This window comes from Perna viridis, chromosome 9 (assembly GCF_037379345.1).
Source record: "Perna viridis isolate PV_CMFRI_1.1 ecotype Kerala chromosome 9, ASM3737934v1, whole genome shotgun sequence".
Taxonomy (NCBI): Eukaryota; Metazoa; Mollusca; class Bivalvia; order Mytilida; family Mytilidae; genus Perna; species Perna viridis.
In genome coordinates this window covers 31,018,464-31,090,552 of record NC_142453.1, presented here as the reverse complement: position 1 = coordinate 31,090,552, position 72,089 = coordinate 31,018,464, and the positions used below count along the sequence as shown (strand labels likewise).

At 33.3% G+C, this 72,089-nt stretch overlaps 3 protein-coding genes and 2 long non-coding RNA genes across 7 annotated transcripts; 2 read left to right on the top strand and 3 right to left on the bottom strand.

Moving 5' to 3' along the window:
• The first annotated feature begins 1,472 nt into the window (after window positions 1-1,472).
• On the top strand, window positions 1,473-10,190 carry LOC148607789 (beta-1,3-galactosyltransferase 1-like). Its single transcript, XM_088543419.1, has 3 exons — window positions 1,473-1,487; window positions 3,107-3,205; window positions 5,970-10,190. The coding sequence occupies exons 2-3, from the start codon at window positions 3,129-3,131 to the stop codon at window positions 7,006-7,008; spliced, it is 1,116 nt and encodes a 371-aa protein (XP_088399545.1). The 5' UTR covers window positions 1,473-1,487; window positions 3,107-3,128; the 3' UTR covers window positions 7,009-10,190.
• A 25,891-nt stretch (window positions 10,191-36,081) lies between these two features.
• On the bottom strand, window positions 36,082-44,276 carry LOC148607788 (neural cell adhesion molecule 1-B-like). 3 transcript variants are annotated; one of them, XM_088546322.1, is made up of 6 exons: window positions 44,079-44,276; window positions 39,986-40,270; window positions 39,085-39,357; window positions 38,173-38,268; window positions 37,468-37,501; window positions 36,082-36,792 (listed from the first exon to the last, which is right to left on the bottom strand). In XM_088546322.1, the coding sequence occupies exons 1-6, from the start codon at window positions 44,128-44,130 to the stop codon at window positions 36,510-36,512; spliced, it is 1,023 nt and encodes a 340-aa protein (XP_088402448.1). In that variant the 5' UTR covers window positions 44,131-44,276; the 3' UTR covers window positions 36,082-36,509. The 3 variants fall into 3 exon arrangements, with proteins under 3 accessions (XP_088402448.1, XP_088402447.1, XP_088402449.1); XM_088546321.1 differs by lacking the exon at window positions 44,079-44,276 and adding an exon at window positions 41,580-41,800; XM_088546323.1 differs by lacking the exons at window positions 39,085-39,357; window positions 44,079-44,276 and adding an exon at window positions 41,580-41,800.
• LOC148607787 (uncharacterized) lies at window positions 39,704-55,345 on the top strand. The gene is made up of 3 exons (XR_015915387.1): window positions 39,704-39,950; window positions 54,515-54,665; window positions 54,844-55,345. It is a non-coding gene; the product is annotated as an uncharacterized LOC148607787 (long non-coding RNA).
• Window positions 55,346-58,367: 3,022 nt separating this feature from the next.
• LOC148607786 (uncharacterized) lies at window positions 58,368-60,688 on the bottom strand. Its single transcript, XM_088545423.1, has 2 exons — window positions 60,142-60,688; window positions 58,368-59,036 (listed from the first exon to the last, which is right to left on the bottom strand). The coding sequence occupies exons 1-2, from the start codon at window positions 60,572-60,574 to the stop codon at window positions 58,765-58,767; spliced, it is 705 nt and encodes a 234-aa protein (XP_088401549.1). The 5' UTR covers window positions 60,575-60,688; the 3' UTR covers window positions 58,368-58,764.
• A 7,470-nt stretch (window positions 60,689-68,158) lies between these two features.
• On the bottom strand, window positions 68,159-70,324 carry LOC148607785 (uncharacterized). The gene is made up of 3 exons (XR_015915224.1): window positions 70,166-70,324; window positions 69,420-69,608; window positions 68,159-68,410 (listed from the first exon to the last, which is right to left on the bottom strand). It is a non-coding gene; the product is annotated as an uncharacterized LOC148607785 (long non-coding RNA).
• Between the last annotated feature and the right edge of the window lie 1,765 nt (window positions 70,325-72,089).

Genomic DNA, 72,089 nt, shown 5'->3' with positions numbered 1-72,089 from the left:
TTAAATGCATGAAATAGGTGTCTATATATTCATTGTCTTGCAAGACAAAAAATCGACCTAGATAAATTCGTATGAATGTGACTTCTGGTGACCTTAATCCTCGCATGTGCTGTAAGGGTCGCTTTTTTAGTAACAAATCTGATTAAAAAGCGAATGTGGTTATTTAACGGCAAGGAAGACCGACGGACTCAAGCCGTAAAAGATAAAAGTTCGAATATAACGCAAGATTCCATTTGAAATTTACATATTGTGATATAATGTGGCTCAAATATGTCATTATTTATATGAAAACTAATCAAGAAATAGATGAAATGAAATGAAAACAAGACACGTTCCCACCGGTGTATCCGTTATAGTTATTTTTATTAAACCGAGGTTAAAGTATTTTTAACTACGGCGTATGTCCTGTCGCAATCTGTGGAAGTAATGGCGAAAAAGAATTAGACCAGACCTATTGATCTTCACTAATTAAAAAAACGTTGTACTCACAATATTCTGTAGGTATTATTGAAATTTAAAGCTTCAATTGCCTTTCTACAAACTTATTTCATTGAATCAGCAAAATTTATTAAAATCAAAACTGAACAAATTTGGCAGCTAATGTAGCTTTAAGTACAAGTTCTTTCCTTACAAAAGATAGGATTCTTTGCTACAATGGTATATTTTGGTAAGCTGTAACTACTCTAGCTGTTTCTAATCGCGCTTGTTCAGGACGCTTACCCTACCGGTGCACCTGGTCCATGCTCCTAGTTTTTAGTGGAGTCCGAGTTGCTCATTTACTTTTGTTGCTTGTATGTATGATTTTAGTTACTTTATGTTCTTTGTTGTGTATGTCTGTTTTCCATGTCTGGTCTTTGTCCCTGGATTGCATTCTTTTAATTACCGCTATGGCCTTGGTTCCCTTGATTACTCTTCCAATTGTTACATAACTATTGTGTAAATGTGTAATAATGCATTAGCTGATATGATAATTTTATTTTTCATAATACGTTTAATAATATCTTATTCTACATTGAGGTAACTATATTGTAAATAAAACATGTTCATTCCATATGGCGTCAAAAGTTTATGCCTATTGCCACTTTATCAAAAAGAAGATTTATATCTTGACTGAGTGAATGTTTTAGATTATAAGTGCGTTCGATTTCTTATGATTAAGATCGATAACCCACGGTTTGGCCCGTCGGTTTAATGTTTCTGAGTCTCTGTTTATTTTTATTTCTATAACATTACAATTATTCCAAGAGTGCGATATTGACGTCATCAGTGAACAAGAGCGCCTAACTCGACAGGTTATCCCCAATATCTTGATACATGTATAAAGGCTCTATCACAGTCTTGAAGTACATCAGCCTTTACCATACCTGGGGTTGACAACTCATTATTAATAAAAAAAAAACTGCGTAGGATATATTTTGTATATATATTTTAGTTATTAGTCCGTGGTACCATACCATATCAAATGCTTTTGAGATAGCGCAAAATATGTGAGTATTTAAGTACCGTTTATCCAAGTTTTGACACACAGTGGGATAGATTTCTATTAGTTGACAGATGTTTGTATAGAAGGCCGTTTGAAATTATTTAATTGTATATATACTGTGGGCCTATAATTTTCCGACTCGTTTTTATTCTTTTTTCTGTAGACTGTAATAATGCGTGTGCATTTCCATTTAGATGGGATTTTTTAGTTTCTTGATGGAAATCTAAAATGGTAGTTAGGGGGGTTACATATGGTATCTTATAATACATTTATGAATAAGGTTACTAATTAAGTTGTTTCCAGATGCTTTTCCAAGTTTCAAAACTTGTAAAATATCCTTAGCATCCTATTCTGTGACTGATGTATAATTGGTAGCAGTAGCTTCAGTTCTAGGCCGTGCATTTGGAGGTGTGGAATTCTCATCGATTATTGATGGAATTGAGCAGAAATAGTCCTTCAGTGGGTTTGCTTTTGATTAGTTCACTGGATGTAGTTATTGTAGTTTGTACCAGTTCCTTTCACCAGTTTTCGGGGTTTTTTTTGTCTTTTTTTTGGGGGGGAAAATGGCTAACATGATTTCGGGTCTACTTATGAGAAGGAATCTACTATTTCATTAGCCCTGATATCAAATTGTTCAGGAGCGTAATATTTCAAATCATTTACTTTATTTCTAAGAGACTTGTAACCGTTTTTTTTTTTGTTTTTTTGTAGGATATCTTTTTTTTATTTTATGTGGACGATCTCTTTTTCTTATTTCTTTTTCAATTCTGTATTGAATCATTGTTATTCTGTGATTTCTTTGTTTAGCATGTTATACATGTATAACCAAATTTGCTGAAGTATGGAGTATTTTGATATTAACAATTGTCGAGCCATGGCTCTTAAAAGCTCTGTCGACGTCAATCTTCATAACCTTGGCGTCTACAGGAATGTTTGGATTTGATATTTTGAGTGGGGGCCACCTTGTCCGTCCGTTACACTTTCAGTAACAGATTTCCCAGCTTCTATGGGAGAAAATACTTGGATATTTAGTATAATGCTTTTGCATGATAATCACCATATGAAGTTAATCATATTGTGTCGCTATTTTATTTCGACAAAATTTTAATTGCACACAATTTGCCACAGCGGAGGACATAATAAGGGTAAGCAAAGCAACCATGTTGTAAATTGGTGCGGGTACAGTGCATCAATGTAACTCGGAAATTTCTAGTCACTCTGTAAAAAGGGAGTCAACTTCATGGTTACCGAGATATAAGGTCTCATTATCGTATTAATTTTCCCATAGACTTCTATAGTGAAGTATTTTTAGGATTTTTAAGAAATATGTAAATTGATTCAATAAAACTTTCACTAATGTAGCATTTCTAAGGACATGTGAAAAAAATAATTTCCCGCAAAGTAAATAGGGTGAGTCCACAAAGTTCGGACATAAACGAAGTCTTGAACTATAAATAGCCATTTTCTCTACTTTCACTTTCGTTTTGCACTCACCAAACCAATCTTTTCAGTGGAACATTTTTGTGTTATTGTGTTAGATTTTCTTTTAAAAGTTTGTCATCTGATAGTGTGATGTTTGCTCTATTTTATAAGTCATTGTTCATATCTTTTGACAAACATTAGTTTGGAGAGAGGCAAAAAGAAAATGCACTATATACACCTGCTCAGGGATATGCAATGCGATACTGGTACCATAATCAGTAGAGTGAGGGGGTATGCAAGGTGGAGTATATTTATATAAGTTAATCTAAATAAAAAAAAGCATAAGGCAGAATACTTTTTTTTCAAATTCTTTTTCAAAATTGAAAATTGTATCGGTATTTTTAATTGAAAAATATTAAGCATTATACAATTGTAACATATACAATTCTCTTCATTTTGACAAGATTAAAGTAAATATATCTAATCGCATCTGCTACAAACAGTCGATCATGAAACGATTAATATTGATAAAAAAAAATACTGTAGCACACCACAGTGACACAATCTGTGACATGGACCTTAGTGTAATTAAATACAAGTAAATACAAGTCTTTGTTGTCTGTATCAAACATCAATAATAAAAAAAAACACAGCATGTCCGAGCCCATGAGATTACTGGGGGTCTTAAGTGGGTACACATACAGCATATCTGAGTCCGGGAGATAATTGGGATGGGGTGGGGTTAAAAGTGGATACACAAAAACTTATCAGGGCCCGCGAGATTAACTGGGGGTTTAACGTGTATAGTTACTGCCTGTTCGTGCCCATTAGATTACTGGGAGATAAGCCTGAGCCCGGAAGTAATTTTGGTGAGGGGCAATGTACCACTCAAAGTGGGTACTCAAAAGTATGTTATTGAAATGAACTGAAAAGGGTGTGCTCAAAGTGAACTATAAATTAGCAGCGTGATGGAATCTGTGGGAGTAAGGTTATATGAAGTATGAAGTATTTATACATTTTTCATTATTTTGAGAAGATTGTACATTTTGTAAGTGAAGTAAATATATCTAATTAAAAAGAAGTCACACCTGTTACATTCAGTCATTGACAATTATCAAGCAATTCATATTGGTAAAAAAAGTGCCGCCCACCAAATTGACATGATTTGTAACATAGATCTATAGCATTACCTACACATACAACATCTCCGAGCTCATGAGATAACTGTGGAATGGGGGGGGGGGGGTCCAAATTGGTTATATTCTGTATGTCCTTGAGATTACCGGGGGGTTCTTATTAGGTATATACGTACTTGTTCGAGTCGGTGATTTTACTTGAGGGTTCAAAATGGGCACAAACAGCATGTTAGAGCCCTTGAGATTACGGGTGGTTCATAGTGGGTACACATACAGCATGTCCAGGCCAGTGAGATAATTGGGGGGGGGGTGTCAAGGTCAAGGTTGTTATAAAGGTCAAGGGTCAAATGATAGCGAGTCTAACAAAAGTCTGATTGCAAGGATGTATCCGAGAAATATTGTTTCTCGCAACCACGTACAATGTGTATTGTCGTTTACATACTTAAATTGCTATATAATCAACCAAAATTTTCTAGTATAAATAGTGACACACATCCTCTGGATCCACCACCACGGCAGTATCCGGATAACTGCACAATCCTTTCTTATACAACAAACACATGGAAAATTACAACTCAAATCCCACCAGTGGCATTCAAATGACATTTTGTTACCAAAGGAAAAAAGGGGTGAGAAAAGGAACGGATCTTAGGTTCTTGGTTATTAAAAAAATTATAATTATATAATTGTAAATGTCGACCAACTCAGTACTTCGATTTATGCAGCCAAATCTATAACAAAAACAAAGATATACGGTTATTATACAGTATACATAGTGATAATGTGTTCGGAAATTCTGCAGTTCACCGTCAATCAATTAGCCTGTCTGTCCTATCTAATCTTGGTTGCTACCAAACTATAACTTGAAGACGATAGGAATCGATTTCCAGCAAATCCAATAAATAATTTTAGTGGTGCCATATGAACCGGTGAGCTATCAATGTCTCGTGTATAATAAAGCCAGGTAACTTCTGGATTTACAATGGGAAAGAAGATGGACATTGTCCTCAACTTTAAAGTGATATAAAACGTCAACATGTACTTTTCTACAAGACGGGTATTATTATATGTTAATAAATATGTAATTTCATATAGGCCCTGTTATAGGTTTTAGGTCTGTCATATTGGTTGAGGCGGTCGTATGTGTCCCGAGGCATCCCAGAGGACCAATACGGCTGTCGAGGCCAATATAATTGACCGAAACCTATAACAGGGCCAATATGAAATTACATATTTATTGACAGTTTTATTAACCAACTCAACTAAATGATTTGCAGAACAGTTGTTTTCGTGTTTTACCAACAACATGTGGGTATATTTGCATTATTCAGTCTTAAATATCCTTTTTGTATAAAGTGGAAGATTTTTTTGTGTTTCTGCAGCTTTTAGTACTGGTGATCAAAATTCATGAAATCTAATTCTAACTCAAAATGGCGGTGTCAAAAGACCGAAAGTTATGATGTCGTATTGGCCCTGGTTTGATCCATATTGGTCCACTTTTTCAATATTGGTCCCGTATAGATGCCCGGTTTGAATTCATATCAATTGGTCAGTTTTTGACATATTTTAACGTATTTTGGATATTTGGTTAATAATGCATTGTATAAATCATGTGTACAAGAAATAATGATGACTCGCTGTGTATTTTTCGAGAAAAATGCGATTAGTTGTTTGGAGGCGTAAATAGTAGATTGATGCTGACCAGTAAAGGTATATTTGCCACCGTCAAATCTGATTAACGGCGCTAAATCTTCAATACAATACGGTTGTCTCTATTCTACTGCAACTGGAATAAACGTCTGCGCATGCCTAAAAATGTTTCAAACGTTTTTCGACCTTACCTCTAAGACTTGTTGATTAGCTGTTTAGCAACAATAAGATGCATGGATTCTTATAACAGTCATATATGTATTTTTTTCTTTTTGCAGATGCAGGATTCTAATGGAAGAGACTATTTCACCGATTAAACAACGCAGGCATAGACAAGTTTTTATTCTACTCGTTGCTGTTTGTATTTTTGGTTTCTTTTCATGGAATGTTTATGGACCGACAAGATCGCGCATGCCTGTTGGAAATATTTTTATTAATAATGTATCTGGATTCATTTACATCAAAAATATCTACAACAATTTTGTTATGACTACAGAAAAACCTCATCTTAATCCTCATGATTTTAATTACATTTTATTAGAAAACAAAACTTGCCATACTTCAAATGGATCCGTGTATTTAGTTGTTGTCGTCAGCGTGGCATCAGGGAATTTTAAACAGCGGCAAACTGTTCGTGAAACATGGGGATCTATTGCAAAGACAAACAATGAAATCAAACTTGTGTTCATGTTAGGATCCGCAGCAAACGATGGCATTCAAGAGAAAATAAATAGCGAAAGCGATACGTATCACGACATTATTCAGGAAGACTTTGTTGATTCATATAGAAATCTATCGTTGAAATCCGTTGCATTGTTGAAATGGTCATTTACATATTGTTCGTCCGCTAAGTACGTATTGAAAGCAGACGATGATATGTTTGTAAACTTAAACTACCTAGTAAATGTACTTAAACACAGAAAACTTAATAATACTGTTATAGGTATGAAAATAACAGGTGCAAGACCAATACAAAATAAAAATTCCAAGTGGTATACACCTTCCGAAATGTTTAATGGGACTGTTTATCCTCCTTATTGTAGCGGTACATCTTACGTCATATCCGGTGAAAGTGTAAAGAAGTTATACATCGCTAGTTTAAATGTACCATATTTCTGGCTTGAGGATGTGTTTATTACTGGAATATGTCGAGTTAAAGCTAATATTGCCATTACAAATGACAATGGATTTACATATAATAAACCGAATCCTACAGGATGCGAGTTCCGAAAAAGAATTACAGGACATCGTTATAGTGATAAGGAAATCCGAAAAATATGGTCGGAGTTTACAGACAGGTCTCTTAAATGCAAATAGTAGTATAGAATTTAATCTTCAGTTAGATTGGGAGAGGCTGAAAGAATTGAAATTTAATGAATGTGCATGTATTTTGATTTTTTTTCTTTGAACTACAAAACATGTTGAAGCAGAAATACCTCAAATAGATCCAGTGTATTCTTAAATAAGAAACAACTTTTACGGTGACCAGGTGCTGACATTAGATATAAATATATTATGTTCGTTATTACTCTTTTTTTAAATGCACTGTACACCGAAGAACTTTGTACGATTTGTCGTTGAGTTGCCCATTCGTGATTGGATAAAACTGTTCGTCCAAACAACAGAAGCAGCAATATGCAAATTAAGAAAAATCCATCCTCCATTGATGAAAGAACTAGGCAAATTATCATATAAGGAAAATCCACTCACTAATGATAACAATAGTCAGAATAACGCTGACTAGAGACTGATATTAATAGCTCTATCAATGAAATGACGCACGTGTGAAAAAAAAAATAAACATGAATGGTTCAATCACGCCACCGCCCAGTGTGTACATTTGACCAGGACGCCAAGACAAAAATAGATTTTACGTGATAACCACTGAATGATTTTCAAAATAATTTCGACGAAATATGGTTCGATACAAAGATTAATTTATTTCCCCACAATGTAGATAAGCAAAATCTTACAAAAATGTGATAAACTCCGATAACCGTCTATGATGATTTAGACAGAAGTAGATTTATTGGATGGATTCGGCGAACGCCTCACCCTCAAACAAATCTTCTGGCTGTTTTAATAATCATAATCATAAATGAGAGCTTATAACTTTATTAATACCCGATCTATGATTTTTTTTCTGTTGTTTGTAGTTGTGAAACTCAAAACTCCTAGCGTCACGCTTAATTTAGGTAAGACCATAATGCAGTGTAATTCTTCGTTGATAAAGCATCCTATGCTGGGTTGTTCACGATTCTTATAAAAACAGACTGAGAAATTAAAACACAAAATATTACAAAACATAGCATTTGGACAAATTTAGCATTTACTTCCTTGTTGGAAAAGTTTATCATTTACATTTTGGTCAGCTGGCGTTAAATCGGAGATTTGTGATGGTAGCATATAATCTGTGCTTCCAAGGCAGACAAGGAAACATATTGGTGTAGTTTAATTGTGTCTGACGTTATTCTCTTTGACGCATGTTAATTTGTTTAAGGATATGCAGTTAATAATGAACAGTACGTCAAACGATATTATTTACATGTAGGTGTGATGTGTTTCTTGGTTTTGTAGAACGCTTAGTATTTTCCGCGTTGTTTATCTAATTTTTTACAAAATCACATTATTGCGGCATGGCTTTATTGGCGTTACAAAATAGTTGCATGTAATGTAATATCTAAAACCATTGGATTGATTTTGTGCTGATTTTGGACCAACCGTGATCATTGCGTCTTCTTCATAAAACAAAGTTGAAAATGTTGTAAACCTGTCACAACTGTTCTGGGATGGGGATTTTGTCGTATCAAGTTTTGTTTGATAGAGCATATCAGTTTATATATACTTTTACAATTAGTGGTCTTTCGTTTTAATGTACTACATCATTGTATTGACCCTAGAGAACAATACATATGGTCGATATGAACCTGCAATTGAGTGTCATTGACTTATAAATTCAATACCTCTGATAATTTAATACAACTCCAATTAATTTGCAATTTGTGAAACATGTTGATATTTGATATTCAAGAATTGGTGGTAAATTACTCAGGCAAATTTTATACAACACAAATAAATTTGCAATGTAATGAAAATATAGATTTTTGATATTCAAAAAGTGGTAATAAATCACTCATCATGGTCGGAGTTTACAGACAGGTCTCTTAAATGCAAATAGTAGTAAATGTTGCATTTTATAGCATTTAATCTTAAATTAGAATGGGAATTACCCAGTGGCATACCTGTATGAATTCTAACGTAAACACCATGGCTCGGATTAATAAAAAATTCTCCTCAAATACTTCTTTGACCCCACCAATGAGGTACTATAAAGGAATTTAGGGGTTTGAGGGAGTAGTTTTTGATGAAACCGATACCTGTACGTTATCTATGCATTACCTCTAACATCGAACTGAATGATATTAAAAGAAAACTTCATTTTTTTCCCAAGTTTTCATTAAGTTCGGGTTTTTGCTGTTGATTTTCTCTCGTTTGAAATTTACAATGTATTGAACATGTTTATATCAGTTTATATGTATTATTTTTTAATAGATAATTATACAGTTTTTAATTTGCACATGCTTTGTTAATTTACTCATTATTTGTGATGTACTGGTACACGATGTATACCATTTTGTCATATCATGCATTGTACTTGTATAGTGAAACCTCTCTTAAGGAGGTAGACCTAGTGTAAGGGTTGCAACTCTTACAAATCATTGGAACGTTTGTATTCATCATTTTACATCAATCTCATTTAAGAATCAAAGTAACTTGGACGGATTTCATTCTGTTTCAAAGCAAAGCTTGAAAGGCTTTGGTGAAATTGAATATGATAAAGGCACATTACAAATTTCGAGAGTTATGTCCCTTACCTTAGGTCTACCTCCTTAGACGAACCCCTTTTTATAACCCATCACACGAAATTGCGATGTATTGTGTAATAGCCTCCTATAATTTGTGTTTCCGTTCGTCAGCCTCTCCGCCCTTTTGCGGTTTCCAGATAATAAATTGAGAACAGATCAATGAATTTTATTTGGAAACTAACTTTGCATAGTTGTTTTGTACCATATAATACAGGACATGTTCAATTCAGTAAAATCCAAAATATAGTTTTCGAGTTAAGTCATTTTGAACATTGTGCCGTTCCCTTTTTATCACATGTATAATGTGGCGGGTTACATGTATCACTTAATGTTCCAGTATTGGGCTTTAAATAAAAATGGTTCGTCTTGTCGAGGTTTAAAATATATGTAAATGTATATAAAAAAAGGTTAGAAGTATCTGGTTAAGACAAGTTGTCGAATTATTCAGGGTTTGGTTAAGAGAGGATTCACTATATTAGATACTGTTAACACGTTTTATTTTTATTGTATCGTCACATACATGTTTCTTTAAAGATACCATTACTGGTTATAAATCGCGAGTATTTGCTGAGTTATATTGGGATAAATAAGCTTTTTAAAGTTTTAAACAGAAATAAAGATATATGATTTTTACCGTTTTATCACGCCTCTCGTATTTGAAACTACTAAAAAATATAGAAGCAGGATACATGTGTAAAATATCGCAAATAATACCTCACGTAAACTATGATGATGCACAAAAATCTGATATAAAGTTGATAATGCATAACAATGTGGTTTTATTGTCGATTATAAATCATCTAAATGTGTATGTTACATAAAATTATGGTACACTTAAATCTGATATAAATTGACTGATACATAACAAGATCACACCTGATTGATTAATTAATTGTTTGTTGGTGTTTAACGCCCGAACAGCAATATTTCAGCTATATCCAGGCGATGAACAAAACATGGATTATAAAATGAACATGAAATGATGATCAAATAAAAAATGGGATGGGACACAAGGGCACTGGAAATAGGGAGAGTTAGGTAGGATCAGGCAATTTAGCCTCCTGTGGCTGAGCGCAAAGATTTATACTCCGATATAATACCTTAGCAGGGTTCTTTAACGTGCGAAGAACGTGGCATCGTTCCCAACACTGTGTACCACTATGGTTTGCGGTCAGGTTTTCCGTATTTTGACCTAACGATTCCAGCATGTAGCATGCCAGGGATTCCACATTCAACTAAATGGGGCACACAATCCAGTTGCACTGTGGGCAGAGAGCCAGGGTTCTGAGCCTTATTTAATCGCGACAGGCTTAGCGCTGCTGTGGGCCTACTCATTTGACACCCGGACCGGCACGACGCCCAAAGAACGTGAGATAACGGATTATACTACAGACTCTGTGAAGTCAGCCTCGTAACTTTACCTTAACTTAAAGATCGATGGTAAAGGAAAGCTACTGACTAAACTTCGACAAACGCAATGACTTTTCATTCCGTATTGCCAACTTTCCTTTCGTTTGTGGCAACATCACTTCAGCACCTGCGTATGGAGTTTTTATATCCCAACTCATACGTTATACAAGAGCTTGCCGAAAATATGCAGACTTTATATTGTGCTAGACTTCTTACAATTACACTTTTGGAAAAGGGTTACGTTGCTACTAGATTGAAGTTGTCAGTACATAAGTTATATGATCGTTATCATGAACTCGTGTATCGTTACGGTGTATCTATCTGCACCATGAAAAAAAAACTGGTTTGTCCAAGGTGTCATGGTTTTCCTTTCATCTGCCCTGGACTTTGATTTTTATGAGCAATTTGGCGGGAGTTTCTAGAAAAGCAGAGGACGCTTACCCTACTGGTGCTCCTGCTCCATGCTCACAGTTTTCAGTGGAATCCTAGATGGTCATTTACTTTTGTTACTTTGTATGTACTATTTTGGTAATTTTGTGTTCTTTGTTGTGTCTGTCTGTTTTCCATGTCTGGCCTTATCCCGGATTACACTCTTTTGATGTCCGCTAAAATCTTGGTTCCCTTGATTATTCTCTCATGTACACAATCTGATATCAGACATTGATGACGCATACTTTTTTTACTATAAATTACAACAAAACAAAAGGTGTTGATAGATAGCTACTGATAAGAACATTGACTTGACTATCTGATGCAAAACTTGATGACAGATAACTAATTGATACAACATTTGGTGAAAACGGATATATATCTACCTGATACTAAAGCTGATAATGCAAACAGATAAAAAATAAAAATGAAAGATACAACAAATATTAAATAACTGATTAAGGAATTGATACTATCTGATTCAAACATTGATAATTATTTAACAGACAAATTTACACATGCTATGTGTACAAATAGTCATAGTTACAAACAAATGAATGGTAAGTCTTATAAAGTTTAACTACTCCACCATATTGACCCATTGAATTTTATTACTATTCCATTTATTAGGGGATGAAAGGTGGAAGCAGATCTTGATCTTTTTCTTCCGTTACCGTCGCTATAGAAACAAGTAAACAAAACATATTAAAGGTAATTTAATTATATTTCACCCACTTGTTTCTACTTAACCAACCCTCCACTTTACGATCGCTGCTCCTTCGTTTCTAGCCCAAATTTGTCCACCATTCCGTTTATACTACACACAGAGAGCACATACTTCATTAAGTGTCAATCTGACTTTACTTAGAATCAATTTTCAGTCCTTTTTCATATTCACGGAATGCAAGCCATACGCAAGTTTTTCAAAGGGACGTCACCCATCAACACACAATCTGGTTGACGATCTCATTGGGGATAGGAAGAACAGTAAACATTTTGCTTTGAAACTTAAGTATTTTCACTTCGAATTCGGTAAGAACTTAAATGGTTTGAAATAAATTATTTAGAAGTATCCAGTATTTACCGTTACTCTAATAAAGCATATATTTGATTTGGCAGGCCACTGCTGTCCATTGATACAATCGGACAGTAAACGAGTGTGTAGGTTTGGAGAATTACTTCCCTTTGCCTATTATTTAAAAAAAAGAAGTTAAAGTCGGGAATATGATAAGATTTATTGTCTTTTACAACACATCTGTAAACATACTGTAAATTGTTATTATAATTAAATTCTCAAAACATGAAGAAATCATCTTGGAAGCAAGCAATTTACAGTTACACTACTTTTGCCATTCTAGGCTATGTAGAGGAACTGGAGCTCCAAATGTCCCTCTTATAAGCTCGAATGCAGCACGGGAGCAATTCATCTAAAGATCATGGACAAACGTAAAATCTAATTTATGAAACAATAATAATAATAAGTGTATTCCAGATGTGAATCAAAATGTTGGGGAAATATGTGTTGCCTTAAATGCCAACAGACAGGGAAGAATTACAAAACAGCGCGCTAACTAGCATCAGCAAACTAAGTGATTTCCCTGTGGAAAAATAGACATGATCCATCAACAAAATGCAGAAATTGCAAAAGGAAAGCTTATATGTAAGTGGCTACTTGAAATAGGAGAATAGTGTGAATTGATGACCCACTTTTTCTTTATTTGGAGGTATAGTCCGCGCAAGGTTGTAATAAATAAGCGTAAATAAGAACACCCACCAAAACAAAAAAAAACAAAAAAAACAAACAAAAAAACCAAACAAACAAACAAAAAAAAAAACTCATATAAACAAATAAAACAAAAACAAAAACAATTTCATGTCATTTTTAATGTCTAGATCAACTGAAACAACGAAATACCATTATAACATTTCATGTAATATTGATTAATTGGATCACATGAGTTAATATCATTTATGCACTCTTCAAATGCAGTTAAGTATGAACAAGTGAAGTAGAAATCGATAAGCTTAACGTTTGATATATTACTCTGTATCAAAATATGCCTGCACTATATGCAGCAAGATGCATGATAATAAATGGTAAAAATGGTCACGGGGATCATCTGCATGTTACATGTCTTAATTTTGTTTTAGTTGTGTGTGTATTATGCTTTATCAGTGATGGAATTCAAAGGCCGATGAATGAAATTCTTGTTAATTGTTCTGCTTTCATTGAGCGCCTTTGATTGACATTAAAGTATTTTGTTTTGTTTATACAATAAATTGTAAAATAAGAATACATGTAGTAACATGTACTATCTATAGCCGACACATATTCTATATTTTTTAATACCAAATATGATTAGGATTTTATTTGGTGAACTGTGTGATCACTGTACTACATGTTTGTTTCGTGTTTAATTATTTTACTGTTTCAACAAGTGAACTATTTCCAATCATTCAATTTATAAATTAAAAATTATTCAATATATAATTTAAAAATTATTCAATATATAATTTAAAAATTATTCAATAAAAATTATTCAATATATAAATTAAAAATTATTCAAAATATAAAAGTGATCGAAAATATTCCAGACACCAATGCCCTAAATGGAGCCTTAAATTTCACGACTGTTACCACAGTTGTCCAATGAAATGCGAGGTTGTAAGCTACATCGGTTAGGTTGCCATGGTTGAACAAACATCACTGATGTCACGTGATGTCAAAGCGAAGTCAATACCGACTGCGTCGGAACAAGTTTCACCCACTCTCGCCTCGCGCCACTTCACATGTATTACGATACAAAATGTAATTTTGAATTCTGAATTTTCTCTGACCCTACAACCCTCTTCTTTTTACTTTAGATACTATAGCGCGGAGTACCGCCCTTCAACCGCTTCTTACAGCTTTCAAGTTGAAATCGTGCATGTCACATCTACCTTATACACAGACTAAAAACTAGCATGACCCAATAAAACCTCACACAAAAAATACTCCCACTTTTCAAAAAGTCCCATCAGCAAAAAAGGAAAAAAACAAAAACAAAAAACAGAAACAAAAACAAAACAAAACAAAAAACGTCACACTTTTTTAATCTATTTTTCCATTACACCCCTCATCGAAATTATAACTGACATTCTTTAGTCGTATCTACATTTTTTTTAAAAAAAAGTATTTTATTTGATGATTTTTTTACGAAACGTTTTATTAGGACCGACATACATTAATTATTATTTCATATATTAAGGTTTTCATTGCTTTTTATGGTGTAATATAAAAATCACTTTCTATTTACAAAATATGTACTGTGTAATCTTTGTATGCCATGTACATGACTTAAATTGCAGGGAAAATTCATTGTACCTTTTGAGATTCATTAGGACAATTATCAAATTGCTGTGTTCTTCACAGAATCTGCTTTTCTAACATAAGATGACAGATTTAGAAAACAAAACAAACCTTCAGGTAATAAATTCCCCAGAACTATAACGAAAGTGACAAAAGGCTATCCAAACACTGCAGGTATTGCGTTTCCGACGTAGGCGTCGGTGGTGTCCACTTTGAAGTTAAAATTAAGTCACTTTTACAAGAAGTACTTATCCCTACTCAATGATATTTGGTATGCACTTGCATTGACATCACTACATCACAATTCTTATCGATCATATTATATATATATATATATCCCACTGTCACGGTCCAGCGCTTATGACATTTGACATTTTATTTTAATATATATAACATGTTATTTGATTAAGTCACTTACAAAAGAACTACTTACGTGTTGTCAATGATGTTTGGTATGTAGTTGCGTTAGCTATACTACATCACGAATTCAAAATCATTTTACGCATATACCCCTACCCAGTCACGATTCAGCGATTTTGACATTTTAGTTGAATATATAGCACATGTTATGTTGCATTAGGATAAACATATTTCAGTTCTATGCCAGTTTATGCATATCACACATCCCTCAACAACAAGAAGAAAATAAATGGCCATTCAACATTACTACACACCTTGAGACGTTTAGTTTTCCCGCACGCACGAAACCCAAACGCACGCTAAACGCTCACCAAATGCACGATAAATGAACGCTTCTAGCGTAGCGTGCGTTAAAACGCGCGATAGACGAATGCTCATATTAAGCGTTTATATGCACGATAGACGAACGAAGAAAAGTAATTGACACATAATAAAGACGGAAAAAATAGAAAATAAAATTAATGAAATTATATAAATTAATAATGCAAAAAATATAAAAATAACAGTTATATAAAGAAAATAATCAAAGTATAAAAATAAACGAACGCTTCTATCGTGTGTGTACACGAATGCTCCCAGTGTGCGTTAAAATGAAGGCTTCTATCGTGAGTTTAAACGAACGGTCCTAGTGTGCGTTTTAACGTACGCTTCTACCGTGCGTTTAAACGAACGCAAAACGATGTGTAAACGCACGATAAACGATGCACGAACGCTAAAATGGGAAACGTGAACGTTTCAAGGAGTGTATGAAAAGAAATTATATTTAAACATTTTTTTATAATACCTAAGTACTCGTAAACAGCATTGATATTAAAGCAAAGATCGTTTGGTAGTGAAAGTCATGATGGTCAGCAGGATTAGATCCATGCAAATTTAGATGTTAATAGTGATCAGCTGATTTGGAGTTCCTAACTACAATAAAATAAGTCCTATATCCGAGGTACACGAATATCCTTACGCGGGTCCGGCTATAATAAATGTTTATATTTTCGATTGAACTCATTTGTTCCATAATTTGCCAACGTCATGCTATCTTGAAAGTACGTTCATCGAGTTATACATTTATTTCTTTCGAAATCTTCAAGTTAAATTTTAAACCCCTGTCGAGTGATTGCTTTGTATTATTAAGTTGAAGATCAAATTCTAAATAAATAATAAATGACACTTGCTTAATGGTGATTTTGCGTTGTCCTAATTCAATTTTGTAGATTTCGAATGTTTCTCCGCCATTTCTTAGTTGTCTGCTGAGTTAGCAGCATGACACATGGTTAGAAATGAATAATTTTGCCATAACGTCAATAGTGTTTCAATTGTTAGTCATTTATGTGTCTTCGTGTCGTTTTTTTTACTTTTTAGTTTAATTTGAATTAGTGTCATCTTTCTGTGACCATGCATTTTATTACTTTTGTTGTCGGGTCCTTGAAGATCTTTTGTTGATCACTGTATGCATTTACTATTTTCATAAAGGTCATACGATGGTGCATTTGTTGCGTTTCTGAATATTTGTGTCAAGAAAATTTAAAACAAACCCAATTTATTTGTAACAGACATTTTAATTCACAGAGATATTGCATCCATCAATGGGAAATGTTTATTTTTACATGTATACATGTCTTTGCAGTGTATATAAATGGGGCAAATTTGCAAATTTCACCTTAACATAACGTTTTATGACTCAAAGACATCTACTCTCTCTTTTTCTTTTTTTTCATTTTCGTGCACCAAAAACTTAAACTTAATCAGAAGAATAACAGTCGATTTATTTAATAGGACAATTTATTGCACATATGAATTTTCTTGGGACGCAATATTTACTGGCGTTTGTTCGCATATAATTATGGTACAGTAAAAGTAAAACATAAGTTTTGTAGATATATATACACACTGACCATAATGAACACATTCAGTTTATTTAGTTGTTTATTTGCCAACCAATTTGGCAATTAATGATATGCAAATTAGTGAATATGGCATCACTAATGAGATTGGCGAACTCTCCTATAACACGCATGTATAGTGAAAACAACGAGTAAAGAAACACACATATAAACACATGATATACACTGGAATATAGTCATTGATGAGTTTAACCATCAACAAATACATTCATTTATGTTAAAGTCTTACGTTAGTTGATTCAACCATCAAACATATAAAAACAAGAATGAAATCAATGACCACACCTTCTGGGTCAAAGTATCCAATCAGCTGAGCTGAAATAGAGTTCAAAATAACACTACAACTATTAAATTTATGGCTGTTGAATTATAGATATGAGCGAAACAAAACACAAAAAACATGGGTATCACGGTCTAAGATAACTGAACTATCAGAGTTATAAGAACAGGACAATTAAATGTATGTACCTCAACCACATCTGGTGTATCAAAGTACAAAATCACCTTTCTGAAGAAGATAAAAACCAACAACAACTATTAACATCAAGATTATAAATTCAGCTGAGACCACACCAATTTGCTGTTGATTTATTACCGATCATAGTGAAGTTATCTTATCTTACCTTATTAACAAATAACGTTACTAAAATAGTTTAATCATATAATGTAGGTCAAAGTGACTTAAAACTCATGTAATTGTGGATCAAATCTCAATATGCCTTAATTGTTGAAGTAAGATTATTTTAGCATAAGGACCTAAATTACAAGTTAGCATGATAAGAGTAATACTGCTTTTCAGTAAGTCAAGCATCAGATCAGTTGAACAAAATTAAAACAACAAAAACAAATATATAAAAAAATAAGGCAGCTGCAATATAGCAGAGTTATAACATATATACATCTCAAATTATGTACAATAACCACAAATTATGTGAATCATATCAGCTCAACTATATCTGAGTAAAAACAACAACCATCTAAACACCAGTATCAAATATGAAATCAGCTGAACTACCAAAAGTTAAAAACAATAAGCCAACATGTATATAAGAAGTTAAAGACAACACTTTTTGAATAAAAAAACCCAAATATCCCAAATTGTGCAAAGCAGCTCAGGTGAACGTCGAAGTCAAAAGATCATGTCAACTACCCAATCAAGACTTAGGTATTTGACCAGGCTTTTATGGAAAAGCCAGACATCGACGGTATCATTACACTTATCATCTCGGACTTGAATTTGTACTTGAACATATGTATCTGTACAATAAATTAATCCGTATTTGTACTTTTAATTTGTGTTAAATACATATATGCGCCCAAAATAGGGTGTGAAGTTACCTCATGGAAAGGGGTAAGAATCTCATCCAAAAAATTATCACCTGTAGCCTTTTTCTATAACATCGATCTCCATCATATCAACATGCCATTAATACTAACTGGTTATGGTTAAGGTATGGCTAAACAATTTTAACATCTTCAATTGATGGATGCAATATCTCTGTGAATTAAAATGTCTGTTACGAATACATTGGGTTTATTTCAAATTTTCTTAATACACATATATTGATAAATTATTGTCATCAACAACCCTTCTTTTGGTAAACGTCTACCGTCAATATATCGACCATATAGCTGGAGATAAAGGAAACTACAGAAATACCATGTCTTGCATCTTTTTGTTCTTACCTGCATGTCAAATGTGACAACAATGGTCATCTCAGCACTAAGATTTATGATAAAAGAGACAACTTTTATTCTAATAGAATAAATTTTCCTTACCTGTGCAGCAATATCGCTTCATCTCCTGCATATGGTGTTTTTATTTCACAATTAATTCGCTACGCTAACACAAGTACTAACTACTCTGATTTCTTTGAACGCCATAAATAACAGACTCCTGAATCAGAGGTATAAGGAAATGTGCTTAAAAGGTCTTTTACAATTTTGTTTTTGGATATCAGTCCTTAGTTGAAAAAAACTCAGTTTCTTCTGAAACAACAGGTAATGATTATTTATTGTAAATGTTCTTTGTGCTGATGTGACCGCTGATTTATCGATTATGATAATAGCAAGCAAATGCTTTTAATCACCACTGGTATAGTCACGCTGCAATAGAAGAGGAGGTTTAGCGCGCTGTAAAACCTAGATTTAACCCACCATTTGAAGTGCCTGTACCAAGTCAGGACCATTGCGATACCAGCTGCTCTGGTGGTGTAATATCTATTTTGCCAGGTTTATATTGACCTGACTTGATTATGAATCGGATTAGTGGTAATTTTGTTGTTACACACTTATTTAATAGAAGAATGACCATCGGTTGATAATTTCGACCTATCAAGTAGAATGTATACTTCACCGGCTGATTGTATGTGACATGATGAACATCTACGGACGACATAATCCATTATATTTTTAAATGCTTTGTGATTCGACCTTATTAGTCTGCTGTTTGTCGTAAACATGCGCTCTACGATAACAAGGTTAAATTTCAAGACTTCAGGTAATTTATCCACTTGACTTTATCGTATCCAATAAACAGTGTTCTGGTTGCATTAGACTTTGTCTTGATGATGCATTGAAATATCTGTCATGCAAAAAGCACGGAAGAGGGTGTCGGAAATGACTAAGGAGATTCACAGACTAACTGAAAAATGCCATTTCATTTTTTAAACACCTCTTCCTGTAGTAGGATGACATCTAACAGTTTGATGGAATGAAATTTGCATCAAGACACATGCCATTTCATTTTTTTCCTATTGATTCTTCATCTGAGACATTAGATGATGAAAATTCCAAACAAAAAGATTAATAGACGTGACTATTTGAATGAAGCTAGTTTACATAGGCCTTTGTTGTCGAAATCGCGTTTGCATATTAATGCTTCATATTGGTATTTACTTAAAAAATCTTGTAATTATTATTACTTATTATTTAGTAAAATTAGCATCCTCAGAGCAATCAGATGTTAGTGTTTTGAGAAATTCAGTCACTCGTTTTCGAAGTTGCAAGTTCTCAAGAAGCTTAGCATGCAGTATGGTGAGAAAAAATTAAAAGAGAGAATTTTATAGTTTTTCAAGCTATTAGGAAATAACCTCAATCTCGTGATGCACAATAAATAACTCACGAAGGTGTGCACCAGAGGCATTGAGGTTATTTCAAATAGACCTAAAAAAGTCATTTCTTATCATTTAATTTTAGTATCAAAATATAAGGGATAAAGCAGCAAAAAAGGTTGATGACGTCACTTTCACATTACAAAATTTTGTCTAAGAGGTGATGGGCAAAATTTCTAATGCAATCAGAAAGCGCGTCACATCTGAAATGAAATTATTTAAGAATTGGCAATAAAAAAAATTGTCTATTGAAAAATAACAAATTTTCCATGCGCATATTGTTAATTGCGCGAAGTTATTTTTGAATGGACAAAATTTAAATTTTATCATAACCAATTCTTATAAATTAATTTTAAAACACATTTTTGTCTTTAAAAATGAGAAAAGTAGCTCTGAATTTAGCTGAATAGGGGCGAATCATTATTTTTATATCTATTGAAATATAACAAAATTATTTTAACCAATCAGATTACAGAATGTATCTCAAATTAATTTATTTACATTAACATGTTTGAAAGCAGAGTACCTTTGTTCTTGTGTATGATGTTTATGGTCTGTGTTATTGATAAGAGTAAAATTCTAGGATGCCACAAAAATATCCATCAATAAAGACGTTATCCAAAACGGAGTTCTTTTCTCCGCTTTGTCTGAAACGATGTTATGGTTTATGCTTACTTATGCTTAATGCAAGGATTAAAATATTTGTTCCTTAAATATTTTTATACTGAAGAAGAAATCATCGGTTTTTCATAAATTAATTGTTTCAAAACAAATATAAATAAATATATGAATGAGGGCTTTATTTTCAGACCCGTGCAGGTCCGGGTGACAAAAGAATAGGCCTGCAGCAGCGCTAAGCTTGTCGTAAAAGGCGACTAAATAGTGCCCAGAACCTTAGCCAAGGGCTAGGACGCTCTGCCCACAGAGCAACTGGGATGTGTGCCCCAGGTGGTTGAATGGGGTACCCCTGGCGTGTTACATGCTGGGGTTGTCAGGCTATAATACGGAAAACCTGACCGCAAATCATGGTGGTGCACCGTGTTTGGAAAAATGCCACGTTCCTTGCACGTTAAAGAACCCTACTGTGGTATTCTCCCGGAGTAGGAACCATAGGGCTCCGCCACAGGAGGCTAAATTGCCCGACTCTATCCACCTCTCCCTATTTCCATTGGCAATCAAATTGTGTCGACCCCATTGTCCTTGTGTCCCATCCCTTTTTCACTATATCATCATTTCATTTCATTTTGTCATCAATTTCATGTTCATTGTCTGAATATAGCTGAAATATTGCTGCTCGGACGTTAAACCCCAACAAACAAACAAACAAACTTTATTTTCAACATTGCATTCGTCCATAGATGCTGTTAGAACCTACAAGTCCTTGTTTCGTTCTTCAAGTATTTTATCTTGCCTCTAGGCAAGTCTTGCAAGACCGCCATTGCCGATTTTGAAAATATCGCTTTTTGGTGACAAAGAAAAGTACTCGTCATCTGTATTAAAAATAAAGTTCCAATACAGTTTTAAGGAGGTAGACCTAGCATAAGATACATAAGTCATGATATCAGTGATATGTTTGTATCATATTCAATTTCACCGAAGCCTCTCAAGCTTTCGTTTGAAGCAGAATAAAATGATTTCAAGTTAATTAGATGTTTACATAAGATTGTTGTAAAATGCTGAATACAAACGTTCCAATGATTTTTAAGAGTTTTGTCCCTTACCCTAGGTCTACATCCTTAAAAACTAAGATATTTTATGAATATCACATCACGTCGGCAAGTGATTCCCTCCGCACAATGAGGCATACAAGGAACAAAAGAAACATGACGAAAGTCTCTCCATTCTGAGTAATGAAACTCGCAAAATAATAATCTATTCGTCAAAAGATGATTCAATAATATACACACCAATCTAGTTACTTTGTCATGTTGGCTATTTCAAGGGTATGCTTTTCGACATTGGAACACAACTGGCAAAGATCCGCTATTTTTGTTACTTTGATGGGAGTTTACTAGAAAAAAAGGATGCTCAATCTTAATATTACATGGGTTGCAAATGCAGTCATCTGGTCTTTAATTCAACACGTCTGATAACCTCTGTATATAGTCGGATTGCTGTTGTCTTGTAGTACCAACGACCTGTATTGACCTATCCACAGTATATTTAAAGCATTTATGTTTACCAAATACAATCTTATGGTTATCCATGTGTCAGAAAACTATATAACTATTTTACAGTAGTTGAAGCTGTAACTAGGTGTTAAAGTATATCTTTACAAAAAGTATAAAAGACCCATATACACTTTTTCAATTTTTTAGTTGCTAATAAATGGAAATATACCTAACGAGTGGGTCTAACCAACAAAGTGCATGTTCCGAGGTACCAATCAAAATGGAGTGCCTTTTAACCTGATAATCTCTCATCAACTCCAGTTCAAAATGACTATAATATAGTGATTAACATAATGAAATTGATCAGGAATTTTATTCAAAATATGATTACATTAGATTTTGTTTACAGAAACTGAAATTTGCCATGAGGGTCTCAGAATTCAACAATCAATATCAACATTCAAATTGTAACTTTTTTGTCACCTTGAGATTGAATATGACAACTAGTCTATGGTCATTCGTCGGTCAATACGAATTTTAAAATTCCTTCCAATAACAAAGATGTTCAAAGTTTTTACAGTTTTGAATTAATCTAACAAATCAAGGAAGAATACTAAAACTCTCTTGTCAGCTCGAAGTCCTATAATTGCTCAAACCAAAGCACACAATAAAATTGATCCTGAATTTTTTGTTTGAAATATCCTAATTTGTTTTAACGAAAGAAGAATGAAAACAAGATGTTACATATTTATTACAAAATAAAATTGTCAATTTTAATAAACATACTTTTGAGTGGACCGATGCGGCCACAGCACAAATTTTGTCAAGACTCTGGGGAACCAAACCAACAGCCTATGGAAAACATTTCCTGGCATGCAGGTGTTCCTCTGGTAATCAGCGATTACGTGCCCTCCCTGTGCATACAATACCTGTACTTCAGAGTAGGAAAAATGTTTACTTTCCGTTTTGCCCTGATGAACCTGCTCCTTCGGTAATCATAAGTGAGCAACACTCCCATTTGGTAACATGAAGTGAGTTCCTCTGGTACTCTAGAGTGAACCGTTTAATCCATACATTAATTCATTTTTAAAATTTGTACTAATTAAGTTTTCCATAACCATGCTCTCCTATGGTAAAATAGGTAGAACCTAATAACCAGGGCCACAATAAATAAATATAGTTAGATTTCCAGCTATCCCGCCACATGAGCGTTTCTCTATTCACTTTGTATATTTCCTAAGTTCTCATAATCATTTGTTTCATAACTCCTGGTAAACCACATTACATATCTTTAATGAATATAGAGTTGCCTTAGTTTGACAAATGCACTCCATCATCCCTATACAATTCAATATCTTTTATAGTTATTGTACTGATGCGGATTGAAAAACAATTTTTTGCAAAGCCATTTATTATTTTCATATTGCACTCTAGCTTTGTTTGTGATTTTGCTCCATGCCAATAACATCGCTGAAAATATCTGCCAAAAGAATTTAATATTGGATAGGAGAGTTGGTATGCGTAATAACGTGCATTCAATATTGAACATCAGATCCTTTAAAGCCTTTTGAAGCATATCATTAAATTGATATCAGATAAGTGGTTTACCGTTATAATGTATAGAATAATAGCCGGTTAGTCATAACTGGTCTAATGTTTAAGTATCCTTTCATTAAAGATATTCGATTCGACCTGTTGAAATTCCGAAACCCTTAGAAAAGTATGAAACGCTAATAGAAATGGACTCTGAAACATTAAACTTTCATAGTTTGCATAGTTTGACGATCAAGTGTGATCAAGTGCTGGTACAAGTTTATATAGTAAATTATATGTTATCGGTGACATTACATCGCGTGATTTATGTTTTCTTCTCAAAACCCTCTAACATTTTTGAAACAATGAATATATTTGTTGGGTTTGGAAAATTTCTGCTCTTATGAATAAAGCGAATTGGACTGACATATGTTGATGCGGTTGAAGCTGAAATCTTATTAACCGAAAGATAAGAAATACAGTTAATTATATGATCAAAAGGGACTGGCAAAATATTTTGTAAAGAGAACTTAGTACGGAATTCGTTACAATTAGCCTCTGCATTACCATATGTTTGCCATTGAATTTCCTAGTAGGATTACAGCTCTGTTTTCTTAAATATTCATATCTATAGGGGAAGTTTTTTTTCGGCAAATTGGTCTTTGTCTGGAGTAAGCATTTTTAATCTTTCCACTAACAACGAGAAATAGCATCGCTTATAGCATTTAAAGACCGTCATATTTTAACATCACGAGGAAGCCTTATAACGAGAGTTACCTTTGATGATTCTTTGTTTATTATATGCACCATCACCCGATTGTCTTTTCTAAAAAAAAAGTACCTTGCTATTTGTAAAGTCTTTGCCCCATAAATGGAGCGCAACAACCACGGGAAAAAGTTATAGGTTATATTACGTTAAAGATCATTTTCTAACCATTCCCTAGGCCAGATACTATGCTTAAATAGAAAATAGGAAATAGATTCCAAAACCCATACTTTGTCCCCCAGTGCTGTAAGTAAATAGTTCCAAATCATCGTTTGATGTCCAAAATTTATTTGGCATTACGTTTTGTTTGTTTGTTGGGGTTTAACATCCGAGCAGCAATATTTCAGCTATATTCAGACGATGAAATGAAAAAAGGAATGGGACACAAGGATAATAGGGTCGACAAATTTTGATTGCCACTGGAAATAGGGAGAGGTGGGTAGGGTCGGGCAATTTAGCCTCCTGTGGCGGAGCCCTATGGTTCCTACTCCGGGAGAATACCACCGTAGGGTTCTTTAACGTGCGAAGAACGTGGCATCTTTTCCAACACGGTGCACCACTATGGTTTGCGGTCAGGTTTTCCTTGTTATAGCCTGACAACCCCAGCATGTAACACACCAGGGGTACCCCATTCCACCTCCTGGGGCACAAAACCCAGTTGCGCCCTAGCCCCCTGCTAAGGTTCTGAGCACTATTGTGTCGCCTTATACGACAAACTTAGCGCTGCTGCAGGCCTTTTCTTTTGACACCCGGACCTGCACGGGACATTTGGCATTACGGCTAATCCATAAAAATTCTCTACAAACGATAACCACATTTTCAGATCTTCTTTTATCTGACTATTTAACATAAACGGAAGCTCTTTACGTGAAACTTTCTTTTTATCTAGAATCAACGAAATTTTCTTGCTTAAATTAGAGAGCTTATCGCATGGTAATCGCCAAACCATGTCAACTGTATCGAACTCGATACCCAATAATGTTAACGTTGTAATGGGTCCTTTTGTCTTATCAAGTGCTAAGGGAACGCCTAATTTGTTACAAAATTATTTAAATGTGTTTGTTGTTTCGGTACATTCATTTGTTCCCCACTGACCACCAAATATGAAATCATCTCAATAATGATTAACTGCTGGAACTCAAGATCAACATTTAGACTTGACCGCCCACTCTATAAATGTTGAAAATAGAGCGCAACTTGTAGATCCATCGACAGACATTGATCAAAATAGTATTCACGTTCTATACAAAAAACCCGATAAATCAAAATCTTCAGGGGCAACAGGTAGTAGTCGGATAGCGTGTTTAACATCACATATTCCCAATTCAGCATTTGTCACTAAACCTTGAATCATTTCGACAGCTTCATCGATACTTGAATAGTGTACCATGCAATATTTTTGAAAAATTTGCTGGGTATGACAAATAGTGTATTAATCGAAAATCAGAATTTTTCTTTGAAACTAAGCTAAATTAGGTAGTGGGTGGCCCGACGGTCCGCCAGCTTTAATTTCTCTGCCATTTGTTTTTTCTTTCACTACCAAAATATTAGCCGCACTTTTCAATTTTTTAGCAGAAGTTGCTACCCTAGGTCCCATATAATGCAAGGTAAAAACCTTTAAAGAGTTTATTTGCCGATTTTCGCCTAGCGAATAAAGATTTTTGCATTTACTGTCTGCAGCTGAAAGCTGGCTGATTTCCTCGACATGTGCTGCAGGTGTGAATGAATTAGCAGTACTCCTTGTAACTAAATTTCCCTTTCTTGAAGCCCCAACAGGAGTGTTGACCAAAGGACGAACGTTGAAAGAATGGCTTAGGGAAGTAGGGCTTCTCTGTCACGAATGTGCTCTGTGTATCTATGTAAGACATGCCCAAAAGCCAAAGCTTATTGCCAATCACCCCCAAGACGATTCGGGAAATCTCGCCATTTTAAGCCTATACTGTTATTCGTATTTGTTCCAAATCGATGCGCTCGGATAGGAAGCTGCAGTGAAACGTATATCCTGCATATACTTCAGTAGCTCTTGAACCTTGCCCGGGTGCTTTAAAAAAAAATTATAAAAACCAAAAGTGCTGATGTCCATGTATCGATATTCGAAATTGAGTTGTTTTTTACTTGTTTTACCAAAACTATTCTGCCATTTTGAATCTTAAGCTGACCCCCAGAATGTGACAGCTGGTCAAACTCATTTGCTGACTTGAGTAACAGGGAAAGAATTATGAACTTGTTATTCTATATTTTCCTCTTTAATTTGTCTTGCACATGACCCCAGTTGATTCAAAAGCCCTTCCTTTCAAAAAGGGAGAAGCGTCATTCTGAAGAATATTTTCTGACCTACAATCAATCATATCATAACCGCCCGTGTCTCCTAAATCAATATTACTTTTCTGTCCCAAGCCACGTGTTGGGGTTCCGTTTCCGTTTTGTTTGTCTGACCATATTGACAAAAAAACTAAATTGGAAATATCCAGTTACTAAAGTCCTAAGTCAGGAATCATTAATGATTATCCTATCGATAAAAATATCACTGAGGTTATCAAAGAAATTTATGTTGTAAATGCTAGTGATTGCCTCGAAACTTAAACAGTGAATGAGGCATCATCTTCCCCAAGACTAAAAGGTGTATTTAAACACGTGACACGTTAGATCGGGATAACCGGGACTGCTTATCACTGTCATTAAACGGGTTTTCAGGTATTTCTGATAATCATAATTATAAGGTTCGACAGAGACAAAGATGTGATTTTCAGATTTTCGTTCTGATCTAACAATCAAAAAGCAGTAACCTTCTTGTCAGTTCGCGTATCAAAATGAACACATGATGATAATGTTCCTTTGGGCTAGGTTGTTATAACAAAATAACAAAAGGAATTGTTTCCTGAACTTTGTTCAAAATATCCTAGTTTTCGATTTTGTACGACAGAAACTCCGTTTTATCCTTGTTCACGTATTTATTATTCCTATTTACACTTATAGTGGGGCGGAAGATAATAATTCACATTATGACAGAAGCACCACATTTTGCACACATGTTCTTCAAGATGTGAAATCGTGAGCCACTTCGATTTTGCAATTTTCAAGAAATCCGCCACCTTTTGACATTACGATCAAAACCAAACTTCACTTCACGCAAGAATGGTCCTTATGTCACTTTTATTTCAGATAATATATTCATTCAAATTATGTTTTGAATTGAAATGGTCCTAAGATATTAAGAATATCCTAATTTATCTGAGAAAGGTTTTCCCTTTCGCGCATGTGCCATATTTTGTCAAATAAAATCAATGTTTGTTAACCTATTACAGGGTGGGCAATAAAAATAGCTATGTGCTCGTCAATTTTTACACACCTGAGTTCATACAGATTTTAAACCCTCTTTTTATATATGCGTGCGTGTAGAATGCAATTTAATGTATCATAAGACGTTTTCATCTTTCTGAAATGCCTAAATATTAAAAACGGAAATTTTCGGATTTTTAATTTTTCCCAAAAGTTTTTAGAATGTGGTAATTTGACGTCATATTATAGTAATGCAGTTAAAATGTTACACATCACAGTAAAACGTTTGTTCTTTATATTATAATGCTTTTAATTATTTTGTAATACGCATGCAACTTTATACGTGTCATTGCAATTACAACTGCATAATGCTGTGCTTTGTAATACGGATTTGTAGCTCTAACAATTTCCGGAGCATAGTTTCCTGCAACTGTACTTCAAGAGTTCTTGGCATGATGCTGCAAATAGAACCAATGAAGTCCAATACGGTCAACACATCGTCTTGTCTTTGCTAATTCCATTTATCTGGAGGCGGTAATTCTATCATCCGATTCAAGGACTGACCCAAAGTATGACCTGCTTGCAATACAGCTCCTTTTACATGCTCCGTCAATGCAGCTTAAGATGGTGGGATAGCATTATATGACTTTTGCGTTCGTGCAAAATATCAGGCGTCGTTTGTGGCGGTCATACATAAATACGACGAATGATTCAATAAAACTAACACAATCCGAACCAATTTTGTTTATTAGAGACTCAATCGTCGGAACACCTCCGTTGCACCAGGAAAGACATTCCAAGCTTGCCAAAATAAAAGTTGTTGTATCGCAGTCTTTATAAGCGTGGAAAAGGGTGCCTTCGATCAAAGAGTTACAGCGATGTCGTGAATAGGAACCCATTTAAAATCTTCTCCCTACATGTATCCCAATGGAATCAAAAGTTGCTCAAGATCCATCTGAACAAACACCGATAACATCGCTACCATTAACAGTTCTTCGCATGCAATTGCAAGAACATTCGACAGTCTGCCTCTACAGTGGTGCGCAGGGAAATTTGTTATACTATTTGAAAAAAAACATATACATCTTTTTGTCATAAAAATGCAGTTTCAGATCGGTGGTGTTGGTTTCGATTTCAGAAAAGCATATAAAATTTTAGTGCAAGATTCAAGAAGGTTTCTATGCGAGTAGAGGGAGAGTAAGATATTCAATATTAGGCATTATATTTGGGTGTTGAAAAACGGAAATCCCTGTTCCACGGAACAATGTCAAAGCAGTTGTCGATGAGGGATTATAATCCATATTGTCAATAGCTGAAGTGGTGAAGACACCTTTTAGCAAAACTGAATGCCAGACCACACCATCTTCTAAATATGTTTGAATCACCTAATGAAGTAGAAATTTCTAGAACACGCCCATACGATATGCAAATACCAAAACAACAAATCAATAAAATTACACTTCCTTTGCAAAAAGGAGTCCAACATAGACCGTGAAAGGAGGCTCACTGTCTGTAGAATGTTTTTGACGACTGCCTTGATTAGCTGGATCGTTACAGTGTATCAATCTGCGCCATGAAAAATAATTTGTTCTACGTGTCATAGCTTTCTTTTCCACTTTCGTCTACACCGGACTTGACTTTTTATGAGCAACCCGGCGGGTGTTTCTATAAAGCAGAGGACGCTTACCCTACCGGTGCACCTGGTCCATGCTCCCAGTTTTTAGTGGAGTCCGAGTTGCTCATTTGCTTTTGTTACTGTGTGTGTATGATTTTAGTTACTCTATGTTCTTTGTTGTGTATGTCTGTTTTCCATGTCTGGTCTTTGTCCCTGGATTATTTTTGTTTTATTACCGCTATAACCTTGGTTCCCTTGATTACTCTTTAGCTGCTTTTTATGAAAGTTGTGCATTAATAATTAAGAACTGGTTAGGTCAGGATCAGAAACTCCCTTTTCAGTTTGAGATTCTACATCAGAGCCGCCATGCTCAGCCATCGAAACTAGTGCAAGGAGAGAGGTTGGAACGGTTTCAGTCACGGCTTTGTCATCTAAAGTGCCAATGAAACGTATCTTGTGTTGACTGGTATACTTTCGCGCGATCTCAGCTGCCCTTCTCAGACACATAACATTGGTGTAATCGCTAGCAGTGATCATTGCATGACCAACATCCTTCTCGAACACAAGTATAACCTCCTTCCTTTTGTGGTAAGTTTTTATATCTGTTTTCAGTCGAGTTAAGTCGACGTCTTCTGAGGATTCAGGAAAATCTCGCAACCTTTCTCATACAATGTCCAAAGATCAACAAGTTTAAAGACAACACCACCAGAATTTGCCCTTTGAAATTCTACTATATGGGTAACAAGTTATGCAAATACCAGTTTGTCACTGTGTTTCTCATTTTTCTTATCAGAAAAATCACTCTCGTTTAACGCCTTCCCTTTGTTATTGTATAAGGTGGTTAGGCATTTTGGGTGGTATTTAAACTCTGTGCAACGACATTTTGCAAAATGTTTTTGATCCTGCTAGACGAAAGCACAACGGTTAGTTGCATCGCAATTTCTTGCCGTGCTACTATTATTATGGATTCCTTTTCACACAAGCTTTTTGCTACATCCACTTTCTCGACTGCGCTTCTTTTTCTGAAGACTGATGAATTAGGATGATCTCCGTTTCATGGTCCTTTCTTATTTTGTGTTATTTTACAATATCCTATAGAGTTATATACTACTTAAAGTTGTTTCGATACCCTGGATATCATCTGTTCGCCTTATATCTAATGGTACTGGCATCTCATTCAGTCCTTTGAACTTGAGAATATGTTTTGCCAGGAGATTATATCCCGATTTTATTCTATCTGATGGACCATTACGGGACATCAATGCCTCAGCTTTGTCTACCTAACAAATGGTCCAATCAGCCTCCCTTTTCTTCTCAGGAGATATTGACAATCAAATCTTTTACGACATGTCAAAAAAAGAAAAACTCAAAACATCTACAAATGATTATAAAAAGCTGGAATGAAATGTATATAACTGTGTTTGAGACTACCTGTCCTAAACTGTTCAAATCAGATTAAACATTATGAATCGTAGAAACAATCTGAGACTTTGAATATACCAAGGAATTATCCTTTCACCACCTTTAATTCTTGGATACACTATATTGTATTGAATTCGACTAGGTTCGACGGTGCTGTTCCTACACCTAGTCCAATCATTCATTTAGCACCATACAACTCCCGTGCGATATGTACACCATCCGAAGGACATGCGTCTAGCCCTTCTTTGTGTAGCTTTTCCGCTTTGGCAACCTTCGTTAATCCGGATACGACATATTAATCTGACTACGGCGAATCAAGATGTACTTGGGAGAACTCGAACTAAACCCAATGCCGAGTTTCACGTCTGCCCTGGTAGTGTATGCAACTCATTGGTATATGATATAATAGTAATAATAATTGAAATTAATATAAGGTACATTTAATTCTCATTACAAAACTGAAAATGATAGAACAGAGTAAAGTCAGATTCCGACAAAAAGTCTAAAACCGTTATTGTTTTTAGCAAAGCCTGCCAAAAATATCATTTTACTGACATTTAAAGGTTAGATAGTTTCACAGTAATATGTAACAGTTTTATTACATTGATATCACCGTTTTAGATGAGATAGCCACATAAAAAAAAATGGGGAAAGTTATTAATCAAAAAATTTTCGTCTTTTGTTCAATATTTCTGCTGTAAAAAAGGCACCTGCGTATTGTCATATCTTAAAAACGAATTTCATGCATGTACATGGTTTAAAATCAATGTGATCTCAATTGTGCAAAAAAGGGCGAGAAGATATAAATTATCATTGAGTCATCCTGTAATTGGATTGTATATTATCAACTTTGTCGGCAAAATTGGCGTATGCGCAAACGAGAAACAACGTCAAGCGACTATATTTACATATCCGTAATACATCTGTATTATTAAAATACCAGCAATCATTTGAATAATAAATTTAACTACACTTAAAAGAAATGGAAGACTGGTTTTGACCGCCATTTTTTAAAGTTGGCGGCCATCTTTAAAAATGCAAAATAGAGATGGTTCATGGTTTTATATCAACAAGCATATGTTAAGGTATAACTGTGCAAAATTTGGTGCTTGTATCATAATTTGAAATATTTTGGTGAAATTCTTAGGTTATCCTCTCAACTATAATCAATAACTGAACCATTTCACAAATTATATTATTCTTTTAAATCGTAAAATAGTCAAGTTCATTTCATAAAATTTGTGAGATCCATTGTAAAGAATTATATTTTTCATTCTTTTAACTAATATCTATTATTAAATGTATACTAGTACCTAATTGGTTGTAGTGTGATACAAATGTCACCTAATGGCAAAATAAGAAAATATAAATGATTGATTTATGCTGAAATACAAGAACGACTTTATTTTATAAAGTTATTTTTATTTTAATTGCAGTTGACTCGAACGATACAAAAATTATATTGTATACCTTGTACATTCATGTTTTCGTCCCTTTTACAATAAATTACTTTTGTATTTTAAAATATTGATACATATAGTACAGGCAGTAGAACCCGGAAATGTGTAAAAGATATATGTCAATCATCCTATCAAACATTGAGACTAACAACCAAAGACAGTCTGTGGGCCTTCAATGAACGGTGAGAAATGTTCCACACATGGAGTCTGCCTTTAATTGACCAATGGAAAGACAAGTATACTGTTTCAGCTTAATACTCGTATTACTAAATTATTCAAAATATCAGGTAGCTCTCTGAAAAATGGTATCGTGGAGAATCTACTGTACTAATTGTACATTGAAATATCACAAAATGCTGCAATATAATATATATAGCTAGCATTTTCAAAGATTACATCAGAATATATATTATTTATATATATATTAGCAGTCAATACATTCAATAAATTGTAAATAGACCACTGCTGTTACATTTTATAGGATAATAAATCCAATTATAACAGGTTTTTTTTCTTTTTTACCAATCTATAATTTGTATCAAACCTTAAATGATATAATTTTGACTTTTCTAACCAAGTAAATGAATTTGTTTTAACTAACATTTAGTATTATCTTCTATGAGTTGCATGAGTTATTATCGAAAACTTTCATATTTAATTCTTCAATCTACCAGTTATATATGACCTTTGTGTAGTTTTGTATGATTCATAAGATTTGTGAAAAACATTACAAAATGTGCGCGCCCCGTGCAGGTCCGGGTGTTAAAAGAATAGGCCTGCAGCAGAGCTAAGCTTGTCGTAAAAGGCGACTAAATAGTGCTCAGAACCTTAGCAGGGGGCTAGGGCACTCTGCCCACGGAGCAACTGGGTTGTGTGCCCCAGGCGGTGGAATGGGGTACCCCTGGTGTGTTACATGCTGGGGTTGTCGGGCTATAATACGGAAAACCTGACCGCAAACCATAGTGGTGCACCGTGTTGGGAAAGATGCCACGTTCCTTGCACGTTAAAGAACCCTACTGTGGTATTCTCCCGGAGTAGTAACCATAGGGCTCCGCCACAGGAGGCTAAATTGCCCGACCCTAACCACATCTCCCAATTTCCAGTGGCAATCGAAATTTGTCGACCCCATTGTCCTTGTGTCCCATCCCTTTTTTATTTCATCATCATTTCATATTCATTCTATCATCAATTTCATGTTCATCGTCTGAATATAGCTGAAATATTGCTGCTTGGACGTTAAACCCCAACAAACAAACAACAAACAAAATGTGCGCCAAAATGCAAGTACATTCTAATCACCCCTATCACACTGTCAAGCGAGAAAAATATTTCGAAATCAAATAGATCATGACGAATAGAATGAAGGATTTTGAAATGCTTATTAGAAATAAGTATAGGCTCTTTTTCAACAATTTACAAAAAATCGACCCTGCCGGTCAAAATGACTACAAATTTACAAAAATTCTTGGGAGTACCTGTATTCACCAACCCAGTAGTCAGACTTGTCTAATCCCGAATTATATCAGATATTATTTATCAAAATCTGCAGTGCTACAAATTTCAAAATCCTTAAAAAACCAAGGCTTCATTTCTTGTATTACACATGGCAGAACCTCTCAGTGATTGATTTGTCTCCCCATTTCGATAGTTTTGGTTTTGAGTACTTCTTGTATACAACTACTTTTGGATTAAGATATTTGTATGTTTTTGATTTTAATGCTGCTGATGAGAAGTTACTCTTTGAAAAACGTGTACAGCCTATGAAATTTTAAAATATCACCATGTTTTGAATATCGTTTTGCAAATGTCATGTAATGTGTAGTATAATTGTGTAATTTTTATTTTAAAAATTGTAAAAGACAATTATATTAAGCTAATAAGCTCACTCTTCACATGAATGTTACGTTAAATTTACACATGAAATTTATATGAAGTGAATTTCACGTGAAATACACATGAATTTCATTTAAATGTCATGTTAATATCATAGAAAGGGAAACAATAGAACAAATATTCTAGCAAACATCAAAATAATGCAATCCAGAGAAAACAGACATCCACAACACAAAACATGAAATTACCAAAACAAAACACGTACAAAGAAAAACAATTAAATAAGCATCTCTGGCTCAACTAAAATCTTGGAGCATGACCAGGTGTACCGGTAGGGTAAGCGTTCTCTGCTTTGTGCGAATTTTATGAAGCTCGGTTTACATCCTTTGAACAATATCTGCCGTTGTATAAATAGTACACTATGTACGACAAAAGTTCTTAGTATATCTGAATGTTCAGTTCAGTTAATTCGTTCAAGGGTGTGGTTATGAGCACGACATTATGAGGGGTGTTAGGACACATTTTGTAAAAAGCATAAACATTAATAAATCTAGCTCCCAAATGTTCATATGTTACTGCGAAAAAAATCAATAAAACATTTTGGTACAAAAATGAAAAATATTAGGTTATCAGTTAATTACCAAATAATTAAATTAATATGAATTTGGGCCTTAAATGTCTATTACTTAGACATTTTATGATATATTTTCACTAAATCATGTTGGCGTGCTGTTATTGATATTTTCGTTTAAGTAAACAAGGGATGCTTATCAGTTGCTTTACAGAAAATGCGAGTACTATGCCGAGGCAGATACAACTTGTTGTCTTTTGTCCTAATTGTTAAAGGGGTTGTATTCTGTATCGATCTCAAGAGTTAAATCCGAATTCGACTGATTTTTATAATTCGTGTTATTGTTGTATTTTTCTACTACTCTCAGGTTAGGGAGGAGGGTTGAGCGATGAGAAGCATGTTTAACCCCGCCAGAAAATTTATATTCGCGAACTTCGGGGAATCAAGAAAGTAAAAGCTCGCCAATTTTAAGTCCAGATACACATAACTTCCATTCTATTAAATCTGATGACGAGAAATATAAAGGTCGGCAAAATTCATACCCATAATACGCGAAAAATAAAGGCCGCCATAATTCATTCTCATAATACGCGAAAAATAAAGGCCACCAAATTTCATACCCATAATACGCAAAAAATAAAGGCCGCCAAAAGTCATACCCATAATACGCGAAAAATAAAGGCCGCCAAAATTCATACCTATAATACGCGAAAAATAAAGGCCGCCATAATTCTTACTCATAATACGCAAAAAATAAAGGCCACCAAAATTCATACCCATAATACGCGAAAAATAAAGGCCGCCATAATTCATACCCATAATGATTTTCCTAAACAAATAGCAAAGTGTTGCACCCGCGAAAAATATCTCAGTGACCCTTGATGTGTTTATCCCCATCAAAATTGCAGATATGTCTATTTTAATTTTTTTCGGCCATTTAGATTTTTCATGACAACTTATTAAGAGATGAGGTGTGCTCAGGGCAATAACATTTGCATCTTGTTATCCGACATCTGTATATTCTCCTCCAAATGACACATTATTTGACACCACTGCGGCATTTAATGCTTAGACAATACGTGCATTCACATAGGGCAAGATTAATTATCACATCAGACTTTTTACATTGCAATTTTAGTTTGTATTAGATTTCGTCTCCCTTAAAGGTTCCATTTACCCCAAATGTTTAGATGTCAAGACTAGAAGGTCAAATTTTGATAAAAATTTAAGTAATTCTTTCATGTTTCGTTTAAAAACTTATTTTATTATTGAAATATAATGAACAGAGATTAATCATTAATCCTATAGTGTTCACAGTGTCCCAACGAATTCATAATAAGAATACACTTGTAATGTGACGGAGGCCATTGTGTTGGTTGATCAGGACACGTCTACCCTTCCGGGGCGCCTTATGTTGCCGCAATTTTTTGTGAAAGTTCATGTTGTAAGTGAAATAGTTTTTAGTGTGCTGTCTTGTTTCCTTATCTTCAGTTCTAATAAATGTAAAGCATTTTACTATTGTGTTTTGTTTCCTTTTGAACGTTTTGGTCATTCACTTTGATTTTGATGTTTCTGCATTGTTCTTCTATTGTTACGTTTTGGTATTTCCTTTGCCGATTTTTACCGTAAGTTTCAGTTCGCTGAAAATGGGTTCTTTATTCATAAACAAACAAATATATCAAATACAGCATACACAATATTAACAAAAAAGATAGTTAAAGGAGATTCACATCTTTGTTGCTGTCAGTTACAGCTGTTATTGGCCAATAGATATCCATCTGAATCTATAGTTCCGGAACCTGAAACTAAATTGTTTTGCCTTGAATTGAGATTTGAGTCAACATCTCTGTTATCAGTTCCATCATATCTGTTATGTTGTATATCCTGCATGTCTATATATTGAGTATTTGAGTTTGACAAAGTTTCTTGTAGAGTTGTGTTATTAATTTCGTCGTATTGGGATGAAGCTATAGTTTCAGTGTTGATAGTCATAGGGGTTTCAAACAGCATCTCCTGTTGCTCTTGTCTGTAGAAATATTTAAGATAATATGTTTTGAAGATAACATGTTGTAATCTGAATTTAAGAAAAAATCCCTAAATTAAAATTCTAAATATGTGTCATACTCCTGACTTGGTACAAACAAGCTATGATTGTTTATGCTTCACGCGTACCTAATAGGTTAAAAAAAGGCGAACAAAATTGAAATAAAAACACGAGCTCAAGTAAGTTAAGGTAATAGTGCGTATAGTGATACTTTGAATATAACATAAGGGGTCAAAAGACCCAATGAAAAGCCTATGAAGCGTTTGTTTGTGGAGTCAGGACTAAAATCTGAATAACGGAAAAAACTGTTATGCATAAATATAATGATAAAATATGACAATTGTCTATTTATACACTCGTACCAAATAAGTTCGGTAATAACACAAAATAGAAAGTTCCGATAACTGTTCATCATGAACGCAAATCAAATACGTGTTTTTTTTGTTTTTTGTTTTTTTGTTTCGAATGCTTTCAACGGTAGAAAACAATAACGAGACTTCTAAGACTAAATAGCATTAAAATAACTTCAAAATATTTAAATTTAGATAGATTAACATAACAAATATTGATATTTGGCAATATTTTCTACATGCGCAGGCCATATGTGATACTATCGTCCTTAAACAAAACAAACCCTATTTATTAAATCATACTTACCCTTTTCTTTGTAAACGACACCTAATTAGAAACACTGAAAAAAAATGTTTGATAAAAAATTGCATTAAAATAAATCTTTGCTTAACGGAATAATTAGACTTTTGATTACTTAAGTGTTTGTAAGAATCAGGCAAAATGGAAAAAAATATCAGAAGCATGCATGTAATAATCCCACCGATCTAACAATATATATCACTGAAACATGCTTTTGCTATTTAAAAAGACCATCATTTGATCTCTGCATCACTGGATTTGCCCAGAAATTTTTCAATAGAATGTTAGAAAAGTGAGGTTTTTGACAGAGTAATCTGCCCTTGGAATGTTCATTTTCTGTGCATTTCAACAAAATTCTAACTAATCATGATATGGAACATACTGTCTTTTTCTTTGATTCTGATGGTGCAAATAGTCAAATAACACTTTCAAAATGATGGGTTTTTTTTCATACCATGTTTCACTCAATGCTTGATTCTTACAGAGACTTCCATTTAAATTTAGTTGTAATGACAGTAACACAAATGTAAAAGCCAAGTTGGTAGTATTATATTAGAAATCCCGAAACGGTAGAAAAACAAATTAATATTGAAACCAATTTGATATAATCAACTCCCTAGATAAACGTGGTGGGAGATAACAAAATGGTTGCTATATAAAAAGATTTCTTATATATGAGTAAAATACGAATGGTAAAATGAGTTATCATACCTAGTGTCAATAACACTTGTAAAACCAGAAAGGAGCTTGTACAAATAAATGGCCACAACAATGGATTAGGCTTGATGTCTATCTTTTCATAAGATTCTGCAAATGTTAAACAAAAATTACTTAATGCATATGACTTTAATTTTGTACAGATTTAAAACAACTTGTCAATTAGTCATGACTTCAAAGGTTGCTTACTTGATTTTTACCTTAGACATTAGTGTGATAAAAATGTATGCCATATAATATCATTGGCATGGTCAAATATAAATTTTAAAATATATAAAAACTATAAAATATATGAAATACATCTTTATTTAGTACCAATACAAAATAAAATATAGACTGAAAATGATAGAGGCTATCTGTGGTGTAGGAAAACGTTGTTTTTGTTTGGTCTATTTATGTTGTATTTTTAAGTAACGAAAATCTTTTCTGTTTTTCAAATCCTTTTTTTTTAGTAAATGTAACATTCATCTTAAACTTAATTCTGTTAAATTAAATGGTCCAATTTCCTACACATTCAATATAATTTCCATCTCAAAGACGCAATGACGGGTTATGTGACCTGTATCTGTTTCTGAATTAAAATAGTAAATCTGATGTTTTTACATTAAAAAATCACCTACCGTCTTAATTTATTTTATAAAGACTGCTATATAAATAGTTTTAAAAATATAAAAACATTAAGAAACAAACAAAATCTAAAACAAAAAAATATAAAACAAAAGCATAAACAGAACAAAATTAATACTAACTTATTTCACCATTCTCAAATTATTCACATATTATAATATCTTTTTGTGAGTCTAAAACAATTTACTCTATTCTATCAAAGAACAATGATTACTTTTAGGGTCCACATACCTACTCGAATCTTATGCCATAAAGTAGGATAAAAAAATTAATGATCACCTGTCCTTATAAAATATGTTTTTGTCTTGTTACTTGGTCCGGCATCATTTTCTGCATAAATCTGGATAGCATATTCAACACCTGGATCCAAGCCGGTTAATATAATATGTTCATGCGATAGTTCTGATATACTTTTTTCTTTGCCAACTTCTCCATATTCAACAGTATACGACAACTGAAGTTTAGAGGTAGTAATAGGTGGCTTCCATGATAGGTAAATGGATTCTTGGTAAGATATAAAGCTTACATTTCTTGGTTGAGAAGGTGTCCTGACTGAATGTCAATATACATATGTGATAAATATTTCAATTTTCGATATCAAAACCGAAATCATTCGATGTGTTGTTATATCCTTAATGAATAATTCGGTCGGAACTATTGAAAAAGTATGCAAACGTTAATTTTATCATGTGAAAAAAACTATAGTAGTTCTAGTAAATTGATCAGTGTACAATTATAGACCATGGTCTAGTGTACTTAACGGAATAATGAAGCTCCAATAACAGGCTTTTATCATTAAATGATAAAACCCTTATAATCGACTATAATTATCATCAACAATTTCATATACTTATTTCCCAAAGGAGACTATTTCTCAAAGCCAATTCGTATGTTTTAAAACAGTATATTGTGCACATACTTAGAGCAGAACGTACCATTGTGAAGTTCGTAACCGTCATTTGATATAGTTTAATGACATAACCGTCGTAGATATCGTATCAGGCGTTCTAAAACCAAAAAATAGCAAATGATTTGGAAGCAAATATTCAATACCGGTATGATAATCTATCCACCCTTATTTTCAAATGCCTTTTTATGCGTTTGTTATTGTATTACTGGAACCATCAGCCGAGTACTACACACTTGTAAGTAATTTAATCCTTTTAAAAAAATTACTTACCTTTAACTGACACTGTAATATTTCTTGTCAATACTTTCTCGTTTTGATCATTTAATGCCTCGCATGTATACACTTTGCCGTTTTGGTTCCCGTTATAGGGTAGTACAAGTCGAAGGTAACCGTTAATACTTTCCCTTGTCAGAACAATTCCTTCATGTGTCCATTGGAGAATTCCTTCTGGTTTTCCGATAGTTATTTTGCATTCAAGAACCAAAGGAAAACCATCATTTATAAAAATTCTACTATCTGTGCTTTCATTCGTAATGTACATGTCCGTTGGATTTCCTGAAATAGATTGTCATTTAATAAAATAACAGACTAAATTATTTAAAAAAAAAATATATTAATGGTCTATGTAACTCATGTTTACATGCATCCTGTCAGTAAAAACTCCTATTACTTCCTAGAAACCTTTAGAAATCAAGAAGAAAAAAAACGGCATATGAAAAAAATGAAATATCTTTTAAACTAAATTAAATTGGAAAAAGACTTCATTCCTTTGCCTACTGGCCTTCACTTAATGATAAATTGTTATCTAATAGGGGCGGTCCTTTTCACGTCATGAACATTTTTACCTTGAGGCCTATGATCATGATTAATAGAACAAAAACAACAACAACATCAAAAACCGTTAAGCCCCTTATCTGTAGGTGTATATTTTTCCAACCAAGTTTCATGCTAATCCTAACTTAAAACAGATAATTAAACCTTATGGCACACCGTATTTGTACTAATTCCAATTTGTAGATATATTATAAAAATCAGTAGATATCATCTAAGGTATCTAATAAAATATAACATAAACTTTATGAAATATTGGTTCACAAAATATCTTATAAAGTTTATAACATATTTTATAAGGTATTTCATTTATAAAAATTCGTAAAATATCTCATGAAGTTTTTAAAATAATTCATAAACTTTATAAAAAAATATCATTAACTTTCTCAGACATTTTATTACATATATCATATATCTTACGAAATTCGTAGGATATATCATATGCTGTATAAGTTTTCGTTTATATAATGTTGTTAACATAGGTTTCAACGCTGTCAATAGAGCCAGATATCTTATACATTTTATGGGGTATCTGTTTAATTTTCATTTATAAGATGTCTTATAAAGTTTATTTTAAGGTATCTTACACAGAAAAAGTTTATCGGATATCTCAATAAACTATATGATATATCTTATGCACAAAATTTTATACACTATATGAGACATAATATGAACTACTTAATATATCTTATGAACAAAATTATATAAAATATCTTATACCGTTTATACTTTATTGATGTCCTATATTTTCAGACATCTTATATCTTATATATTTTATTAGATATCTTAAAATAGAAGATATCTTCAAAATTATATAAGATATCGACAAATTGAAATATTCATATTCTGCGTTCAATAAAGCTCTAGTCCGAAAATCAAAATATCTTGTTTCCCTCGTTTTTTAGCGTCACGACTAGAATTTCAATCTCAATATATATACTAATATGTACTATGACTGACTGAAATAGTTTTCTTTTACGGACATCTTATAACCATTATAGAAAGCTGCTTGAATGATAGACATTTAACTTACTTTGAATTTCAAGATTCCACAAATACATAGATCCATTTTTGGTCACAGCCCCATACAATCCAGTTTGACTATATGTTATGTCATACACACATAAAACGGTGCCTGGAGGTTCTTTACTAATGGCGGGGGTTTTATTTGTACTTGGATACATCCAAAGTCTGTAATTTTGCTCTGTCTTGAAACATTCTGATGCACCTAATTTGCTATACCTGGTAATTATCCTAAAATCACTCGGATTTTGATTCTTTAGATAAATAATGTTCATGATAACATTGATTGATTGATTGATTGATTGATGGATTATTGCGGTTTAACGCCCGAGCAGCAATATTTCAGATGGGACACAAGAATAATAGGGTCGACAAACTTTGATTGCAACCTGAAATAGGAAGAGATGGGTAGGGTCGGGCAATTTAGCCTTCTGTGGCGGAGCCCTATGGTTCCTAGTTCGGGAGAATACCACAGCAAGGTTCTTTAACGTGCGAGGAACGTGGCATCTTTCCCAACTCGGTACACCACTATGGTTTTGCTGTCAGGTTTCCGTATTACAGCCTGACAACTCCAGCGTGTAACACACCAAGGGTACCCCATTCCACCACCTGGGGCACACAACCCAGTTGCTCTGTGGGCAGAGCGTCCTAGCCCCCGGTTAGGAATCTAAACAGTATTTAGTCGCCTCTTACGACAAGCTTAGCGCTGCTGCAGGCCTATTCGTTTGACACCCGGACCTGTTCGGGGCTTATGATAACAAATGAATTAAACAATATGATATCATTCGACCAAAGCTGTCACCAACTCACATATTTCGTGCAAACTTTGTTAAGCCTTAAATTATAGATGTTTTTAGTATGAGTATAAAAAAACATCTTTACATCTGTATATTTCGTTTATATTTTGAGTTGGTAAGAACAAACAAAGTTCAGTAATATTCTATGATAAAGAATAAGAACTTGAGGTAAATAATTTCATCAATTGTGGAAAAGTAAAATGCCTTAAATTTTGAGAAAAAGATACAAGGTCTTATCATCGCTAAGAGTTTCCTAAGAATAAAACAACAAGCATTATAACTTACGAAACAAGTAATTAATAAAATATATCTGATATCTTATGCAAATATCAATAGAAATTTCAGTTCTCTGGCGGATACAGGGGAGAATTCCAGGGTAGGAAAATGGGAGGTATTCTTTCAATTTGTTACAACTCGATATTAAATAATAATAAAACTTTTTTATTCAAAGTGGAAATAATTTAGTAATATTAGAAATATCATGATGCAAGACCACATACTTGAAATACTTCAATGTCCCTTTAACGGAGCATATTTTAGAGAAAAGCTTCTAGAGGGCATTGCTATTTAGTATACTCAGTCTGGCAATAAAATCATAGATATTTTCGGAATGTTAAATGTCTGAACCAAGAAATTAATTCTAGTTTATGAGTCATTTTCATGGGAATGAATATATCTGTCAGCGCCCAGTCTTATCAATGTCAATGCTAGATTTAATTGGTGGAGTTAATGAGTTAAAGCTAGACCTGAAAGTTGCAGGTGCATATGATTCAGTTAGTTTTAAGTTGGAAGTTAAATCTTGCGATTTTTTCGTAACCAATATCTATACGTCTTTGAAAAGAAATACTATTTTCTTTGGATTATATATGTATTGCGTGTAGAAAACGTACAGACAGACAGACAGACAGACAGACAGTTTATCAATGCCTTCAACTGAAACCAATAAGTTACAAAACAAACATTCCAATATCACTTTGGGCTTTAAAGTTCCATATATTTATTTTTCCAAATTGTTCACCCGAAATATTAGGCGGCGTTAATTTTTGGGATAACTGGTATGAACCTTTCGGTATGAACCCTTTGGTATAAGCCTATAGGTATAAGTCAATTGGTATAAGCCTGTAGGTATAAGCCCTTGTCTCGTGAATCGCTCCTATGTTAATTCAGAACCAAACTGGATACATTTTTCCTAAAGTTGTTTGTCCTAAATCGGGCTGTAAATTAAGAACTGGGAACTAGATTGGCCTAGTGCTCAACAGTCCCATTAAAATTTATAGTTATCTGTTATTCAATACAGACAATCAATCGTTAAATTAGGTAAAGGGAAAAAGTCTTAACTAAACTGTTTGGAAATTGTAAATATAAAATGAAGTTTAACCGTAGATGTTACTTTCGTGAATTTGAACAAGATCGATGTATCAATATTATATATACTAGTCGTAAACAACTGAGGGTATTCCTGTAGTACTACAAGATGGTCAAACTATTATTGAATCTTTATACATCTATGCAATAAGTGTTTTATGTACTCTTACACTGTCATTTTCTTAGATGAATTACCTAGAAAACGCTTAAGTGAAAACGAACAGCTTTGTAGCTTTCTCCACAAACATCATCGTATATGCCTATACCGAAACCGAAAACAATATGTTGATACAAGTAAATACAAAACGCAGATATTTATCTGCTTGCTTATAATACTGTTTTCTTACCTCCATTAACGTAAATCACGACGTTCATAAAAACAGCATTTGTTAATAGCATCCTGATTTTTTTTTTAAATACTTGCTATGTGTGAACAACGGTTAAACGTTCAAATTTATTTGAATCATATTACACCTACGAATTCTGAAGTTATTCAATTATAGTTTTCCGGTCACATTTAGTTTGTTAATGGAAGAATTATTTCCATGATTTTAACCCGAAACTAAAAATAAATCGTTTTCAGAAATAAAAGGTATTTAATAAATAAAACCATGCAAATAGGCTAGGTTTGTTGATAAGAACATACATACGTACATTAAAGGGACATATACTGACACGTTTAATCCTTCTAGGTTAGTAAAGCACTTGAATGGCATAAGCATCCCACTTACAAAATATACAATCCCTTCATTCCCAAATTTCCATCTGAACAATCTCCTTCATACCGTAGAATTCTTATTGCATATTTCGTATCAGATAAGTACATTATCAAATTAAATTATATATATTTGTTTATAAATTCGTTTTATATTTACAATGATACTTTTCTTTATTAAATTTAATACATTTTTTATTGAATTATTTGTTCCATTTTTTTCCATTGGCATTTTAGATATGCACCTAACGAAAATATTCGTGCCTCTGATATATTTTGCGAAATGGAATCAATATTTTTATTCTTATATATAAGTTTAACATCCACATAATTTTGGAGGATACATTGTATAAACATCATTTCCGACATAAATCTGTCATTGTGTTTTTATGTTAATTATAAAATTACATATCGCCTATGACATCACTAATGCCTCATTATTGACGTATCGTTTGGCAGTAGATAATAATGCTAAGACAAACCGACTTTTTGGATTGTCTTGTATAAAAACGCATCAAAACAGAGAAGTTAACTACTTTTATATTTGTTGTAAAAATTATTGAGCACCAATGTAATTCACTAGTCCATTTTTTTGTTAAAACTTTTAAGGAATACAGAAAAATATATTGAACTTAAAGGGAAACATATATAGCGTAATTTGTAGTTTCTCCAAAAAAAATGTTGTTATTTGTATATTGATTGACTGATTGATTGTTTGGGTTTAACGCCCGAGCAGCAATATTTCAGCTATATTCAGGCGATGAACATGAAATGATGATGATGATGGAATAAAAAAAAGGGATGGGGCACAAGGATAATGGTGTCGACAAATTTTAATTGCCACGAGGTAAAGGGAGGGATGGGTAGGGTTCTATGGCGGAGCGGAAAGGTTCCTACTCCTATCGAATACCACATCAGGTTTCTTTAACGTGCGAGGAACGTGGCATCTTTCCCAACACGGTATTTCGCTATTGTTTGCGGCCAGGTTTTTCGTATTATAGCCTGATAACAACCGCATGTAATACGCCAGGGGTATCTTATTCCACAACCTGGGGCAAACAACCCAGTAAGTTGCTCTGTGGGCAGAGCGCCCTAGCCCCCGACTAGAGTCCTGAGCACTATGTTTAGTCGCCTTTGACAAGCTTAGCGCTGCTGCAGTCCTATTCCTTTGACACCTGGACCTGCACGGGGCTTTGTATATTGATATGAATAAGATGTGTTATACCACGTGTTATATTATATAAATAAGATGTGTTATACCACGTGTTATATTATATAAATAAGATGTGTTATACCACGTGTTATGTTATATGAATAAGATGTGTTATACCACGTGGTATGTTATATGAATAAGATGTGCTATATAAAAGTGAGACAGTAAAACGAAGCGAATTCTGAGCGACGACTTCTATGACACAAAACCAAAAGCACGAAAACACCTAAAATAATTATGTGTACCTATTGAATTATAAGATAAAATGCAATTTTCTACGTAAAGTATGTATTACAATGAACACAGATGATAATCAGTTATTAGCTTTTATGGTTTATGGAGTTCTTTTATCTACCATGAGTGCATATCACATAAGAAAAAGTTGTATATGTGATACATTTTGTATTAAACATCATACTTTATTCTTGGAATAGTCACTTTATGAAAATCTAAAAGCTCTCTAATTCAGTTACACTTGTGTACATTTGACACGATTTAATATTTCCGGTGGCACTTTGTATTCTTAATCATAAACTTCCTCGGTAATTTTTGAAAATGGAAATTTCTGTTCCGAAACGGACACTGACATAAGTACATGAACCATGAATACACAATAATTAAATGTCATTTTGTGTACGTAATTTTAAAGAAAGTACCATTTACTTTGCAATTTAAACACTGTCAAAGGTACAAAACCACACGCCAAACAAACTATGCCTTGTGTGCTGAAACGTGCAGATTTATTGTAATCTTTGTTCAGTTAGCAAACCTAAAATGATGTTTTATATGCAATTACCATTTTTTCTGAATTATTACCTGGATTGCGTACATACATGTAGTATAAATTTTGATTTCAATTACACCATGTTTTGTATGCACCAATTTTTTTTATAAAGTTATATATATGTAAGACTCGGAACCGCGATGGGGACGCCGAAGTGTGATGGTTGCGTTGATGTGCGATGGTCAACGCATAAGCATGGTATAAGCATCCCACTCACAAATTATACAATCCTTTCATTCTCCATTCCCAACTGAACAATCTCCGTCATCCCGTAGAATTCTTATTACATATTTCGTATAAAATAAGTACATTATCAAATTAAATTATATTGAATAGCGAAATTGAATTGATATGCAGAACAAACACAAGAACTCCTCATGGGGAGCGAAGAAATTAAGGCATGAATTAAGCGTGCGTATGGATGAAACAAGTATTAGGAAGCATATTTCAATTTTTTTCTACGACCCTGAATCAGACTTTATATTTCACAGAGGTACCTCTGTATCAGAGCACACAGAGGTGTACAGTTTACGAAACTTTAGTCTTACCTTCCCATCGTAAGAGAAAATATAAGACTACTATACAAAACCAGCGTGCGCTGTGTGAATTGTCTTAGCGTGGCAGATTTGCCTAAGACACAAAAATCAAGAAAACCTATACCAACATCAAATCCAAACAGTCGCTGGCAGATGATTTTGAAGAAAAATGGGTACAACTACATATGCAACATAGTTGGTTGTCACAGCGGATATGCATTTGGGGGTGCAATTAAGCAGAAAACGGTAAAGGATGTTACCGCGGTTTTGTTGAAGTATGTGTACTTGTTTGAACCTCCCAGGATTCTGCAAATGGACAATGGAAAAGAATTTAACATTGAAAATTTGGATGCCGTAATGGAGGAATTTTGACCAGGAAAATCAATGGCAGACTATATCATCCTCAGTCTCAAGGTACGCTTATTCAAGTATTAAAACTACTTGCATTAAATATTGAAATACTGGTTATGATAAACGTATAGTGTCACATGCTTTATCAATTTTATGTTATGTTATTTATATAACAATCGCAGTTCAGCGCGACCATCGCACCGGCGTCCCATCGCGGTTCCGAGTCTTACATATATTTGTGATGTCGCAAATGAAAGTTCACAACAACTAGTTAATGTGTGTTCGTAAATGTGTTTATATAAGCTGTTTAAGTCAGTTAACTTCTAAGTTATTTTTTGTGCATTTGTGTAATGTATAATCACTATCATTTTTGTTTGAACAAAGGACTCAGATCTTTTTGAACTGATTTGTTGGTGTGTTTAATTGGTTTTTTTATTTTTCAACAGTGGCCAGATTTAAAAGGGGAAGGGCTGTGCTTTAACCCAGCCGCATTTTTTGCGCCTTACCCAAGTCAGGAATTCCCGGCCTCTGTATGTATTGTTTTGCTTTCACTGTCGGTTTACCCTTATGTTGCTTAAGTAGATAGGGGCACCTATTCCCTGTATATGTGTATTATGCTGTTTGAGGGACCAGCTGCAGCCTGCCTGTGGTGTGAGGGTTTCTTCGTCGTTCATTGAAGACCAATGGGTGGCCTTGAACTGACATATTACATTCCGGTGAGGTTGTTGTCTATTTGAAATGTTTACCCAATCCATGATCGTTATATCGTTGATACGTCATTTTTATATCCTTCATAAAACGGCTAGAAACATAATATATGTTAAAATACTATATAACACCGTAAGTGACACTAGTTTCGGCAACGTTAATAAATTGAAACTGCAGCAAAACTTAAATGTCTTTTGAAACCTGACACTTCGAAAACGGATAAGATATTAAATTTTCGTTTCACAACTTATTCTAAAGTAAACATATAACTTGTTGTTGCTTTTGTACGATTTGCACGCAAAATATGTAGATAATTAAAAAACAACAACAAAACGAGTTTATGAAGGTATATTAAACATTATTTGATACGGTCATAAAATGCATAAATATGATTTTAAATTCTCAATTTTTACAATAAGAAATGACGATTGTCTACTTCCGCCCAACGGATATAGGGCAACTTCGGGGCTTCATCTTCAATCCATTTGAAGTAGGGTATTCTCTTTGTGAGCTTGCTCATATCTTTTCTTGTTTTTAGTCCAACACTACCAAGTAGTATAGACATTTGAAATAAAATTTGCATGCATTGCTGAAATAATTTACAAAGGCTTTAAACTAAGCACATTTTGTTGACAGATTTTGTCAACCACAGATATTACTACTAAATAGTTAAATGCCAGAGTGATTTAAATATAAAGATAATATAAAACTTTCAGGACATTTACTGCAGGCTTGTCAATACTTTGTTATTGCTCAACGTCTTCGTTGACACTTCAAAACCGATCTTCATACGGAAAATACAGTCGCTACAGGAAGGTATTTTACTTGTCGACCACATAGGACAAATGCACCGTTCTCTCCTCCAAGCATTTGGCAAAGAATATATAACCAGCCGAATACTTTGCTGTGATTATGGCATCTTTTTTGTTATTATGTTGCATACACATATGCTTCCAGAATTTATTGTTCACAAATAGGCGTCGTCAATCATACGGTTGTTCCAAGATCAAAAGTTTAGTCTGAGGGATGAACAGAAAACATAAACCAAATAGGCAAATTGAATACAAAAAAGTATTATAAAAACACACACACAAAAAAAAAATAAAGGACAATGTTATCCTAAAAAAACGCGCTAGGACGGCTAGCATTATATGTTGAGCTTTTATTGGTATCTGTACTGTTTAATCCCCAGTCATACTGCCAGTACGTTCTATTGGGTTTGTTCCACATTTAACTTATACTGCTACAATTTGTAAGGGATTATGCCGTTTTGCATTATGCCGTTATACATGTTTAAATACGTTTCGTTACGCTGTCGGATGTTTCGTCAAGTTCAGGTACTTTTATAACTTTGTGGTTAGATTGACTTGGGTTTATGTGACAAGGATTCGACTTCTGGTTTCTGGTCCTTTTCTCCATTTATGCATAATCTGGCACAGTCTGGTGATGACATGACCAGAAGGACTGCAATTAAAGAGAGAAGAACATTCACAAGTCAGAGCAAACGTAGTTCGTGTTTATGAACATTCAAGTGCCTCATGATCATTAAATAATGATGTGAGTCATTTATTGACACACTTCTGAGATTGTTAATACCATTCCGTACCACCGACCGGAGGGTATGTTTTCAATATGACAACAATTCGACTTCTAGTTCGTGGTGCTTTTCTCTCTTTATGCATGATCTGGCACTCTCTTCTGCAGTATTTATTATTGTTTTGAATTGTTTTCCATTTGAGGCTTTGTTTTGATGTTGCGAAAAGACATTATGGTTGTTTAAGATTTCATCTTTGTCAATTAAAAGCAGTACATTTTTAGACGCATTCAAATGCCTCGTGATCGTTGAATATAGACCTGGGTCATTTATTGATACACTTCTTGAGATTTTCAATACTGTTATGTACCAACTTATTCAATGTGACAAGGATTCGACTTCTGGTTCTTGGTCCTTTTCTCAAACGCAGGGTTCCTTGACGTGCAGGGAACTTGGCATCTTTCCCAAACAAGTTGCACTACCACGGTTTGCGTCAGGTTTCGTATTATGACTTGATGACCCCAGCATGTGACCATTCAACTACCTGGGGCACACAACCCAGTTGCTCTGTGGTCAAAGAGACCTAGCCTTCGGCCATGCAGGGTTCTTAGCACTATTTTGTCGCCTTTTACGACAAGCCTAGCGCTGCGGCGGTCCTTTTTGTTTAACACCCGGACACAAACGGGGCGTTTCCAGACATGAAAGGTTAAAACAAAATTATCAATTGATAAAACATTGGTAGTAGTCAAAAGGAATAGTTTATGTAATAGTATATATCAAATGGCAATATAAGGATAAAGGCCGGAAAGTTGGAAACCACCACAATGGCACTGATTCGGTACATGAAGTGGATAAAACCAGGTTTTATAGCACTTAAACTCCCGCTTAATTAATTTGCAGACATTATGGAAATACGTCATCTATAATTTGTCAGAAACAGAATATTTTTCAATTTAGATATCGAAAATAAATCATTTAGGCAGCGGATGAGACGTATTTTCTTTTAATCTAGGTCGATGGTCTGTCTCTAAGACAATGGTAACGTGTTAAGTCAGAACAGTCGCTTCCAGCTGACATATATTAATAAGAAATATAAAAATCATATGCCGAGGAATCTGGTATATTATGGCATTTGAAAGGGAAACTAATAATTATAATTTCAAAATTAAAATCGTCTCGTTTGTCATATATTTTTGAACTGAGATGACTGCTGTTGTCAAATTCAATGTGAAGGTATAAACACAGAGGAAGCTGGGTCAGCAATCTCTTTAATTTCAAGTTCTGGTGGATAATTCTCCTAATTTAGGATTATTAATGGAGAGAACATCGTCAATAAATCGATTTGTGAAATTAAAGGATCCAGTGTCATTAATCTTTTTAATCTTAAACAAGATTTGAAGGAACTCTGATTCATTAGAATAATGAAAAAGATCGGCTAGAAGAGGGGTACTATTATTGCCCATTGGAATGCCGATACTTATTTGAAAAATTGTTTTCAAAAAGTGACAAATATGTTGTCGAGGAGAAACTCAAGCACACTGATCACCTGTTGCTAGGGGTAGCTTTTCAGAATCCACATATGATTAATATCACTACACTAGTAAACAGTTTCATCATATTTTTTGTCATTTCTTCACAGTGGACAAAACATGGATAAGCAGTACAGACAGTTCTTTTGTTGAACCGGTAGATGATCCTGCTATGTACCTTTCTTGTATAGATTTTTATGTTGTTTGGAATCCAATACAAATAAAGTAAGTCCTCAAACTTCTCATTTGACGGAAGATTCAAGGAGACAATAAAGGGCTTGTTGTTAGCAAGGAATTTAACCTTGATGAATGTACTGCGTTTGTATGTATGATTAGCCGAATTATCTTTTATTTCTATCTCTTTTATTGAGCATTCGTAGTAATGCGCTTTACATACATAAAGAATGTTGTTACAGGCTTTGTCCGCAGGGACAACACTACGCGACATATTTCTCATGGACAGAGGAGAGACACTTTGCAATTCTAAGTTATACATCTTATCAAATAAAGTTGTTGCCACAATGACATTAAACACCAAATAGTCCGTGTATCTTTTCTTGTTCCATACAATAAATCTGTTAACAACAAAACATGCGTTTGATTTTTAAGTTGCTAACATTATAAGCAACATCTTGCACTCTTAATATCAATACTTTTTATTTGCATATGATTTGCATAATAAGATATTACTACGTCACTTCATGCTGCAGATAGAGGCAATAGAACCGTCATTTTTTAGCGTAATACGAGTCAAATTTACCTCTTAAATAGCATACACATGTGTTATACGTGTGTTTTTAATTGTATGAAAACGTTAAGTTTACATTAAAAGATGAAATAATCGATTAGATTTGAACTTCTTGAAATATTGCTTAGAAACGCCTATGTTCCGATTCAGAGGTTGCCAGTTGTTCAGTCTGGTTCGTAATCTGGTTTCCAGATCAATAGCATAATGCGACCTCAAAGATCGCTAAAATCTGTGCGAAACTTGTGGCACGAAAACATAACTCGCGCCTCCTGGTCAACAGTTGTTATCGGGTCATCACGGTATACGAAAGAGTAATCAAGGGAACCATGATTCTAGCGGAAGTCCCCGATTTTAGAGTCTATCTCAACTTTGCTTGAGTTTATACCATTTCAGGTGTTATCATTGGCGAACAATATTTGTCGATTAGCGACTTTGAAGACTTCAGTCTTTGATTTGTTATGGGGTAGCTGTTTGATTGTAAGTAGAGGAAAGATTTAATTTTTAATAATATCTCGGCCGCTGAAAATATGAAAGTATCGGTTGTTTTTGCTTAATCAGAAAAAGCAAAATGATTTCCATTATTCAGAATTCAAAGAATTGATTTTTCCCGTAAACCATCGAACATTTTCTTTGTGCCGCCTTCTCTTCCATCACAATATTTTGTTAACCACCATAACATGTAAATGACAAATAATGTAATAAAATTGTTAAACAGGATGTTCGTTCAGTGCGCCTCCATAAAATCATTGTCCAAGATAGAGAAATAATAAATTAGAAAGACATAACTTTTTAAAATGATTACATTAATCTGCACTATTGATAAAAAAACTACGAAGATTGAAACTATCTATAGACAACAACTGATTGAAATTGAGATATGAAACTTCCGGAATTAATATCATTTACATAAAGTGATAAATATCCTTTAATCTTCAAGTTTATATTTTTGCCATCTCCTTTTTCACAAAGAATAAATATTTTATATTTTACCTTTGAAAAGTATATTACCATGAATCTGGGCCATAATTGTATCTAAGCTAGTTCTAAATTATATGGCCCAGTGAGCAAACTTACGTTAATGACACCCTCGTTTTGTAATCCGCTTTTGTGGATGTGTCTGCTATATTATCATTCTCATTTAGGTTGCACTATACACATTGAATTGAGGTGCACTGTTTCGAGCACAAAATTGACCCGGTCTAAATTTGTAAACCTTAAAAATAAAAGGTGAAACTTGGTGGAAATATTTATTGTGTGTAGTAGAGCATTCGTACAAAAATATATAGATGCAATACTTTTGAAGGTAAAAAGGGTGTAAAATGCATGTTTGAAGCTTTCTGGAAAGATTCAGGTCCTCGCCGCATTGGGTTCTCTTCCCTGCACCAACTTGTTTTTCAAAAATGCAAACTTTCGCACGAACTTTAAGAATTCCATCATGAACATATGAACAGAAAAAGGTACACTTTTTATTTATTTTTTTTCACAATAATACCATGCCCGCTTACTTTTTCTGGCAGTTTTAAAGTGCTTTATGTCATAGAAAACTTTTTTTTTAACAATCATTTTTGGGAAGGCACCCACAATTTGTTATGAAAGCTGATATTTTTTTCATGTTACCATGGCTACAGATTTTCTTGACAAAATGAAATAGAATATCCATCTGTTTATGAATCTCCATAATGTAAGATTTTTACAGGAAAACATTGTTGTGATTTGATTGTTTAAGTGTCTCAATATAGCTTTGTCATTATGTTATCTACAGTGACCTATCTATATAGTAGAACCTTGAGAAGTCAAAATGCAATGTCCAAATATTCACAATTGATCACGTCACACACGTCGCGAAGCTGTTGTCCGCTTTTAATGAGCTGACAGTATTACTTACAATATATTCCCACTTGTATTGAAACATATTTATCTTATAAAGAACATAAGGCACCAAAATTATACGAAAACTTTATATTCTTTTCATTTACAATGGCCTTTGAATAACATATAATTACCTCATGACTTTAATTTACTTCTCTTTCATGAATTAAGCTACATGTATCCATTTCGTAGTAACAAAAAAAATTATTTTCTGCACTTTTTGATCATATCTTATCATACTAATCTTGAACTTGACGCTTTTTATCCACAAAATTCAGGACTTATTATTGAGTTGATGTCTTCCTTGTTATTGTGTTTAGTTCATTGTCTTCACTTATTATTGTTGTTTTTTTTTCTTTTCTGTTTTGACCACTGACTTCAGAAATTTTGACCGGTGGCAATTTTATGCTCCTCCTGTTTCATTGTTATAAACGGAAAATAACAGAGGTGGGGTTAAGCGCTATAAATTCTTATTTAACCGACCATATCAATCGAAAATTCCTGCACCAAATCAGGACCATTGCGTTGATTTCCAACTTCCAGGTTTTTTTACTTGAAATTACCACTTGTTATATGGTCTTTCTTTTTTTAGACTATAACATAGAGTTTATCAGTTCGGCAATTTTGTTATTATCTTCATTTGTCACATGCATTTCATTGTGGTCTAGGAAAAACTGGTGTTGCAATTTTACCTTTATAAAAATACCATTTTTAAACGAAATTAAGCAAAAAGTTGAATGGTCGTATATGGTAATCGGCCCCAGCTTTATTTGGTCCATGTATTTCTTTTTTTCAGGACGCTTAACCGGTCCATGTACGTGTCCATGTACTGCCATGTGGCCATCGGTACGATGAAATATTAGTTAACAACACAATCATAGTTTATGCCATTCATACATTCAGTGCTTTTCTTACAAAAAGAAAACAAGAAACACGAAAATGTCTATGTGAGTATCAACTTTCGCATTCACAAAAGTTCTTAAACAATATTTTGTTCGTAAGTTATAAAATCATAATATGTTCCCTATTGTGATGACACACCGTACGTCAAGTTGTACGCGTTATATACTTTTTGTAAATACGACAATAGAGATTATAATATATCAAACGTTCTTGTTTTTGCAGGAACTTTTTAATGTTGATGTGTACTCTTCAAGAGACCTAGACATACCGACAATTTATAATGCTGAGGTAGCTTGATGGTGAAGAGAGACATAATTATCAATATTTAGATGCACACAGGTAAAATAAAATGGCGGGAAAATGTTGCTGTATATTTCGGCCATTTTTCAATAAGTTACTATGTTTCACCATCCTTGATCAATACGCTGCATATACGATTCCGCTGCGGACTTTTACTAAAGGAGAACTAATTTGATATATGTATTTTAATTTGGACTAAAAGTAATGCTAAATTTAGAAACTATTTTCTTTTCTATAATACGTTCTGAGCTAGCTTTCGGTAAGTGCGAACGTTCTGTAATTAGAATACCTCATCTTGTCTACATATTGAATGTTTGTAAGTATTTCATGAAGGAAAATTGGATATGGTATGTTTATTTGTTGTTTCAATTCAGTTTTGACTTTACATTAAAAGAAGGATGTTTAGGCCTTATGAAAATAGTTAAATTCCACCACAGACATACGCCTGTCAACAGAGTCAGCAGATGTTTTTCATTAATGTGTCTTCGTGTTGTGATTTGACTTTTTAGTTTATTGTGAGGAAATGCCATCGTTCTGCGACCGTGGATTTCATTACTTTCAGTTTAGAGTTTAAATAAAGATGTGCGTACACTCATTGAAGACCATTTGGTGATCTCAGTAAATATTTACTGTTTTCATAAAAGGTATATTATGGTGCATTTGTCGCCTTTTTACCATATCTTTCCCATTTTCAATTTATATAGTTTGACTTCAGTGACTTACATAATTGTTTTTACCAAACTTTTTAAGTGTTCTCCAATTAAGAGGTGTTGCATATAGTTTATAAACATTAAAAGACGACGCACACGTGATTCTGAAGTTGGATACTAGGGTATACCACTTAGATGAAGAGGAATAATTTTTTTTTCAAATAATTTAATTTGACAGTATAGTTTCCGGCGAAATGCTCTTTTGTGTTCTTTCGACCGTATACATTTTTCTATTCTCTTTATAGCACACATTCATTACCCAACCGATTAAAGACAAAACATAAATGCTACCTAATCACTGAAACAGTACGACAGCAAAATTTAATGCATCCCCTCTCCTTTTTTCGGAAACTCGTTTAAAGAACATTAAGTCGTATCATATGAATAGCTTCTTAGAACCACAAATTAATTAACAAATTAAGAGAAAATGCCTACATCTTTTTAATCATAATGAACAGTTTCAATTTTAATATTGATATTGACATTGTGTGATTTTCACGCTTTAATTTGCGGTTAGACTTACTGTGTGATTTAGCTTTTTTTCTAATTTATATAAAATAAAGAGACTTTGATCTGAGGTATTATTAAGAACATAAAAGATTTATTATTTTTACTTATACATAAATTGAAGTAGAAAGAATGAAAAAAGAAATAGCATCATTTGTATAAAAGTTTGTAGTGTACTGTATATCACCCATATATTTGTTAATGAAGATAAAATCACCAAAGGTTAGTTAATGAATTACATTCGAATGCAAAAAATAAAAAAACACATAAAAAACCACAAGAACTTAATGGACTGGAATTTGGACAGCAGTTGCCACATTTACGTTGGCAAAAAAAAATCGTATTATGAAATATATGCATAAAAATAGCTGGTTATAGCGATGAATATGAATAATGTCCTGTACAAGGAAATGAAAGTGTTACTTAATCCTTTTTTCAATTTTACGTAAGTAGTAGTCATTTTAAAAAGCAGACGGAAGGTGATTCATGCATGTCAAAAACACATCGAATTCAGTTTTATCTCTCGTTCAGAAACAGTTACTGATCACATAACTAGTCTTAGGTTTTCTATGGGTTATTGTGGTTTGGAGATGAAAATTATATAGATTGTATATTTTACATGAAATTTGCACTTTGCAAGAGTTATCGTTCTTGATTCGGCTTCATTTTGTTGATTTCAGTGGGAGATGAATGTTTGATTTTCTGAAAAGTGCAGATTTGAATGCAGAAAATGTTGTTGTTCTGTGAAAGTATAGAATATGTAGACTGAAAATCATCGTTTGTTTTGTTGGTATTTCTTTACCATAAATCACTTTGCCTTTGGCATTGTCTGAATTTTATGTGTTTTATCTTCTCCCATATTGACCAAAGCTTTTTGTTCCATATCTAACATCTAACCAAGTCTACCTTAATATAGAATTACACAAAACATCTGATGTCATTTTAAAACTCCAGTCATTTCCTTTGAGCTAACACAAGTGAAAATTTTAATTATTAAGCATATATGTCATCAATGCCGCGTTAACGGTAATACAATATTTTTCAACCGTTCTGTTGTATAATTAGAATGACTATGAAAAGAAAGTGAAAATAAAGGAAATCATAAACGTTGCGATGAAAAATGCACTGTGTATGTATTATGTGCAATTGATCTTTGGAAACAAATAGAACTCTCTCATGTTTCACGTCACTGAAGTCATTTACGGAAGATGACAGAGCAAATGAAGTTTCGGTCGATTGAAATCCGTCTAATTTTGCGCAAAAAATCATTTACTTAGTATCAACTACTAGTAAATAAAGAAATATATCACCATCTGACTAAAATACACATACACACCGATAGGTGAAAATGAAACCAAATCATGCTTTTTTGTTTTATGTTATTGAATTACAGAAAAAAAAATAGAATTATGTAAAATATAACATCAATTTAAGAATTTGACTCGAATAAATTAATCCATACTAGTGTTTGTTTTCAGTTCCTTTTCCTAACACTGTTGGAGCTCTTGACAAGCGTTGAATAAAAGTAAATAAGTATCTTTAGCTAATTGATGGCTACGAACGCAAGTAACATAGTAATGAACTTAGGCTGTCCAATGTTTTAATCCGTGTACTACAAATGTTGTCGCAAGTTATAAAAAGGTAAAAATGAGTCTACGTTAATTTTCTAAGTACATGGGTCATAACACATCAAAAATCAATGGACCCCCCCCCAAAAAAAAAAAAAAAAAACAACAACAAAAAACAAGCAAACAAATAAACAAAACACAAAACAAAAACAAAACAAAAAACAAAACAAAAGAAAAAACAACAACAACAACAACAACGAAAAAAAAACCGAAATTGGTCTGTAACTTGCATTGCAATGGTAAAGCATGTTACTAAATATCAAATGTATATCTGCATGCATGTCGAAAAAAGTGCTGAGAGCTTGTTTTCCAGGAATGACGGACGGACGGTAAGAATACAAAATTTAAGTTTCCAAAATTGCCGGTATGGGACTTACAACTAAGTCAAATATTCACTTTGAAACTTGTACTAGTTAACTAGATTTTCTACAACTTTGAATTTAAACAATGGTCCAAATTTAAGGTGTTCTTACATGATTATAGGTCGACATAGAAAAACTTTTAACTTAAACTGTAATAGTAACCGTAATTAGTGATTAATACCACTTTTTAATGAAAATCCACATGAATATAATATAGACACAACAAACATGGGTCGGTCAGACAATGTTTTATTGAAAATATACTTCTCAGGTAGAATCATGTGCTTGAAGTCCAAATAAATTAGTATTGTCGGACTGTTTAAATATATAACATATGATTTTTTTTCTTAAAATTAAGTACTGAATAAATGTTTACAATTCTTTTTACACTTTTGCATGTATAGTCCAATACAAGAAAATAATACAAACGCCTTAAAAATTACTCATCTAAAGAAATGCTTTAAGTTCCCTTGGTCGCGTTTTTTTACGAGCTCGAGTCGACGTTCATTTATCTCTCTTTTCCTAAGGAAATGTTAAATAAAATAACTGTAAATAGACCAGTGATAATACGCAATCAACCAAACAAAATATAACTGTCGATGTCTTGTTATAATTATCACTAAAAAATCTTCAAGTCTAGCTCCCGGTTATGGCAGCTAAACATATTTTATTGTTATTGAGACGTTTGGTGAAAAATCTCCAGCCAGTTGAGTTAATTGATGTAACCGGTTGCCCAGTTGACAACAATTGACATTGGTTTGAATATCTATTTATATTAAATCCTAAACAGTCACTGTTTCTCCCGCACATTGCAGCACAACCAACTCTGTTTTCTGTTAAGTCACCATGGAGACGGATCATGTTACCATAGGTATTTCTCTTGCTACAGAAAAATCCATCATATTGACCTGGGTAAATAAAGAATCCACGTCGAATACATTTACGCCAATCAAATTTTAAGAGATTCCATTTAAGAATAACCAGGTATAGATAATTTTATTGTTTTGTTTTATTTTTTAATTTTATTTATTGTTACAATTATGATCTGCACTTCTTTTTCGAAATAATCTTCTTAACATTTGCGAAATTTTTACATTGGTAATGAAAACATGCAAAGACCCGATCAAACATTCTAGATTTAATCCGTATAGTTTTATTCCAATTTAGCGTACAGTTTTAATGCAAGTCACGTCACCAAAGCGAACTTTGTTAAAACAGCGCAAGTAAAAACACACATGGATATTCAATCTATAGACTCTATTACATGGACGTGTTTAAGAAGTGCTTTTTGTGGTTAACTTTACTAAATGGGCGTTTTATATTCATACCAATCTCCCGGCAAACAGTATTTATAGGTATGTAGGAATCACCCTATCTGTCTGTTTTTCCGTTCGTCTGCTTATATTTCTTATACATGCAACTCCTTAGACCGCAAAAGGGATTTCAATGAAGTTATATAAGAAGGGTAGGACGCCATATGTAAATGTAGATCATTCACTCTTAAAGTTTTTACCTGTTACTTTCTATGTTGCACAAAGGATTTCGATGAAATTTTATACGGACGTTGGGTATCAAATGTCGGTACGCATGAAGAAATACAGTCATTGTCAGAGACTCCAAAGGAAGAAAATTCTATCCTAATTTCACATTTCATGTATAATTCCGAGAGATAATTTGTAATAAATGTAGAATATAATTCTTTCTCCCGTCAATTGCAACTAATTTGTAGCAAAAAACATAATCCCGATTTAAAATAAAAGTTATTGTCAAAAATAGAGTGTATATTCCCTGAAGTAAAATGCAAATGTGTTTTGTAAAGAAAATATTGGAATCGTAACACTGGTCTAAGATAGTTGTGATCCACAAATATATTCAGTTATTAAGGAGTAACTATACGTATTTAATAGACATTGCACATGAAAATTTCATGTACGCTAGTGCTATTAATGCTTTTGTTACTGGAACGATGGAGAATCTCATACTAGAAGTAAGAACAGTTCAGCACTGACCTACCTGTGTGTTTGATTATCCATGTTCCGCTATCACCATATCCAGTCTTAATACCAAGTCCTTTTATATTAATTGGATCAGGGTCATTCCATTTGACCGCTTCATGCCCATATGATGTATGTAATGTGATGAGACCCCCTGCAGTTATTTTCAGATAAAATTCACGAAAGTCATTACATGTGTACGGCATTGGTATATATGACTGAACAAATACATCCATATATGATCGCTTCCTTACAATTGTCGTTGCATTTCCTAAAAATATTTCATAAAAATCAGACGAATTTAATGACACTGATGATGATAAAAGCAAAAATGCGTACGAACATTTGTCCCCATACGCACTAACACTGAAATTCAGCTCAATGTCGTAGCCGCGAATAAACTCATATTCTGACAGATCTGTGTAGTATTTGTAAACTTGTGGGTCATTCATAGCGCTGTAAGGTCCATTGTCAGGTGTCAAAAACCATAGTTCTCCTAATTTGCCTCCTGAAATATAAGTTGAAAAATGTAACAACTCAGGAAGTTCAATCCATCTAAGCCTTTATTATAATTTCAATACCGCGTATTAATTCTTTTCAAAATCAAAATACCAAATGCATAATGTCATTTACTACAAGTTCAATCAAGTTAATCCAGTGGTTTAAAAGTGATCTAGAAAACAAAAACCGGAAGGACGAACAGCTTTGCGGAATGACAGAGAGAAAGATATTAGAATCATTATATAAAAGTCGCTGAATAAAAATCAAAAATTGAAATCCAATTGATTGAACTGAATTTAAAGCAGATCACTTAATATCATGTTTAAATCAAAGTGAAATCAGAATAAAAGTGGTTTAACTTGAAAGCATGTAGCTAGATTGTCTTGCATAATGTATCAAGGAAAAGTATTTAAACAAGGGTACAGTGTAAACCTGGATGCAAAACTTGAGAATATTCTCAACTTCTATTGTAATTCCGATCAATTAAAGCGTGTAGCTAAATTGCCTTGCATGTTGCATCAAGAAAAACATATGAAGTAGGTAAACAAGGGAACAGTGTACTCCTGGACACAAATCTTGAGAATATTCTTTACTTCCGTTGCAATTCCGACCAATTAAAGCCCTGTGATTTAATTGCACCACAATCAATAAGGAACAATCTTAGACTTAAATATTTGGTCAGGTTTCATGGCCCTTGATACGTCATAATCGTACCTTAGTGTTGTCATTTAAACGCATTGCATCTGCAAAGTGAAATCCGAAATCAGGATGTTAATGGTACGAATTGTAAACGTTAAGTCTTTTTTGGGCACATCGTTTTGACCACCAAATAAAACTAAAAGAATGAAAGGTAAACAAGAGGAACGACGTCTTTTGAAAATACATTCATTTAGGCTTACGACTTAATATCTGCATTCAATTATTGAGGAAAGCAGTAAAGCGGAATTTTAAGTTCGAAACGGTAAAAAAAGGATTTACTTACCCCAAATTCTTGTCCAAATATGAAATATTAAATAGATACCACTTTTAACCATTATTGCAAAGTAGAACTTGCGGTCATCTTAGAAAACTGTCAAACTGGGTACTTTTCGCGACAACGTTTACGGTGTCACGTTCCGATGATAAAATTTATTGACATTATGCGAGAAAAGATGAAATGTTGTCAATTGGAAATTTAAGCTTTTATTTTTTTTCCTGAAATAGATATTGAGTTCATCTACAAGTCGAATATAGAAAAAAAGAATAATGGGATGAAGAAACCTATATTTTTCATATCATTTTCTTGTTTTAATGAATATTTTATATGCATTTAGTCAGTGTACCTAAGTCATTAATTTGTTATCTCTAAAACATTGCAAATAACCATTCTCTAGAAATGGTTAAAAATAAAAATGAATCTCGTGTTATTTTATTTACTTATTTATTTATTTATTTATTTTTGTATTTTTGTTTCCTTCATGAAAAAGTCTGGGAGTGAATGATTGATGATTTTATTTTCAACGAGATTCATCTTAATAACTATGTGATAGACAACAAATACATTTAAGTAGCACTCCAGATAAGAATCATGCAAAATGTGATTCATGGTTGGAAAGCCTACATATTTTTATTTTTGATATTTGTTTAAAATACTACAATAAAAAGAAATTAACATGTGGCTTTTCATACAACCCATGTACTTAAGAGATAAAATTTATGTAGTATGTATTGTAGAATTCAAAATTAAGGGTGATAACTCTGTAAATGACATTATAAAAACAATAGAAACTATTGAATTTTCAAAGTGGATTATCTCCTTAGAGCAGACAGGTTGAAACATGTAAGTAACTTTATAACAGAAATAAAAATGAGTAGCCTTTTTGGAGTGTATCACATATTACAGATTTTGCATGATTCTTACAACGACTACTACTTAAGAACTGATAAATGCCACAGTAGTTGTGTTTTACTGAATTATTTAATTCCAAAATTGATTGGTATCGAAATATATGCATTGTCTTTTGTCTCTATGAAGCAATAACATTCATATGCTATGCACGTTGTATTTCAAAAACGATAAACCTATTCAATTCAATACTGAATGGGCATTGACAGCAGCTCTTAAATATCAATGATAGGCCATTTAGGAATACCAGGTACAACACAACAGAATAAATAGACAGACACTAACAAGACATGTTGGTCGGAGGAAAAGCATTTTATTCGATAGTGCCCAGAAACCTAGCCATGGGCTAGACGCTCTGCCCAATTTTGTTGTGTGCCGCAGGTGGTGGAATGGGGTACCCCTGGCGTGTTATATGTTGGGGTTGTCAGGCTATAATAAGGTAAATCTGACCGCAAACCATAGTGGTGCACCGTGTTGGGAAAGATGCCACGTTCCTCACACGTTAAAGAACCCTGCTGTGGTATTCGATAGAAGTAGGAACCTTAGCGCTCCGCCACAGGAGGTTAAATTGCCCGACCCTACCCATCCCTCACTTTAATCTTGTGGCAATCACAATTTGTTGACCCTATCATCCTTGTATTACATCCCTTTTTTCATTTCATCATCATCATTTCATATTCATTTTATCATCCCATTTTATGTTCATTGCCTGAATATAGCTGAAGTATTGCTGCTCGGGCGTTAAACCCAAAACAATCAATCTATCAATTATTCCATGTATCTTATAGATATGATACCTCTAATTTATACCATTTTATTAACGTTGCCATGGGTTTTAATTACTAACAAAATATGTTTATCAATTTTGCATACAATAAATACAGGACAAGAAGCTATCACACATTCGTAAAATACAAACGAGAAAAGCGTGGTCTAAACCCAGTTATATAGAGCTAAGATCAAAAATGGTTTCCAATCTTCCTAGATAAAAAACAAAATAGTTAAATAGTTCCTCACATTTACGTTAATTCAGTTCTCGGCAATAGCTTCTTTACCTAAAATTACGAACAAGACCATTCAGAAATGAAAATGCATAGCTAAAAATATGTTCAGTACATACCAATACTTCATTGCATGGAAACAGTTGGTATGATTTTTCTTGAATCCTGTTGCATTTCCTATACTGTCTAACCTCAGTTTTCAGTGGAGACCGAGTTGCCATATTATTTTAGTTATTTTATATCATTTGTTGTGTGTGTCTGTTTCCCATGGATTACCCTTTTTCGATTTTCTCAAGAATCTTGGTTCCCTTAATTACTTTTCCAATACCATTAGATGTTCTCGGCAATAGCTTCTTTACCTAAAATTACGAACAAGACCATTCAGAAATGAAAATGCATAGCTAAAAATATGTTCAGTACATACCAATAATTCATCGTATGGAAACAGTTGGTATGATTTTTCTTGAATCCTGTTGCATTTCCTATACTGTCTAACCTCAGTTTTCAGTGGACACCGAGTTGCCGTATTATTTTAGTTATTTTATAGTCTTTGTTGTGTGTGTCTGTTTCCCATAGATTACCCTCTTATGATTTTCTCAAGAATCTTGGTTCCCTTAATTACTTTTCCAATACCATTAGATGTTGTCCTATCTAACAAACGATATTCTAATGTTCGCCTTCTAGATTTACTTTCGAGGTAGTATCACTTTTAAAAAGATATATGTGTATATAGCATTGTTGGTCAAGTGGTCTAGAGCGTTAGACTTAGTGCAGGCGGAGTAGTCATAGATATCGGAAGAGAGGAGTGGTGCGAATCCCGCTAAATGTAAAAAAAAATATCGTAAAAAAATATGATAAGAATATAAACTTAGTTAAAAAGCATGCAACTCCATATATTTGAAATCGTGTAAATGTTGGTACAAGCTTATGGAATCATCGTCATTTTTAATCAGTGGCGACATCAAATGTGTTCAGTGTGGTACTGATGCATAATTGTTCGAAAATTTCCAATTTTTGGCTTAATTCTCAGAAAAAACTGAGAATTCAACCCAAAAGTAGTCACAAACTTTTCTATCAATGCAAAGCTTGGTTCGGAAATGCAAGTACGCAAACCCCAAGCGCTGTTCAGAAGTGATTATTATATAATGTACAAAAAACAGAAGATTCCGGAAAAGTTTAAGGACTTTATAAGGGCAGATTAAAAAAAATATAACATTTCATTTGTGAAGAACAATATAAAAGTGGCAGGAAATCGATATGTGTATAAAAGATCTGACAATATAACGTAGTAGGCATGGTAAAACATTTGTTAAGGGTTTGACTGAAAGTTTGAAACAATAAGAATAATAAAATTACTTAAACTAAGGTACAGACCACGTATTTCTTGAAGGGGTCGAAACCATGAGCTAAGTAAGAATTTATTATTTGTTTGCAAGTGCGAAAATAAATATTTTTGTTGTCCACAAATTGTTTATATGGAAATCAATATTGTTAAATAAGGGGACATATTGCATCAGTATTTTATTATTTTATGATTTTTATTATTATTTTAATAAATGTTGATATTTGACGAGGAATAAGTAGCTTGAGGTATTGTGAAAATATGCGACTGACTGCAAAATACTCCAACTCATTAAAACGATTTTGATTAAGTAACTTGTTTGTTGATACTGTCATACAAAAAGTGCTATATATTTCTAAGATACTTGAAATATTTCATTAACAGGCACATTTTTTCATAGCTGTGAAGTTTTTTTTTCTATAAGTATATTTATTGAATTGAATATTATTTTGGCCGAGTAGACGTTTTCGCATTGCACTTAAAATGTACATTTCAACTGGCTGCTTTCAAATTTCGATGTTAAAAGCACTTAATTGATTACGTTTTATTTTTGGTATGCTTTTCGCTTATATAATAACAACTGAGTGACGTGAAGAAAAAAATTAAGGCAAAGTTAAAAGCACTTAATTGATTAAATTAAGGCAAAAAAGAGGTATGGGCTGGTCTCTATCTATTTGAATTATCTTTAATAAATTAGTTTTAGAATATAATATTTGGCACTTTCTGTCTGTCCAGTTATGAATAAAATGTGCCTTTCTGTCCTTTGAGCATTTATTTGTTCTCCATCAATGACGGTACTGTATGAAAGATAAATTAATACTCTTCTGTATACAAATACTTTTAGTGATGACACTGAAAAGAGATGATTTGAAAATGATAAATGTATTGTACATGCACATGAACATAACTTTTTTCTGCATGAAAAATCATATACATTTTATTCCTGTGAAGGACATAAATTTATATACATCAGTTTTTAGAATAATTTTAAGATTCATCAAATTCTTCAAAAAACTGCTGTTCATAAATTTATGTATTCATAAAAGCTAATGAGAGCTTATGTTTATCATTAATATGAAACACGACTATAGATAAAAATTATGACTTATCATGTTTACAGTGTGAACATGTTAATGATCAACAACAGTTATATATGTTCTTGAGTAGTTTCCGTCATGTAATCAAACTATAGGTATAATGTACAACCTGTATAGGTATAATGTACAACCTGTATAGGTATAATGTACAACATGAATAGGTATAATGTACAACCTGTATAGGTGTAATGTACAACCTATATAGGTATAATGTACAACCTGTGTAGGTGTGATGTACAACCTGTATAGGTATAATGTACAACCTGTATAGGTGTAATGTACAACCTGTATAGGTGTAATGTACAACATGTATAGGAATAATTTGCAAAATGTATAGATATAATGTACAACATCAAGAATAAATATCATATTTGATGCTTTTAACATCAACTTTACTTAAGATACATCACTTTATGTATTGGCCTTTTTATGCACATTATAATCACTTGGTGACAGCGCTCATTGTAAACATTCTCGCACCACGGGCCAAGCTTTGCAATTGGTAGAAAAACTACTCTATGTAAAATTAATATTTTGAATACGCCTTTGGTTCTGAGAACAAAAGACACTTTGGATGTTCTCGGAAAAAGATTTAAGGAATGCATCGGTACTACACTAAAAACGTTCAATATCGCCACTGATTAAATATGACGAGGATTCCATAAGCGTGTCAAAAGATTGCCACGATTTCAAATATATGGAGTTGCATGCCTTTCCCATATACTACGCAATACATATCGGTTTCCAATCCCAAGCTCCTTTTCGCATGTAAGGTCACTTTTTGTCAGACAGAAATGAGACCCTTAATGTTGCAAATATATGTAAAGATTACAGTTTTAGAGACTTAGTATAAAATATCTATTGTATGCATAAATTAATCAAGAAAGAGTAATCAAGGGAACCAAGGTTATAGCGGTAATCAAAAGAATGTAATCCAGGGACAAAGACCAGACATGAAAAACAGACATACACAACAAAGAACATAAAGTAACTAAAATCATACATACAAAGTAACAAAAGTAAATGAGCAACTCGGACTCCACTAAAACTGAGAGCATGGACCAGGTGCACCGGCAGGGTAAGCGTCCTCTGCTATTCTAGAAACACCCGCCGAGTTGCTCATAAAAAGTCAAGTCCGGGGTAGACAAACGGTGATGAATATGGTGTCATTTTTCAAAACGTTTTGTTTAGAGTACTTTTGGATTGTTCACCCTATGTATATGATTCTTATGCTGCTGATGGTGTCGTTATTCTTTGAAATTCTTGTTCAGCATATCAAAACTTGTTTGCAAAATTAATATCAGTGGGGTTATGTATGTTAGCACATCTGGATCGATACAACTACTGTTTGAACAAAAGTCCATGAGTATATTGTATAGCCCTATGATTACACTTATCTGACCAATTTATAACAGATTATTGCAGTGTTACAAAATTCAAGACGTCTAAATCCCTGAATCGTAATGTTTTTGTTTAACATTTTGTAGAACTTTTCTATACTGGTTTCCCTTTTCGATATTTATGGTTTTGAGTTTTTTTTCCGTATATGAATCATTTTTCAATTAAGATCTCCCTATGTATTTGATTCTTACGATGCTGTTCAAAAGTTACAACGGAGACACGTGTTCAGCACACCGAAACTTGAAATACATCATATTTCTACAGAATATTAGAAAATCTACAAAACATTATTAGGTTCAACTTTAAAAGCTGCCCATATTTAATACCAAACGTGTATTTTATGGTTAAATCCCATAGTTACTTCCAATGTGAGATATGAATAGGCACAAGCTAATTTTGTATAACCAATTATTTAAACACATACGTATATACCCATTTGTGTGTCAATTTTTTAAACGATGAGTTTTATGGAAGCAGCAGTTTTTAACTAGTTGACCTATCTTTCTAAATAGTGTACATATATGTTAATTCCAAGAACCATACAAACTTCATATATAATGTGATCTCTAATTCATCCCCTAAGTACAAGTATGTGAAGTATTTCTTTTTTGAGAAATAAGAGTGTTTTGTGTCTTTATTATATGACAGACGGCAAATGATGTTTCGATACAGCAGACCTTTTGACCAACTCCAGTCTTTTGATTGAATGAAACTGAAAAAAATTTTGGCGGTAACTAAATAATAGTGTATAATGAAAAATCTGTATGTCCATACTTCGTTGACACAAGCGATTAAGAAGTAATCGAACAGTGGCTTTGTGGCATACTTTATTATTGTAATGTGATTTTGTTTTCTTGTACATTTATTGATGATAATTTACTTCCCCCCAACAAATTCCTAATTAATCACACAAATAATTGCCAGTACCAAATAGTTTTCCAGTATTGGTAAGTTCTTCTGAATCTGAAATTAGAGGCAAGTCTCTCAGAATTTCGAAGATACTTAATAAAGTGTTTCTTTTTTAAGTGCTCCAGATTATACTGTACAGTCAGAACGTAGACCTAAAAGGTATATAAAAGATACTAAAAATGTTTTTCTATACATGTACCTATGTATAAATACCAATATCATAGTCAATGTACGTGATTTTGTTCAACTTAAAACATTTCATTTCTTCTGTACATGTGTTTAAACCCTTGTACCTGTTTAAAACATACACAAGTGGCTTATTGACAAAGACATTAATATATGGATCAAATTAAGAAGATCAGTAAATCTAAGGCTACTTCAGGGATCCGAAAACTATATAAAAAATATTTGAGTTTTTTTCTCAAATTAAAAAAGTTGGCGATTGTCTAATGTGTATGCATACTTTCTCCGTAGTTGTCATCCAAATGATGCTTGTTTTCCCTTATGTTCCATCCAAATGAAAAATCAATCTTAATTACATATATTCACTATTTAAAGTGGTAAATTGTGCAAAATATTTGTGCAAACAGCATGTAGTCACATGTTATCATTATTCGTAAAATTAGTTCAAGCCTCTGATATGAATTTTTCCCATACTTTGATGGGTTTTAATTAAAGTTTTACATTATTTAATACCATAGTGGGCGAACGTAAATTGATATTTTAATTTCACGAACGTGTACACCTATGATTTCGTTTTGCTCGGTTCCATTTATCATACTTCTAGATTTTACACAGTATTGAAGATGTGTCTTCCTCATCCCTAAAAGCGATTCATTATAAAAAGGTAGCGGAATATTTTTTTTCATACCTCACAAAATATTAAAGGTCATTTTGTCAAGGTTTTTTTTCAAAAATATAACTTTGATCAACTTACATATGTTATTTTTTTGTTGTTGCAATGACATGTTGCGTCTGTCCAAACAAATGCTTTCGAATGGTGATAGCTAAATTGAACTGACTGCTATCCATTTTTTTTTTACATTTTTATTTCGACGAAGAAACTTATCGATAATATTCAAGTTTTGTTATTTATACGATACGTGTAGCAGACGTAAATTAAATAATTTGAAGACCTGGACAATTTATTGCGTTACTTACAATTCTACAGACCACGCTCGTATACAATATTGACAACCTTTGCCAAATAATAATTGTTTGGTATTCTTAAAGGTCTTTGTCTGACCACATCTTCCATTTTGGAATGTGTTTTTCCATTTGGCCGTCGAGCTTTAGATTCGCTTCTTTGGAAAGTATTCTCAGGGGGAGCTGCACAACCACGAATCACGACTGAAAAAGCATTGTAAGCATACCTTTATGGGGAAAAAAAATAAACAAAAACAAAAACAAAACAAAAAAACAAACACACACAATCAAGCAACGACAAAATGAAAACATGCATGCATTAATTCATTTATAATTTGTTTTTGTTTTATCCATTTCATCCTTTATTGCTTCGAAAATAAAATTGTCATTAAATATTGGATGTTGTTTTCTACTGCAATAATGAAAGTATTGATGCATTGTATTCCTTGAAATTCTGCCCTTTGATTTTTTAATAAACGGAAAATGTCTGAAATACGTGTATGTTTGACACAAAATACATTTACCTTTTTATTTGTTTCAAAAACAACTCTAAAAATTAATTATATAGATAACAGTGATTAATCGAATGCTGTCTACGTAATAAATTACAATATTTTACATGTAAATTTTCTTTCGTACTTTCCAACGAAAATGTCACAACACAAATATCAATCCGCCAATCATAAATTTTAGGATGTATGTTGACAAAAGAAATCAAATAAATTAATTATCATATCAGTAATTACAAACAATGTACTTGCCTGCAGCCAAAACCCAAACAGTGAAATAAAAAATCATTTTTAAACAGATATTTGAAGAGTAAACGCACAAACAATAAAATAAAATACTACTGGAATACCAAGTAAAGCCGGTGCGTGAAATACAACTGTCCTTACTTAGTACTATGTACAAATTAACGCTATAACTCTAATTAGAAGGGAAAAACGATTCCGTGAAAATTTAAAAAAGCCGGATTTTCAACGAGATGACTTATATTAAATATTTGTTTTCCTTGCTTATTCTTCGTGACTATTTTTTACTTTATAACTGTACATGTAATTTATATTCTACAATGGATGTCACGTCCACATTTTCATCAAGGTCATATGTACCTGTCATTGAAATTTATATGCAGAAGGATAAATGGTATAGATTCTAAGTTTGAAAAACAATTGTTTTTGTGAAGTGATTGTTCATAGACTTGTTCATCAGTAAAGAGCATAGTCAATGCCTTGAAGAAACAGGATATGGTCATCTTCCTGGATGATCTGAAATCACCATTGGCTTTCAGTATGATTTCAGCTTTTGCTGCTATGTACACTATTAGGTTTCGTTTGTAAGTGAATATTTTTTGTCTGTTCGTCTGTTTTCCTCTTGTCGTCCCTTGTATTTCTTTGTCTAAGAACATTTCCATATTTGAGTCTAAATGTTTAGTTTTGTTTGCAGACGGTCGTTTTTTTGTTCGTCTGTTTTCTTTTTGGCGTCCCTTCTAAAAAGAAGTCTCCACTGTGCTTACCCTAACGGTGCACCTGGCCCATGCTCCCAGTTTTTACTGGAGTGTGAATTGCTCATTTGCTTTTGTTACTTTCTTTGTATCATTTTAGTTACATAATGTTCTTTGTTGTGTATATCTGTTTTCCATCTTTGTCCCTGGATTACTTTCTTCTCATTTCGGCAAGAACCTAACTTTCCTTGTTTACTCTTGTATTGCTTTGTCTAAGCATATCCCCTTATTTGTACCGAAAGTCGAAGTTTTGTTTGTAATGGGAAGTTTTTTTGAAGTCCCTTGTATTGCTTTGTCTAAGAATACTGTCTTATTAACTAATCGAACGCACCATCTGTTAGGAAATCAATGTATTTAAGTCAATATTAAAACTTAATAATATGTCTTCTTTTGTTAAGCAACTATTATGAAAGTCATACTGACACGATCGTCAGATTATTTTATGTAAAAAATATATTTCATATTTATAGCTAAGACTTATGTAAATGTGTCTTATAATTTAAAGAATTAAATGGATTTTGACAAAGGCAACATATTTAAGACCAAGCTTTTCACGTTTGTTTTGTTTTTTTAAACTACATATACTGTAAACATGTCCGCAAAAAAACACAGAAAAAACAAAATAATTCAGCCAATTTTCTTCTTGACAAAATGTATACCTGTTGCGGCGATAAAATTTATCGGCAGATCGTCGGTATTTCGATGGACATATATATTGTCCACCTTTAATAGCAGATTTATTCCTTGTACTGTTTTAATTCTCAGTTTATGGCCATCAAAATCCTTGCAAATGTGATTTAATATGTTGTCGATCTAGATTTCCAGCATTTTGAAACATCTTCTTTATATTTGGAAGATGATTTGGAATTATATTTTTACGGAACTATATATTTTTATATCTAGGTGTACAATCTTTATTTTTTTTTTGAGAAACAAAGATGTATGTATAATGTTTTTGAGTTGGGATTTTAACTCAGTTGGGGAATAGAAGTATAAAGTGTTGAAAAATCGTAGGTTTTAATGCTATTATATTCTGATAATGATCTTGGATTGAGGGTCGCCAGGAGATCTTGCGAATTTTACAGAATCCAAATTGAATTGATGCCACTACGCTTGTAGCAAGTGTTGTGGTAGGACTGGAGACTCCCTTTGACAGCTGTGAGTATAGAATTTAAAAGTTT

Coding starts and splice junctions, on each gene's coding strand:
- LOC148607786 (XM_088545423.1), bottom strand. CDS start 60,574: ATGAATGACCCACAAGTTTACAAATACTACACAGATCTGTCAGAATAT. Junction 59,037..60,141: donor ATGGATAATCAAACACACAG/GTAGGTCAGTGC, acceptor TTATTTACCCAG/GTCAATATGATGGATTTTTC.
- LOC148607788 (XM_088546321.1), bottom strand. CDS start 41,730: ATGTATCCAAGTACAAATAAAACCCCCGCCATTAGTAAAGAACCTCCA. Junction 38,269..39,084: donor AACATATTTTATAAGGACAG/GTGATCATTAAT, acceptor TAACATTTGCAG/AATCTTATGAAAAGATAGAC. Junction 36,793..37,467: donor TGTCGTTTACAAAGAAAAGG/GTAAGTATGATT, acceptor ATATTTCTACAG/ACAAGAGCAACAGGAGATGC.
- LOC148607789 (XM_088543419.1), top strand. CDS start 3,129: ATGCACTATATACACCTGCTCAGGGATATGCAATGCGATACTGGTACC. Junction 3,206..5,969: donor AGAGTGAGGGGGTATGCAAG/GTGGAGTATATT, acceptor TTCTTTTTGCAG/ATGCAGGATTCTAATGGAAG.